Here is a 72,089-nt window from a genome sequence, read left to right on the forward strand (position 1 = left end):
GTATCACTCTGCCTAAGGACCTTCCTCTCTACATATCAACTCCCCAGCTCATCCTGTTATGCTTTCAGGAAACAGAATTCTGAATACCCATCAGAAGTCCTTTGGATTACTCTGGCATTTCTTAGTATCTTCATTAAATATGAAAGACCCTGATTATATTAGGGAGTAATTCTTCTTCAGTAGCTCAGATACCCATTTTGCTTTTCTTTTACATGAGCAGGGTTTTCAGCTTCCAAACCAGATGTGATTTCCCAGTTGGAGAATGGGGAATTATGGACACTTAAGAACGAAGACACAAGAAACATCTGTCTTTATTAGTGAATGAAAAGCTAGCACTCACATTGTGAACAATAGTTCATCTGGTTAATCGGGGAGAAAGCACCTTTAAAATGTTGGTGTAGGAAGCTCCTTTCAAAATCTTTCTGGCCTATGAGGGTCAGAGGCTGTGTTGAAGTCTACATGTATGCTCTGTCAGAAAGTGGTATTTACCCACTGCCTCCACTTCTTCAGCCCCAATTCTCTTAACATACTGGATCATGACTTCTGCCCCTCATTTCTTTTTTTGAACTAAACCTATGATTGCATTATTAGATGCAAAGAGGCAACTCCCTCCTACAATACAGATGGTTACTTGGTATGTAATTTATAGTTATAAAAAGGTACCTGGAGCACTAAGAGGTTGAAATTTGCTCGGGGTCACACAGCTAATATTTTTTAGAGGTAGGATTTAACCCTAAGCTCCTAACAGTATCCACTATGCCATACTATCTATCACTTTTACTTTATGGAAATTGTTCTTAAAGCTCATCACTGATTTAGTACAAATACTTTAACACAGAGGAAGTGCTTTCCTCACCACAACCCTATGAGGAAAGTAGTACAATTATCATCATTACCATTTTCTTAATGAGGAAACTGAGGTTCTCAAAGAGGTTAAGTGCTTTTCTCATAGTCAAATAGCTAAGAAACAAAAGAATTTGGATTAGAATCCAGGTGTTCTGTCTCTAATTCCAGAGCTCTTTGCCCTGCGGAAAAGAGTGTAAGCTTTATATAACCTATCTCACAAAGAAAGTATGCTATTTAAATGTCAGTAAACTAGCATTTATTAAGTGTTTCCTGTCTGCCACACACTTGCTGATAGCTCTGTAACAACAATGCTGCTTGCAGCTGCTGTGGAGGTGTGTAAGGCCATTAACACCAGCACACAGGAGGGCTGCTAGCACAGGTTCTTTCATCTGCTTTTCTAAGGAAAGCAGCTTTAAGGGGTTTACAATCTCACTTTAATTAAACATACACATATCATTCACTTGGCTCAGGGGAAAAAGTCAAGACCCTAAATTTCAGAGAAAACACAATCAGAAATTATAATCAGAAATTATATAAACAGAGCAAATGACACAAATTAGCAGACAGGGCTTCTAACTGTCTGTCCATAGCAATATATACATAGTTACCAGAGAGAGAAGCACCAACATCTGGGTTTTCAGAGCCGGGGGTGCTCCTTAACTTTGACCCAGAGTCTCGTCTGGCCAAATCACAGGAACATCCTTCCAATGAGTGAGCCCAAAGCAAAATGCTAACCTCAGGGTATATATACACTTCTTCAGGGTCAGATGGTGTCACAACCATGTGAATCAAACTCATATGACTTAGCCTTTCTTCTGACTTAAGCAGGTCATCGAAGTCTCTTGATTCAATCAAAGGCAAGACTCAATCAAAGGCACTTGATTGCCTTAGTGCTGAGAAACACTCCAAAAGAAAAAATAGCAAAAAGTCTCACTTTGCTTGCCCTTACAAGCTCTCAAATACTTACCATTGTAAAGATCAGAGTGAAGCTAGAGATTACTCTGCCTCCCTAAATACTTTTCTTTGCTCAAAACTCCCCAGCTCATCCTGTTATGCTTTCAGGGAACAGAATACTGAATACCCATCAAAAGTCCTTTGAATTACTCTGGCATTTCTTAGTATCTTTTCATTAAATATGAAAGACCTTGATTATATTATGGAGTAATTGTTCTTCAGTAGCTCAAGCACCCATTTTTCTTTGGTTTTACATGAGCAGGGCTTTCAGCTTCCAAACCAGATGTGGTCTCCCGGTTGGAGAATGGGGAATTATGGGCACTTAAGAACAAACACACAAGAAACATCTGTCCATGTGAGTGAATGAAAAGCTGATTAGTGCTGAACCCCAACTATGCTAAGAAAGAGACAAACAAAATTAGGGGAGGTGTCCACATTTTAACTTCTCTCAAGCTGACTTGACCTGCATTGCATGGGAGTTACAGGCCAGAAATAAGCCCCTATGGGGGCCAGTCCAGAACTGGCTCAATCTGGGATTTGGGGATACAGGGTTATATGCCCTTCAAAGAGTAGCTGTTCCCAATGAGTGCCAATAAACTCTGATTGGTCAACACACTGGGAGGTGGACCATATTAAAATGAAATCTTGAGTACATGACTTAGGTCACTTTATCTTGGTCAACAGAGCTGATATCATCCCACCATCTAGACAAAGGAAATACCTGTTCTGTCTGTCTCCACCCAAGCAGCTTTCAATGCAATCTCATTATCAGCAATGTCCTTGTGAAGAACTTTAGAGCAGGAGGCTGGCTGGGAGGGTGGAGAGCTCTAAGAATCATTTTTTTGCATTAGTCAAGGAGAAAGTATTATACTCCATAATATAATCAAAGCCTTTTATATTTGATGTAGGATATACTAAGAAATCCCAAAGTAATACAAAGGACTTCTGACAGGTATTATAATAATTAAGTACAGAGGCTTTTTCATGGACTGCATATTCAATCTTAGTGTCTCATTTGATGGTATTGAGTGAATCACAAATTATCTGAGTTGAAAGAGACCACAGAGAGCATTTAGTCCATTACATATCTACATAAGAAGTCCCCGTTTAACACACTCAGGACAGACTCATGGCTTCTGCTTGAATACCTCTTCTAAAGAGAAACCTACTACCTTCTGAGGTAGTCCATTCCACTTTCGACCTAATAATTTTTATTTATCTTATAGGTCAAATGAAAGGACATTTATTGGTGATTTATGATATGATAAAACTAGTATTATGGTAAGTGTAATGAGAAGCAGCACGGCAAAATGGATGCCTCAGAGCTAGGAAAACCTGGGTTCAAGTTCTACCTGATACATCCTGGCTGTGTGACCTTGGGCAATTCACTTGACCTCACAGTATTCCAGGCAATTCTCTGAGACTATGAATTGTAGAGAAGATACAAAACTTCACTGATAAAGAGAATTTCCTTACTCGGGAGTTAGCTATACATTCGGAAGCACAGGCCTAGGCCATTTCCCTATAATATGTATAATTTGACAATTCTATGGAAGACACATTGAAAGGGAATTAAAAAAAACTACAGAGATCATCAAGTCTGATATATAAAATATAAAGCAAATCAACATAATATGTAAAGACTAAGAACCATTATCCAATTGAAAAGTGATTAAAGGATTTGAAGTTTTCTGAAATAAAAATGAAATTATTAAGTCATAAAAATTCTGAGGTTTAATCTCACATCCATCAAATTATAGAAGATGATAAAACACAAAAAAGTATTTGATGTGGAAGGGACAGTGGGAAGACAAGCACACTAATGTACTACTGGTAGAACTGTGCAAGAATGGAACTCAAAACTTTTTTTAAAATGATGAATGTTAAAAATCATTTTTACATGTAGTTGGGGAAAAACAAAATATTAGTTTTAAAATTAGTTTTAAAAAAATTTAAAAATTATTCAAGAAAAGTTATTAAAGTTCATACTCTTTGACCCAGTGATTCCACTACTGAGCAAATACGAATATGTCAAAGACATAATGAATATAGATTCAGGGGTGGAGCCAAGATGGCAGCGTGAAAACAGGGACTTGCTTGAGCACTCCCCCAAATCCCTCCAAATACTTGTAAAAAATGACTCTAAATAAATTGTAGAGCTGCAGAACCCATGAAATTACAGAATGAAACAACTCTCCAGCCCAAGATGGCTTGGATGGTTGCTGGGAAGGGTCTATCACACCATGCTGGGAGCAGAGCACAGCCCAGCATGGGCCATGCCAGGACAGACCAGGCCAGAGAAGACAGGGTGGAGCAGGTATCAGGGCCCTGAATTACTGGCAGCTGTGGCAGTTTCCAGACTTCTCAACCCCAAAATTCCAAAGACAATGGAGCAGGTTAGGGACCTGGGAACTGTTGGACCTGGGTGAGAGAAGGGCATGGTCCGGCCCCAGCCCCAGGGTGGTGGAGGTGGCTGCAGCAAGAGCAGCAGCAGTGGCAGCTGCTTCCAGAGCTCCAGGCCCACAGACAGTGGGGGGAATCAAGCAGCTGATCAGAGCAGGAGTGCAGGGATTGTTTTGTTAGAGCTGAGGCAGGATTCTCTTGCTTTGCCCTGCTTGGATCTGGTCATAGTCCTGGTTGGTGGTCCTTGGGGGAGAAAGAGCGCTGGTGTGGCAAAGTTTGTGGTGGGTGTGGAGAGGGAGTACTCCTGGTAGTTACACAGTAGAAGGGAGTGCTTGAGAGCATACAAAGACCAGAGCACAGGCCAGGAAAGGAGTATCATACCACCTCAAAATAGAAGTAGCTCTGAAAACACCAGCACAAACCCCCTGAAGCTTGAGACAAAGCACTTTCCACTCTGGAAGCAGTCATACCCTGACCAAAAGCTCAAAAGTCAAGTAATTGGCTGGGAAAATGAGTAAACAGTGAAAAGGGACTCAGACTATAGAATCTTTCTTTGGTGACAAAGATCAAAACATACAGCTAGATGAAGTCAACAAAGTCAAAGATCGTACATCAAAAGCTTCCAAGAAAAATATGAATTGGTCTCAGGCCATGGAAGAGCTCAAAAAGGAGTTTGAAAATCAAGTAAGAGAAGTAGAAGAAAAATTGGAAAGAGAAATGAGAGTGATGCAAGAAAATCATGAAAAACAAGTCAACAGCTTGCTAAAGGAGACTCCCCCCAAAATACTGAAGAAAATAACACCTTAAAAAATAGACTAACCCAAATGCAAAAGAGCTCCAAAAAGCCAATGAGGAGAAGAATGCCTTAAAAGGCAAAATTAGCCAAGTGGAAAAGGAGGTCCAAAAGATCACTGCAGAAAATACCACCTTAAAAATTAGAATGGAGCAAGTGGAAGCTAGTGACTGTATGAGAAATCAAGAAATTATAAAACAGAACAAAAAGAATGAAAAATGGAAGACAATGTGAAATATCTCATTGGAAAAACCACTGACCTGGAGAATAGGTACAGGAGAGATCATTTAAAAATTACAGCGCTACCTGAAAGCCATGATCAAAAAAAGAGCCTAGACATTATCTTTCAAGAAATTATCAAGGAAAACTGCCCTGATATTCTAGAACCAGAGGACAAAATAGAAATTGAAAGAATCCACCAATCACCTCTTGCAAAAGATCCCCAAAAGAAAACTCCTAGGAATATTGTGGCCAAATTCCAGAGCTCCTAGATCAAGGAAAAAATATTGCAGGCAGGCAGAAAGAAACAATTTGAGAATTGTGGAAACACAATCAGGGTAACAGCAGATCTAGCAGCTTCTACATTAAGGGATCCAAGGGCTTGGAATATAATATTCCAGAGGTCAAAGGAGCTAGGAGTAAAACCAAGAATCACCTACCCAGCAAAACTGAGTATAATACTCTAGGGCAAAGTATGGACTTTCAATAAAATAGAGGATTTTCAAGCTTTCTCAATGAAAAGACCAGAGCTGAATAGAAAATTTGACTTTCAAATACAAGAATCAAGAGAATCATGAAAAGGTAAACAGGAAAAAGAAATCATAAGGGACTTACTAAAGTTGAACTGTTTTGTTTACATTCCTACATGGAAAGATGATATTTGTAACTCATGAGACCTTTCTCAGTATTAGGGTAGTTGAAGGGAATATACATACATACATACATATACATATATACATATATATATATATATGTGCATATATATACAGAGGGCACATGGATGAGTTGAATATGAAGGGATGAGATCTAAAAAATTAAATTAAGAGGTGAGAGATGAATATATTGGGAGAAGGAGAAAGGGAGAGATAGAATGGGGTAAATTATCTCAAAAGTCACAAGAAAAAGCAGTTATAATGGAAAGGAAGAGGGAGCACATGAGAGGGAATAAGTGAATCTTGCTCTCATCAAATTTGACTTAAGAAGGGAATAACATGCACACTCAATTGGGTATCTTATCCTACAAGAAAGTAGAGGGGAAGGGGATAAGAGGGGGGGATGATAGAAGGGAGGGCAGATTGGGGGAGGAGGTAGTCAAAAGCAAACACTTTTGAAAAGGGACAGGGTCAAGGGAGAAAAGTGAATAAAGGGGGAAAAGATGGGATGGAGAGAAATATAGCTAGTCTTTCACAACATGACTATTATGGAAATGTTTTGCATAATGATACATGTGTGGTCTATGTTGAATTGCTTGCCTTCTCAAGGGAGGTGGGTGGAGAAGGCAGAAGGGAGAGAATATGGAACTCAAAGTTCTTAAAAAATGTTTTTTTAAAGGTTGTTTTTACATACAACTGGGAAATAAGATATAGAGGTAATGAGGAATAGAAATCTATCTTATCCTACAAAAAAGTAAGGGGAAATGGGATGGTGGGTAGTGGGGTGATAGAAGGGCAGGTAGACTGGGGAAAGGGGCAATCAGAATTTATGCCATTTTAGGGTGGGCGGAGGGTAGAAATTGGGAGAAAATTTGTAACTCAAAATCTTGTGGAAATCTATGTTGAAAACTAAAAATATTAAATAAAAAAAGAACTGAAAAAAATTCATTCTGGAGAAAAACCCTACAAATGTAATGAATGTGGGAAAGCCTTCACTAAATGATCAAACCTTATTCAACATCAGGAGATTCATGCTGCAGAAAAACCCTACAAATGTAATGATTATGGGAAAGCCTTCACCAAACATTCAAACCTTACTTAATATCAGCAAATTCATGCTGGAGAAAAATCCTAGAAACATGATTAATGTGAGAAGGCTTTGCCCAGTTCACAATTTCCTGAACATCAGAGAATTCATCCATTATTAAAGTAATGATAAGGCCAAGAAAATAAATTAGTGGAGAAGAACTGCTTATTTGATAAGAAATGCAGGAAAGAGTAAATTGGAAGAAACTAGGTTTAAACCAATGGTATCAAACTCAAATAGAAATGGGGGCCACTAAACTGTACATAAGGATGCCTGTGGACTGCATATTGACTTAGTTTTAAAGTGTTATGTCATCTATGTTTCTTTGAATTTTTATTTATTTTATTAAATATTTCACAGTCACATTTTAATTTGGTTTGGACTGCACTCAAAAGTGTTGTGGGCCATGTGTTTGACATCTCTGGTTTAAACATCTTATACATGTCACAAATGAGCTCAGAATGGATGACCTGAATGTGACCTGAGTATTAAAAGTTACATCAAAAGAACTAGGTAAGGCATCTTTTACAGCCATGACAAGGGTGAGAAGTCTTAAGCAAACAAACACTAGAGGTGATCACAAAAAAGGACAAATTATTTTCAATTATACGAAACTGGAAAGCTTTTCCACACATAAAATCAATGTACTTAGAACGAGAAGGAAAATGGTTTATTGGGGGAAAAAAACTTTGCATCAACAATCTCTGATAAAAGTTTGATAGCTAAAATATGTAGGGAGCTGAAACAAATATATTAGACTAAGATTTATTCCTCAGTGAATAAGTGATCCATATGAGAAATTGTTCCAAATTCCAAGCCATTTCCAAACCATTACACCTACACTTTAGCCATTCTCCTTATTCCCCAGCTTACTAGGGAGCTTTTATAATTGAACTTTCATCTTACCTTGTCAGGGACTGGGCCTCCAGAACACTTTATGACCCAGCCAATGTGCAAGTACCTCTCTCCCCAACCTCCACTTTCTAGCTGCCCTTATTGTGTCTTCCCTCATTAGAATGTAATATGCTCCTTAAGGGAAGGGACTCTCTTGCTTCCCTGTATTTGTCTCCCCAGCACTTAATACTTTATCATTTATTCATTCACTAGTAAAAACAGAAATCTAAATCAAAACAACACTGATGTTTTACCTCAGACTTAGAAAGTTGTCATAAATGAGAAAAGTGGGAATAGTAAATGTTGAATGGGTTGTGAAAATGTGGGTACACATACACTATTGGTACAGCTGTAAATTGGCTCAGCCACTCTGAAGCATTTGGATAAAATTTTAAACTAATTAAAATGTTTGCATTCTTTGGCCAAGAGATATCATTGCTATAGATAGATAGAAAGTTCTTATGTACATCAAAATATTTATAGCAACACTTTTTTGTAGTAGCAGAGAACTGCAATATACCATTATATCTATGCAACACAATTTAACATTTCCCCAATGAAATGGTGGGTGGTGTGTATGTGTATATCACATATATAAACATGTGTATGTATATGTGTGTGTGTGTGTGTGTGTTTGGTATAGAACGGAAGAATACGGACAAGTAGGGATAGGTTCACATTAGTGGGTCAAAAGTGAAGTAAGTAGAACCAAGGTAACATAATGGCAATGATGGAGATGAGAAGAACAAAAAATGTGAAACTAAAGGCTATGAAATTATAATGACCAAGACCGGCTCTGGGAAGGAGATATAAGAATATGTCTCCTTACCTTCTTTCCAGAGGCAGAACACTATAGATGTGGAACACATCATATGCTGGTAGAATTGCTTTAGGTGTTGGTTAGTTTTGCTGAATCATTTTTTCCTGTTTGTTCTTAAATATAAAGGATGGCCCTCTGGATAGAGGAAGATATTAGAAAATGAAGTTGATGTAAAAGCAAAAAATATCAATAAAATTTAAAAAGAAACAAAAGCAATGATAGTGAGTCTTCAAATTGATGGTACACCTTACCATTAAAGCAAGCATACTAAAAAAAAGAAAACCAACAACTCTGAAAATGTAATGAATGGGTTGTTCTGTGCTTTGGCCAGCTTATGCCTTGCACAAAATATCAGAATCTCTCTGTAATTTAAATTCATTGTCCCAAATACTTCTTTATGAAACAAAACAAGTTATATAACAAAATAAGGAAATCTAAGAACTAGAAAAGACCCACAAGTCCATCCAGTACAACCCAGACTTAAGCAAGGATCTTTTGTACAAAACACTTAAATGATCACCTAGCCTCTGATTGACTGTTGACTCATACTGAGTTTGCAGTCCATTGATGCCCCTCCATCTTTAAAACCCATAAACATGCACCCTACTTCTCTAGTCATGCATCTCTACCATGAGTTATTAAAGCTGCTCTTTTTGAGACCAATTGTAGGATTTTACGTTTAGTAAATTTCACCTTCCTTGATTTAACCCATTGTTCTATCCTATTGAGATCCATTCGGAATTAGACCTATATATCTAACATATCTACTACCAGTTTATTAAACATACCATATGCCTTCTTTGATGTCAGTAATAGAAAAATTTTAACAATGTAGAGCCAAGAACGGGTCACTGGGATGCTTCACTAGAGAATAATAATGCTTTTAGGCCAGTAATTTAACCGGTTCCAAATCCATAACAATTTCATGCCTAGCTCTATCTCTTTTGCCTCTATAACATGAGAAGGAGTAAACAGGCTGCCTGACAAACCATACCTTCTCATTCTCCTTTCCCATTCTCACCATCCATGTCCTATCTGCTTAGCAAGAATGTTCCCCAGGACTCTGCCTCTAAGTCCTTTTCTCTCTATGCTCTTTGGATTTCATTAACCTCCATAGGTTCAAGTATCACCTCCACATAGATGATGCCATATCTATTTATTTACTCCTGCATCACCAACTACCTATTAAACATTCAAAACTGAGTATCCTAGAGTCATCTCAAACTCAACATGTCCCAAACATAATTTATTATGTTTTCCTCTCCAAACCCACCCATATTCCTATCTTTCCTATTGTTGTCCATGGTACCATTTAAGTAACCTCTCAGTCACACAGACTCACAATCTCAATTTCACATTTTGACTCCTTACCCTCACCCCATGCCTTGACTTTTCTACATCAATACCCTCCTACATCTCTTCCCCACTCACTATTCAGAGCCACCACTCTAGTTCAGTCTTTCATCACCTCTCCCCTGGGCTATTCTATTGTTTTTCTAATTGGTATCTCTATCTCATTACTCCCAGCTTCAGTCTATCCTCTATATAGCTGCCAAAGTAATTTTCCTTAAGCCAAGTATGACCATGTCACTCCCATCTCCATAAACTTAAATAGTTCCCTATTGTCTCTGGATAAAGTATAAAGTCCCCCATTGCTGTCTCCCACTGCACAGAGCCTACCTAGCCTTGGTTTCTAATTTAAGGCTCAGAAGTGGGTTGACCATCTGATGTATATTGAAAAGATGCTGAAATTCTTAACCAAATTAGATATAACCTTTAAATCTATGAGGAGATCAAAGTGCTCTAGTTCCTGTTCATGAAGAGAGTTTTATATCCCCCTGTCCACTAGGGCCCAGGCCTGTCCACTTCCATTGCTGTACCACAGTCAGCTTAAACTGACTCAAGAGAGCTTACTGTTAAATTTTCAGTGTGAGCAGTTATACCTGAGAAATTGGCAAACTCTACAAATCAGGGCTTGTTTTGTGGATTATTTAAACTTAAGAAAGTGATGGAGAAAACAATAATACAAATTAAATTTAAAAGGGTAACATGCATACATTTTTTCCTTCTAAGAGCCTGTGATGCCAATCAGTGATTAAATGCCACAGGCGGCCAGCGTCTGCGGGGCTGGTTTGGCGAGATGGTGAAACTGAGACGCGGGTCAGGCAGGATGCAGCGCAAGCAATCTGTTTATTCAAAGGAGCATACAGACTTTTATAGCAAAAAACCACAAAGCATTCAGACAGCCTCCAGCCTTTGTTCCTTATTTCTCATCAGCACTTTCCATGTGCTTTGGGCTACTTCCTTATTTCTCGGGACTCTATCTTTAGGTACATCAAGTCACAGGGTCAGATGGAGAACTTTTCTTGAGCAATGTTTGAGCATGACCTTTATGAGAATATCACATCTTGCCCTTTCTCTCAGGTCACACTCTGTTCGTGTCCTCTACAATTAAAGATCTTTCCCACCCATTCAATAGGCCTCAGGTAGGGACAACAAAGGGAGGCTTGAATAGAAGTAGGCTCACACTTTCGTGATGCCAATTAGTGATTAAAGACCTTTCCCACCCACTCAATAGACCTCAGGTGGAGCCAATTAAGGGATGCTTGATTAGAGGTTTGTTTGTAGGCAGGCCTGTTCCCTTTACTTACTAGGCACTAAGCCTCATGCCCACACCCTTTTGCTGATTGGGTGTGAAGCCCTAGAAAACATGTATATACCCCCAGGAGATAGACATTGAGAACTAAGAACTAAGAATTCAGAATTCAGAAGTCAGAAGTGAAAATTCAGAATCCAGCACAAGGAGGAGAAATAAGAACTTCAAGACAACACTGTTGCAGAAAGAGTGCAGAGCAGAGAGTGGAGCGGAAACCAGGTCGCTTCGGAGACCAGAGAACTGAGAGAGGGTAGAACACAGACAGTTAGGATTCGTGAGTGTTTACAGGGAGGCCCCAGCAAGGAGGAAGGTTACAGGATGACTCGGTTCCTTACTATAATGCCGTGTTATAATTTCCTTGCTGCTACACTGAGGTGGGGATATAATTATTGCTGTATTGGATTGGAGTCATTGGTCTAGGGATGTGATCCTCTGGTGTCTAAATAAATGTTATACTTCCTCTGCTCTCTACTTGGATAGTTTTTCATACTTGTGATTCTGAACCATACAGACATGTTCATGGTCATTCTCAAGGTCATGAATCTTGCCTTACTGATACACAGCCAGATGCTAAAACATTTACCAGAGCACTTCTGTCTACCTCTCTATATACCTAACAACCTCTAGTGGACTGGGAAACAGATCTCTGGCCCTTGATCATTACATTATTCTGTGGATCAGTCTTCCTGGTGTTCTATCCTTTATACCACTTACCTGTTCTATCTGTCAGAGACTACAATTCCTAGAACTAACAGGTTACAGATTTTTTTTGTTCCTCACCTGCAAAGAAATACAGCTACATATCTAGTTGTTTTCCTTCCCAGGTTTGGAATTTTGTGGTCCCTTACAAAATCAGCTGTAGAACATAGTTGGCCTCTGAAAGTGTACAGCATAGCATCAAGTTAAATTAACAACAACAACAAAAAAAAAGATTAACCTAGTGTCCTAGGTAATCATCTTAGGGTACATTCAAAGCAAATATCTATCAGCAGTACATACAAACAGACCTAACATAATGCAAAGCATGATTTGATAGGTTGCTTCAAAGAGTACAGATTTAAATTACATGTAGAACATAATATATGCACACATCACAGCAGTATATGTATATCCATGTAACAAGCATATACACATAAAAATGAGAAAAATTAAAGCAACAAAAACATTAATTGGCTTATAAATTATCATAATATGCATAAATAACAAGTAAATGTCGCTACAATACAGGCAAGAAACTAGTATAAAAGCAAATGAAAAGAAGAATACAAGTAATAATTAACATGTACATCAAGGAATAAGTGCAATTATAAGCAGTATATACATTACATGGGTAAATAAAGCACTATCTCTGGACATATGTGTAACTATTTCACCAGCTTCTCCTGGGATATCAAAGATTAGTTTGGGTAATTCTACCTCTCCTACAACCTGCTCACCTGTCTTCTTCCATACCTGAGATAGCTGATGATCTGGGCTGATCATAATTCTCATAGTTATAGAGGGTTCAGGCTGGATAGCAGAGTATTATTCTTTGTGGAATGTGTAAGCACCCTAGGAGTCTTTAGAGCTGAAGTATGAAGCAGAAAAAATGTTGACTTGATTCAGTTCTCTCTCATTATTTGAACTAGTTGTTGGAGTACAGCAGACCTTCTTCACTTGAAATGTTTGATTCGGAGCCACTATTTGGGTTGGGCAGAGTTTGCCCAATAGCTGGGTAATCTCTTTTGCTAGAATCCTACAAGGGTAACATCCATCAGTCTGCCTTCACATCAGGGATTCCAACTAATTTACCTATGGGCAATAAACGATGGTGAATTTCTTTTCTAGGGGCTCTGCTCATCTTTGAGGCTATTTTGTATACAATTAAGTTGCTCAGTCTCTCCATAAGTGGATATGAAGTAGCTTTCCATTGATTTGCTGAATTTTATGTCCTACAAGAACAAAGATTTCTCAGCACATGGCCTTTAGAACAGGATATCTGCATCCACATTAATCTTCCCTGACCAGCAATGTATGCTGTCTTTGGAAACCAGCATCTAACTTGGTATTGGTCAGAATACGTCACTAGATTGTTAGTCTACACTTGCAACTTCCCTTTATGTATAAAGTCTTTGAATTTATCGGTAACAACCTATTTTAAAGAACTCTAGATTGTGTATGGGGTAATGAGTATGACTGTCTTTCAAACCTGTGCTGGTAAATGCAACTGGTTTTTGGTGACCACCACCCACTTGGTACAGAACTGTTCTGAAGCTCTCTACGGCTGACACTGAAATATTGTACAAAAGTGTACTACAAAAGGCTTGGTCTACTGTATTGCCAAGGCAATATTCACAGCTCCAACAACAACTATGAATATGCTGGTATAGTTCTGAATCTCTACATAGAAGACAGAACCAATACATTTATTCAAACACCAGAAAGCCAAATCGCAACACCAGAAAACCCAATCCATCAAAGCAACAAAGAAGCTTATACACATTATCACTGCAGGGAGCACCACCATCCCAAAGCCTTCTCCCCTGCTGGTGCCTTCCCACAAACAAAAACTCACAGTAAAGCTAGCTCACTTCCTTCTTCTCTCTCCCTTAGCTCTAAGTGCCCTCCCCTGCTTTCCCCTCCCCTCCCTGCTCCATCCTTCCTGTTCCACCCATTCAACAAGTTCCTCCTACCACATGAGACTTAGACTTCCATGTGATTTAAACAGGTCACATGGGCCTATTAATAGATGGAAAAATCTTCAAATTAAGGAAAAATACATTAACAACACATTTAACCCCAAGATCGTTCATATCCATTACATAGGTCAATGGGGCAACTGGTGTCAACAGAACTTTACAACAATATTACAGGGATAACACAAAATAAGCACATAAAACAATATCATAGGGTGGGGCTTGAACACAAGCACTGCATCATCATTCCCCCCCTCAAAAAAATGGGGCCCAAAATCTTGGGGTAAAGGGCAAAGGTCTCTTTTTCCATAGTTACTTCCTGCTGAAAGTGGGTGTAGAGCTGTCCCTGGCCCAAGAGTTCCCATTTGAGAGGTCAGTTCTTTAGCTGGCATCCAGAGCTTGGCCGACACAAGGTCCAGGGGTGACACACCACAATGGTGGACAGAGAGTGACATTTGGCTTAAGCAATCAGGCATCTGCAGGTGGAGGGTACTAAGCCTGTAGGAAACAAATCTAGCAAACAAGGTGAACAGACAAAAAGCAAAAGAGAAACAAGGAGACAATAACCAGAAGCAGGTAGATATAGGGTCACCCGTGCTCCTGGAGTCCATGAACTATCATAGCCTCATTCATGAGATAATAACTGAGTTAAAGGTACAATTTGGTAATCATCTTTTCCCAAATAAATAACAGGTATGGTATTATCCTTCCCATGTTCTATAATTTCTGCAGCCTTTGAAAAATCATCTGGCTTTCATTTTACCCATACTTTAGCTCCCAATTTTATTCCGTCAGTAGAACCAAACCTTTCATTTTCTCTGATACTTATTTCAGAAGGAGGGTCAGTTTTCACATGGGGTATTGTTTCCCAAGGAATAATAATCACTTGAACTATTCTATCATTTTTACAAAACTGTATAGGTTCTCCACCAAAATTTTGGAATGTGACAATAATTTCTCCTCGATAATTAGAATCTATCACTCAAGACAATACATGTATTCCTTGAGCTGCTAATCCTGATTTAGGAAATATCCATCCTGAATGATTCTTAGAGATTCTCATACATATTCCAGTAGAGATTTTTCTTATTTCTTTTTTATCAAACCAAAAGTCCTCTAAACAATGTAAAACATATCCTGCTGAGCCAGGTGTTCCTGGATACGGTATGGGAACATCTTGCCTCACAGTCCAGTGCTCAATATTTGGGATCTTGTGTGTTTGTTGTTCTCTAATTTGCAGATTTGGGGTCATCATTCTGGCTAGAGGTGTACTTCCTCCCAACGATTTATTATTCAAATTATGTAAAGCAGTGAACAAACTATACTTCCAATGTTGATACGAATTATTAGAACTTAACTTCCTTAACTATTCTTTCAATAACCCATTTATTCTTTCAATTAACCCAGATGCTTGTGGATAATATGGAATATGATACACCCATTCTATATTGCTTAATATACAATATTTCCTCACTTCATTACCTTTGAAATGTGACTTATTGTCACTTTGACTCTGCATTAGGGTTCCATAATATAGACTTATGATATCTAGAAGTTTATAGGTGTTTTCTGGGTCATACTTTTATAATGACAAGCCACTAGCACACCTGAATAGATATCCACACAAGTACATATAAATTTGCACCCTTTATCTTGGGGTAGGGGACCAATATAATCTATCTGCCAAATTTGGGTTGGAACTTTTTCACTTGCTATCTCTCCAGTTAGTACCAGAGGAACAGTTCGTTCCTTTTCCAGTTGACATATATAACATTCCTCTGCTACTTGTTTTAACAATGAATGTGAGATTGTAATATCTTGATCTTCTGCCCACTGGTGTGTGGCCTGGGCCCCTAAAAGGCCCAGCCATTTGATGGACCCATTTTGCTAGTACTGGATCACCAGCTGGTGTCAGAGTAGGGACAATATGTTGAGTAGCAATCTTTGCTACTTGATCAGCATGTGCATTGTCCTCATGTTCTAACATAATGAGGACTATGTGAGCATCTACATGCAAAAATGAAAATTAGTAATGAAAGACATGTCCCATATATCGTTCCATAATTCCTTGCCCCAGACTAATTTGCCATGAATTTTCCAATTTTCATTTTTCCACATGGGCATTCATGAAGCTAACCCATTAGCGACTGCCCATGAATCAGTGAATATATGACACTGTCCTCCTTGTTCTGTTTTGATAGCTTGATGTACTGCAATCAGTTCAGCATATTGACTACTTCCACCTATCCCAGTATTTTCCAAAGTCCACCTAGTACATGGGTTATAGGTTACCGCTTTCCAAAGTCTTTTGTGGCCCAAATATTTTGCTGTCACATCAGTAAATCATGCATGTTTCTTTTGTTCTTCAGTTAATCCATCATGTCTCTCATTCCATTTTTTTTCTTCAGTATTTTTTGGGTCTCCTTTAGCAAGTCATTGACTTGTTTTTCATGGTTTTCTCGCATCACTCATTTCTCTTCCCAATTTTTCCTCTAGTTCTCTAACTTGCTTTTCCAAATCCCTTTTGATCTCTTTCATGGCCTGAGACCAGTTCATGTTTTTCTTGGAGGCTTTTGATGTAGGCTCTTTGACTTTGTTGACTTCTTCTGGCTGTATGTTTTGGTCTTCTTTGTCACCAAAGAAAGATTCCAAAGTCTGAGTCCGAATCTGAGTCCATTTTCGCTGCCTGGCCATGTTCCCAGTCAACTAATTGAGTTTTTTGTCAAGGTATGACTGCTTTGAGAGTAGAGATTACTTTGTCCCAAGCTTGAGGGGCTGTGCTGCTGTTTTCAGAGCTATTTCTACACAGCAAGCTCTGCCATACCAGCACTTCTCCCCCAAGAACTGCCAACCCGGACAGTGACTCAGATCTTCAGCAGGCTCTGTACTCCTGCTCTGATCCACCATTTAATTCCTCCCACCAGGTGGGCCTGGGGCCAGAAGCAACTGCAGCTGTAGCTCTATAGCTGCACCACCCCTGCTGCATCCGGGGCAGTGGCTGAACTGCAAATTCCATTCACTCTGTCCCCTTAGTTTTTCCCACTAACCTTCTCTGTTGTCTTTGGAGTTTGTGGGTTAAGAAGTCTGGTAATTGCCACAGCTCACTAATTCAGGGCGCTAGGGCCTGTTCCACCCAGCTCCCAGTCTGGTATCATAACAGATAACCAGATCATAACAGCTGGCCATTAGCCTGATGTCTGATTCGTTTGGGATTTTTTTGTAAGGTCCCATGCTGGGCTCTTCTCTGCTCCACTCCCAGCTCCTTGTGATAGACCTTACCCAGCAACCATCCAGGCTGTCCTGGGCTGGAGCCCTGATTCCCTCTGCTATTCCGTGGGTTCTGCAGTTCTAGAATTTGTTCAGAGCCATTTTTATAGGTATTTGGAGGGTCCTGGGATAGAGCCCTAAGCAAGTCCCTGCTTTCCAGCTGCTATCTTGGCTCTGCCCCCCCCATTACATTTTACCAAGGACTGTACCAACTGTTGCTTTGGTTCAGGGGGTATATCATTTCCCTCAGTATCTATGTTTGCTATAGATTCACGTAGAGCAGAAACTCCACTTTTGCCTGTTTCTGATCTATTTTGAATATACCATTTCCATTTAATTATGCTAGCTTTTTGCACATGCCCAATGTTGTGAGAAGCTGGGGTAGTCATTACCCAGGTCATAGTCAGGATTCTAGGCCTTAATATTACTTCATGGCCCAGAGTCAGTTGTTCAGTCTCTACCAAAGCCCAATATACACCTAACAACTGCTTTTCAAAAGGGGTATATTGAACTCCAGATGAAAGGAATTTCTTAGACCAAAATCCTAAGGGTACATTTTGGCTTTGTTGTTTTTGCCATAAACTCCAGTTTGTATATTCATCCTGTACAGTCACTTGTAATTCCACCTGACCACTTTGCATAAGCCATAAATCTAGGACCAATTGTATAGAAGCCTTGGCTTCTTCAAAAGATTTACTCTGCTCAAATCCCCAGTCAAATTCAAATTTTTTTCCTAGAAACTTTATATAAGGTTTCAAAATCTTTCCTAGATGTGGAATATGGTACCTCCAGTATCAAAATAATCCTATAAACTTTTGGGCCTCTTTCTTATTGGTAGGAATAGGAAAATCCTGAATCTGTTTTTGAGCTTGCTGGAGAATCTCTCACAGCCCCTTATTCCATTGTATACCCCAAAATCTTACAGTTTGAGTTGGCCCTTGAATCTTTGCAGGGTTAATTTCCCACCCTTTGCTTTTCATATGTTCAATTAAAAGCATCAAATTCTTCTCCACTTCTTTTACATTTTTTCCCTTATCATAATAGCATCTATGTAGTAGGCAAGCTGTATACCAGGTAGCTCTATGTCATCCAAATGTTCAGTCACAATCGTATGACAAATAGTGGGACTATGCAGATATCCCTGTGGCTAGTGGGTAGAAGTATATTGTTGGCCCTGCCAAGTGAAAGCAAACTTGTTCCATTGATTAGAATCTATTGGGATAGTAAAGAAAGCATTGGCTAATTCAATAACTGCATACCAAGTGCCATTATACTTCTGGATCCTTTCTATTAAGGTTACAGTATCTGGAACAGCAGCATACAAGGGAGGAGTCACCTTGTTCAATTGTCTATAATCCACTGTCATTCTCCAAGTCCCATCTGACTTTCATAGTGGCTATATAGGATTATTTCATTGAGTGGTTGTAGGAACTAATAATCTCTCCTCAACATATTTCATTATACTATTGGTAATTTCATTTGCCCGCCGGACACATGACACTGCTTTAAAGTAATTACTTCAGAAGGTTCAGGTAAAGTGATTGGGTCCATTTTTATTTTCCCCACTAAAACTGTATTAATTCTTATCTTCCTTACTGCAAATTGGTATTTCCCCTCAGGTAAATTTAGAGTCATACCTTGCATTATATCAATTCCAATGATGTATTCAGAAATGGGTACAATGACCACAGTATAGTCTTTCTTAGGTAGTTATCCAATTTTCATTGTTAGGCTTGTTTGGCTGATATTTCAGCCCCTCCGAGTCCTATGATAATAGGAACCCCATGATTAAATTTATCAGGGTTTCCATATATAATGGCCCCAGTTACGGTATTTGGTCCATTTTTCCAATATTTGGTCAAATTGATATGGGTCTGTAATCCTGTTCGCGTATTTCTTTAATCTGAGCTGGGGCTCAGCCAATTTCCTATTCTCCCTGAAGGTGTGACTCACTTGGGTACAAGGATTCAGGAAGATCTGTACAGGCAGTTCTCACTTCCCTATTCTGTCTAATATTAAGTCCCTTTTCTTGGTACATTTTATAAAGCTCATTAGTTGGAATACCATCTACTCTTTCAAAATCAACCCCTGCTCTCAATAGAGCAGTAAACAATTCTTGTCAATCTGTCCTGACTTTGAATCCACTGGCTATTTACTCTTCTCTCTCAAGGAAATTTATCTTTTCCCTAGTCTCCTAAGTCGCTTAACTGTGAAATCTTGTCTAGCACTCCAAAAAAGAGTGCCCTATCTCCCAATTAGCAGAGTCAGAATTAGGTGCTTATAAGTAGGAGAAGCCATCTTCACTATTATATTTCTATGAGAGACTGCTAAGGGGGCATCATAATAAACCTCAGTGTTTCCAGTCATAAGTGCAGTTTTCATTGCCTCCTCCTTTAACTTTCTCATACAGTCCCTAAGTGAATACTAGGGAGAGTATCAGTAGGATACTCTCTGTTGCATCTTGCTGCTACTAAACTTATCAGATTGGTTGTATTGTTACCTGCTAGCATATGGTGATCCCTAAAAGCTTGCTGTACAAAAGGACTCTAACATCTATGAATTTCAAGCAATCCATCCTATGTATCAATTCTGCTCCTGCGCCTTCATCACTGATTCTCACTATCCAAGATATTACCAATTCTCCCATCCTTTGGATGAACCAAGTCAAAATATCTGTAACTTCCTGATGAGTAAAAACCTCAAGTATCATCCTGAATCTCCCGGATCTCCTGCTTTCTTCTTAGTATTGGATGAGCTTCTGCCTGAGGAGCCTCATCTAACATTGTTTCATTTTCTGCCCACACACTCTCCTGGCAGTCTTTGTGGCAGCTTGGCTCAGCCTATATAAGTGCTGCATGCACATTCCTCTTGTTAGCTTTTTGCTCTCAGCTAAATGAACAGAAAGATTCTCAAGCAAACCAGCCAACTCCATAACAGTAATTTGTTCTCCTGCCACCTAGACCCTCTAGTTTGCTCTTTTAAAGAAAAGCTAGAACACTGTAACAAACCAGCCAGCTCCCTTTCCATCTGAGCTTTCTCCTTCAGCAGTTGGTCTCTGTTTTTACACATAATATGGTAACCTCTTAGTAAAACCCAGCCTCTTCTCCACACTCTTGCCAGTTCTTTCCATGTTTTATTGGTATTCCATGCAAACATCTTTTTAAATCTCTAGGTTCTGCCTTCCCTACCCTTGGTTCCCAGTTTTCACATGATCTGGTACTTTTAGCCCATTCCGTTGCTAGGGAGGAATAAGATAAATCCTCTCACCCTGGGATATCCATTTCTTCTTCTAAAGTCTTCTCGCCTCCAAATAGAGAAGTGATATTTCACAATACTGTTCATGATGCCAAATGTATCACCAACACAATATTCATAGTGCCAAGGGTAACTATGAATAGTCTGGTGTAGTTCTGAATCACAAAATATAACGGACTCTCTATATGGAAGACAGAACCAATACATTTATTCAAACACCAAAAAGCCAAATCGCAACACCAGAAAACCCAATCCATCAAAGCAACAAAGAAGTTTATACATATTATCACTGGAGGGAGGACCACCATCCCAAAGACTTCTCCCCTGCTGGTGCCTTCCCACAAACAAAATTTCACAGCACAGCTAGATCACCTACTTCTTCTCTTTCCCTCAGCTCTAACTGCTCTGACCAACTTCCAGCTCCATCCTTCCTGTTCCATCTATTCAGCAAGCTCCTCCCACCACATGTGACTTAGGCTTCCATGTGATTTAAGCAGATCACATGGGTCTCTTGATGGATGGAAAGATCTTCACATTAAGTAAAAAATACATTAACATCTACCTAGGCCAACATTAGTTCATGGGTGAGGCAACTGACCAAATCTCTGAAATCATCCATCTGTCCACCGGTCTCAAAAAGACTTTTCTAGTTTGAAGATAACCTTGTATTTCTTGCCCTTTTGCTTCTGTATCTCTTCAGTCATCTATACTCAAATGAGGTCATTCAGTGGCTTAGGAATAGCAACAGTTTCTAACAAATTTTGTGATTAATATCTGCCAAATCCTAGAAAAGTCATTAGATCTTGAAAGTTCTGACCATGTCAGAAGTGCTTCTATCTTCTCTGAGTCAGCACTCATACTTTGTTGCAATACTATGTTATCAATATACTTGACAAAACTGGCACTTCTCAATTCAAAGTTTTAGGACATTCTCATCTAACTACACAAAGATTTTCATCAGTCTTTCTTCATGTTCTTCAACGATTTTCCTAAAGACAAGGATGTTATCAAGGTACACCAGCACTTGCAAGTAGTTCTAGAAGTCAGCAACTGTGTTCTCTTTATCTTTGGAAAGTGGCAGATGGCTACGAGATACCTTGAGGCATATGGTCAAAGTGGTAAAAATCCAGCTGAGCAGATGAAAGCAGTCTTATTTGCCATATGAATCTAGTAACAGTCACCGAACATAAAATACTAAGAACTGTTTGGCTAAAAAAAAAAAATGGTTCAGAGCATGGTTTACTGGTCCACTTTAAACTCTTGGTATGCTATACTGGTCCATTTTGATGCTTCTGTCCAAAGCCCAGTAATCTACATACAAAAGCTTCTTCTATTCTTCTGTAGTAACTCATTACGGCCAGTTTTAATAGAATGTAAATGCTTTTCTGGTCTTTCTCCTGTTGGTGGTATTCATAGAGTATCTGTCTCACACTTTTTCAGGGGGATTAGGTCTGCCCTGGGTTTATGTCTCGCCAGATTTTCTAAGTTTCTTCATTTAAAAATGTACCTGCAGGGCTGCTTAGTTTCCTTGAACCATGCATGAACAGATGTTCCTAAGGCAATGGAGTTGCATATATGAGTGGGCCTTTTATTGATCTTTTCCATTAGCTCATATGCTTTCATGTGTTGTTTGATTACAGGACCAGAGTGGCATTTTGCTATAGCATCATTTAGAGATACCAGTTCACTACTTGGTTTAATCTGTTCTTCATATCTTTTTTGAGAAGGCCTAATCCTTTCTGTACTAGTCTGACAAGCTGTCTTGTCTTATGGCAAAAACTGGGACAGTAACTTCCCTTTGTGCTGAATATTGCCAAATTCTGAAGGTACCATATCCTCTGGTACTTCAAAGAGACATAGAACATCTCAGAATCTTTTAAACATTCTAAATATGTGATTCTGGGGTTTATGTACCTTAGATCCCACAAGTAATCAAATATGAGGCCTTTGGGATTTTTCATCAAATAATCCGTCTTGTCCCTGAGGCTTGCCTGCCTTTTAGTAGCTTTATTGAACATGTGGCCCAAATCCATAATGAGTCTCTTATCTGTAACCTGCTCACAAGTGATATTTCTCTATATAATCAGAGTCTGGCTTTCACATGATATACCAGTGAACTCGTTCCACTAGAGTAGACGTAGTTTGAGGCACTCATGCAACTGTCACACTGCTACCTGACACAAGAAAGTTAACCTTTCATATAGGCCCAGGTAAATCTTGACACAGAAAACATGGAATTATCATCATTCACAAATGAAGAGTATAAATCTGATAATAAACTGCTCAGTTTTCTGTGAAAGCCCAAGTGTATTCAACCTTTGCACCTCAACTTCAGTGTTCTGTCAGCTTCATTAGTTAACATTGTTAATATTTCTATAGTGCTTCTTCTGAGAAAGGATTATTAGCCCGTTCCCTAGTAGTACTCTGTTTGAATTTTATCAAGTACTTTTAAGTGGTCAAAAAATAAAAGAGTAATTCAAAGAACACATCCTTAATAGATTTTCCTAACTTCATTCTAATACAGACTTCAGTTCTTCATCCCACAGTTCTTCAGTTCTTTTACTCTGTCAAAGGATCATAAGATCATAGATTTTGAGATGAATAGGATCTCAGAGGAAACTAAGGCACAAATCAATTAAGTGATTTGCCCAGAATCACACAGCTAATGTCTAAGGTCACATTTGAATTCAAGTCTTTAAGAACTATAAGAACTCCAAATCTAGTGCTGAGTCCATTATACCACAATGCTTCTTCAAGACATCTATTCCATCCTCAGTTCCATAGATGGAGTAATTCTTTATAAATGTTAAAATTCATCAAGTGACAGTATTCTTTAAGTATCACACTTGTATTTTCACAATACTGATTCATAATACCAACATTTAAAGTATCACCAAAAGGCAAATCACAACTGACAAAATAATTTAGTCAAACTCCAAGACAATGAATATTTATAAAATATCAGCAAAAAGAATTATACAAATTAGCAGTAATAACAGCAACAACATATGTTAACGATATATCAATTACCAGCAAAGTGGACAAGCAAATAAAGATGCTACAAGAGCAGTAACATTTCACTTGAACATCAACAGGTATATAACAATGTTCACTCTGGATTATCAAATAACAAGCATTAATATGCAGATGTAACATAGAAGTAAATTGATCAGTAGAATCAAGACGGTGAACGTCAGTACACAAAAAATTCTTTTAAAAATAAGTTTAAAAAGAATTCAACACAAAGCTAACTCATTGCTAGGACAAAAATAGCTGAGATAAAAGTGAACTATAAGAGGAAATTGTGGACTTCTAAGTCACCACTAACAAAAAAGGACTAGATATTTTCCCTGATTTTTACAATCTCTCAAATCTCTCCAAAACAGAAATTATGCATTAGATATAAAGCAATTTCAGCTGTCTCCATCTGTCTAGTTCAGAGGTGTCAAACTCATAGCTAGTGTTCTGCAGCCTAAAAAGTTTTTCAGTGCAGCCTGAACCAGATTAGTATGTAATCGGCAAATGTTTAACAACAAAACACAACATAGGTAATGTTAATTTGTGGTCTTCTAAGACAAAATGTAGTTTACAAGTCCATTTCCATTTGAGTTTGACACTTAATGCCTAATTCACGCTTAATCAAAACCCCTTCCCCCACCATCCATCATGTTCCTGGCAGCAAAGATGCACAAGCCAAACTGACCCAGAGGCTTGTAAAAGAATGCAAACACACACCCTGACCCTGTGCCTCACTATCTTTCCAAAGCCAGAGAGACCCCAAACTCCAGAAATCTGCTGAGGCCATAACCAGTGCCCCAGCAATATTCCATGCTGCAACAGACCTCTGTAGGAGAATGAAGGAACAAAGGGAACAGGGCAGGGCAGTACCTGAGCATGTAATAAAGCTCGATTCTCCATCTTGGGTTCCCTCTTCTCCCAGTGTCATGGACATCCAAACTCCAAATGTATTATACATGCACACACACACATACTGCACATTAACAGTAATGTTGCATGTGTGTGTGTATATACCGTGATATATTGTGATACTGAAGAACCAAAATGAAAATAGGTCCCAATTAAATACATTCTAAGTAGTATTTCATTGGACATTGAGAGAAATTAGATGGAACGCTTGGGAAAGATTAGAAATCTGGAACAGAAGCATAACAGTGATAGAGGGTTCAAACAATCCGTATTTTGCCAAAAGTGGTACATCTCTGATAAACTTGTGATTTGCCTTAATAATTATTTCAACCTTCAAAAGGTAGAAAAAAAAATATTTTGGACATTTTGATTGGTATTCTGGGAAGAAAGGAGGAAATGCAGTGGTATTCTGGAAATAATTTTGATGAACAAGAAAGAACTGATTGCTGAAACAGAAATGACAGGAACTTTGGAGGATAGAAGCTACTGAATCCTAGAGACTGTGATGCTAGAAATTAAAGCCAGACACAGTGATGTGTACCCTTGATGCAGCTTTCAAAGGGTTCAGAGGAAGAATAGCCTAAATGCATAGCAAAGGAAGTCAGTTCATGAGTAATGAGAAACAGGTGTAAAATTAAGATACAAAAAGTAAATCTAATGAGGAACTGCCTGCACAGATTGGTATAGATGCATAGGAATGTATCACTGAAGTTCCTTTAAAAAATAGCTAGTTAATAATAGCTAGCATTTATAAAGTGCTATAAGATTTGGAAAATACTTTACAAGTACTATCTCATTTCATCCTCACAATCCTCGAACTTAGTATTATCATGCCCATTTTGCAGATGAGGAAATAGAGACAGGTGGAAGTTAAGAGACTTGCCCAGGGTCACACAAATAAGCAGTGTCTGAGACTGAATTTGAACTCGGGTTTTCCTGACTCCAGGTCCAACACAGTATCCACTCTCCTAACCACATATTCTCAAAAGTTAAGAAGACAAGTGTAGATGAAAGCTAGGATAAGTAACTGAGGATAAATACAGAGTAGAGCAGTCTTAGAAGAGTTGTCTCAGGAGTACTAAAGGCCAGAATGAACTGAGATTGGCAATAAATTACCTGAACTATTTACTGCTTATTTTGCTCCCACCTTCCTTTTCCAAGGAGGAAAACTGGTGTACTCAGAGAGAACAGAAATGAAAAGCAGAGAGGATAACTCTAAGATAATATAGAAGACAACCAAGTAGTATCTCAATTAGTTTAAGTTACCAGGCACTTCTACAACCTAGGATGATAAATGAACTGTCAGTTAAGTGTTAAGTGTTTAATGTTAAGGCAGCTAGCCGGTATAGTAAATAGAGCACTGAGCCTGGAATCAGGAAAACCTGGGTTCAAATTCAATCTCCAACACTAGCTGTGTGACCCTGAGCAAGTCACTTAACCTGTTTGCCTCAGTTTAGTCAACTGTAAAATGGGTATAATAATCGCACATACCTTGTGGGTTTTTTAACAAATTAATATTTGTAAAGTACCTAGCATAGTGCCTGGCACATAGTAAGTACTATATGAATGCTTATCCCTTTCCCTTCCCCGCATCCCTACATCAACATCAATAATTTGTAAACAACAAAAAACTCTGGGTGTGGAAGAGCCATAGGATTGGAAAAGGATAAACATTCCAATTTCCAGAAAGCTAAAATTATAAAATTACTCAATGTCCATTTCTGGAAAAATCCTAGGACACATTATTAAAGGAAGGTTTGTAAGTCAGAAAGGGAAAAATTATGGTGTTTGAAAGTTGGTGTGGCTTTATCGAGAACATATTAGCTCATTTTCTTTTTTAAAAGGGCACCAAGACCAGCAGAACCAAGAAATACCGTAGACATGAGACTAGTTTTAAGCAAAGTATTATAATTTATTTAATTTGTAATTTACTTGAATTTATATTTATTAAATGCCTACGATGTACGAGCATTCCTCTTACGTGAAGTAACAAGTGCTCTGGGTAAAGGCTTTTCCATATACATTACACTTAGAGTGATTTGACTCCATTTTAACTAAGTTGATGTTGTATAAGTTGTGTCTTCCGGCTAAAAGCTTTCCCACATTCAATACATTTATAGGATTTCTCTCCAGAATGAATTCTCTGATGTTGAGTAAGGTTTGTCTCCGGGGTGAATACTTTCCCACAATCATTATATTTACAAGATTTCTTTCCAGGATGAATACTCTGATGTCTAGCAAGTCTTTTTTGCTGCGCAAAGGATTTTCCACATTCCTTACACTTAAATGGTTTTGCTCCACCACACTGATGTTGAACAAAGTATGTCCTCCCACCAAAAGCTTTCCCACACTGAATACATTTGTAGGATTTCTCTCCAGAATGAATTCTCTGATGTTCACTAAGGCATGTCCTCTTAGTGAAGACTTGCTCACATTCACGACACTTAAAAGTTTTCTCTACAAAATGAATTTTCTGATGCCTAGAAAGGTTTGTCTTCAGGTTAAAAGCTTTTCCACAAACATTACATATATAAGGTTTCTCTCCAGAATGAATTCTCTGATGTTGAGTAAGGTTTGCCTTATGGGTAAAGGCCTTCCCACAATCATTACATGTATATAGTTTCTCCACAGAATGAATTCTCTCATGTTCAGTCAGGTAAGCCTTCCGGGTAAAGACTCTCTCACAGTTATTACATTTATAGGATTTCTCTCTAGAATGAATTTTTGGATGCTGAGGAAGTTTAGGCTCCTGAGAGATAACTTTTCTACAACCATTACGTTTAAAAAATTCTTCTCCAAGATGACATACCTGATGTTGAGAAAGTTGTGTCTTTATAGTGAAGACCTTCCCACAATCATTACACTTATAGAATTTCTCTACAGAATGAATTTTCTGATGTCGAGAAAGGTTTGTTTTTAGAGAAAAGGCTTTTCCACATTCATTACATTTATGGGATTTCTCTCCAGAATGAATTTTCAGATGTTGAGAAAGGTTTGTCCTCAAGGTGAAGATTTTCCCACAATCGTTACATGTGTAGAATTTCTTTCCAAAATGAATTATTTGATGAATATTAAGCTGTGAACTCTGTATGAAGGCATTTCCACATTCATAACACTTAAATAGTTTGTCTCCACTATGAGTAAACTGATGTTGAGTAAGGTGTGCCATCTTGGTGAAGGCTTTGCCACATTCATTACATTTATAAGGTTTCTCTCCAAAATGAATTTGCTGATGCTCAATAAGGTTTTCCTGTTTGTCATAGGTTTTTCCACATTCATTACACTTATGTAATTTCTCTCCAGAATGATTAGCATAATGAAGATTAAGCTGTGAAATGTGGCTGAAAGTCTTCTCACACTTATTACATTTATAAGGTTTCTCTCTAGAAAGAATTCTCTGATGTTCAGAAAGGTTTGCCCATTTTTCAGAGCCTTTCCCACATTCATTATACTTATGGAACTTCTCTTCAGAATCACTAGCATAATGCACATTACGCTGTGATATCTGGCTGAAGGCTTTCCCCAATTCTTTATACTTCAATCTATATTTCCCTATGTAGATTCTTTGACATTTATTTGGTTTTGAATGATCTTTGAAGGTCTTTCCATGCATATCATTGTTATAAAGACTGTTTACTCTCTGTTGTGTAGTTAGGGTTGACCTTACAACAAAACATCCTCCAAACTGATTAATTTCAGAGTCTCTCACTTTATTTACAGTTTCTTCATGTGTGGTCATTACTTGTTTCAAATGTGCTTCCTGGTGGTCCTGCTGCCTTTCTGGTGAGCCTTGACATTCCAAGGTTTCACTGCCCATTTCAGGATCCAAGGAACTATGCTTTGTAGTTTTTTCCATTATTGTCCCCTGGGATGATTCTTCCACAGTACATTCCAACTTTGGATCTGACTTTTTGGCTTCAGGTTCAATGTCCTTGTCTGAAAGAAATTTAAAAATATAAATGTCACATTAGCTAGAAGAGAGAAAATTGCTGTCATGATAATGGAATAACAAAAAAAAAATCTCTTGAAATAACTCATATTCCACAGCCCCTTTAATAGCAACAAATATTTTCCTCACAGAATCACTGTGAGGTATATATTATGAGTTTTTATCCTTGTACCCAGGAAAACAAAAAGACATAATTTTGATTGGGCTGGGACAGCACTGAAACAACACTCTGAACTGCAACAGAGTTCAGCCAGGTAACTGAGAAACAAAGATTACTGGGACAGGATAAGTATATGGCTGTATGTCATTTCACAAAGACTGAGGGAAAGAGCCTAGCATCTATGTGGAGCCAGTCCTATCCTCCCAGACATCATTTGGGGCAGAGACTGAAGCCATAAAATGGTGAATTATCCAGTGAGGGAGGAGGCTGACACAGCTGTTAGGTCCAGCATTCAGGGAAACCACAATCAAAGGAAGAGGAGTCATAAAGTAAGTGATAAGGACTATAGGGGGAAAAAAGACTGAAATTACCAAAAATCTCAGGAAGAAAACTCTAATTAAAGACCCTGAGCATAAGCAGATAAGCCAGCAAGGAAGATATTAATAACAGAAGAGAAAAACTTGAAACTATGGTGGCAAGTTTTACTACAGGAACAAAAATGAGAATAACTAATTAGAAATGCATATAGAGAAGTAAAGAATGAATGATTTAGAAGAGAAGCAAAAAGAAAACATGATCAGCATACAAGCAACACATATTCCACTGAAAGAAAGGATATGTAAAGACAACTTAAGAATTATAGGTATCCAAGCATACAAGTAAAAAAACTTGAATACCATAATGCAAGAAATAATACTAGAAAACTACCCAGAACTTACAAACACAGAAAACTTCACCCTTGCACTCTATTATACTGTACTTTTCATACAACTATTATATTAAATTACAGCATTAATTTCACCTAGTCATAATACAATACCCTTATACTTTACCTATGAATTCATCATAACTCCTTAATTAAAAATAAAATGGGCTGACTCAGGAGGCTGCAGGTTCCTCTTCATGAAGAATATTCAAGCAAGGCTGGATTACAGGCAATAGCCATGTTATAGAAAGGATTCCTGTTCAAGTATAAATTGAAATAAATGTTCTGTGATTCTGCTTAAGATTCCTGGACTTAAGTAGGAGAAACCAGTGATGACTTTTAAATGCAGCTTTCATAATATAATATAGGTTTCAGAATTTAAAGAAAAGAAAGTGACCAAAAGAAAGTCACCTAACTTCTGAGCATTGGTGTCCTCATTTGTAAAATGAAACAGTTGGAGCTGGCCTTTAAGATCCCTTACAACTCTAAATCTATGATCCTAGGATTGAATGTGGAGGGTTTTGAGGCACTGGGCACATATTACTTGTTGATAAGGAAAACATACGAAATAGCAATCCAACTGGGCTTCACCTCTTTTCAAAAAATCTGGAAAGTTTTGAGAAGGGGATGCCAGAGTAACATTTTTAAAATGTTTTCTCCCTAACTTACTGTAATGACAATTTAGATTTGAACCTGCTTACATCAGAGGAAGCCTGGGTTATATGTAGTAGGAGGAGCTTGCTGGGAGGAAAAGCAAAGTGTGTCACAGAAAATGCAGAGAGAGAGCAGTTGGAACTGAAGGAGAGAGCAGACATGGTGGCTGTGCTGTGAGTTTGTGGGAAGGCCCCAGAAGGGGGGTGGAAGGTTATGTCATGGTGAGGCTCTATGCTATGATGTTTTAAGTTCCTTGCTCTTATGATAAAATGGGTATACTGGTTTGAGTAGTTGGTTGCTGCTTAGATGAGCTGGACTTAGTGGTTATGGGATCTGGTCCTTTGGTATGTGAATAAATGTTTTACTTCTACCTTCTATATGGAGAGTCTCTCATAGTTTGCAATACAGAACTACATAGGCATATTCACAACTATCATTGATGTTGTGTTTACTGCCTTGCTAATACAGTTAGCATCACAAATAGGGTCTCAAGGTATAAGGTCTCTATTTGGAGGTAGAAGATCTTTAGAGGGAAAAATGGCTATCCCAGGATAGAAGGAGGTACCTTACTCCTCCCTAGCAAGGGAATGGGCTAAAGGCACTGGTTTGTGTGAAAACTGGGAAGAGAAGCTAGAGGGGAGAACCTAGAGATTTGGAGAACTGCCCACAGCACTCTCTAGGAAAGGCTGGATTTTACTCACATCATATCATATATATGAAAAGCGTTAACAAATTGTTAAGGGACAGAACTCAGATTAGAGAAATGTCTAGCTCAAATGAGAATATTTCTTTTCCACAGCAAGATGGCTAATCTCAGGCGGCAGAAGAACAGATTATGGTTCAGAAATCAACTGACTTTGCTATTAATTTGGCTGGAAGAAAGAGGAAGCCAAGGACATCAAAAGCGCATAAGCTCAGCCCAGGTCGATTCTAGCTGTCAGTCTGGTTGCCATGGTGACAGGGGAAGAGAGTCAGGAGAGAATGATACAACATTGGAAGGTGACACATGAAACATTACTTTGTGGAATATGCTCCTGAACCGGAAAGCGATACAGTAACAAACCAGGCTCCTCAGACAGACGTGTGCTCCATACGTGTACAGGAGGCAAGAAACCCAAGATACAGTGTTCAGAAAGGTTTGGGAGGATTTTACACAGCAGGAAATCACAGATAGCTTGAGTAAGGTTTACCCAAGGAATGGGAGAATAGTTATTATCTTGGATTGTGAGAATCAGTGATGAAGGGTCTGAAGGAGTATCTGTGCAGGTGTGGATTGTATGAAACTCATAAGCATTAGTTAGAATCTTTTTGTAGAGCAAGGTTTTAGGGATTATCATCTGCAAGGGGGTAATTGGACAATTAGCCTGTTAGCTTTAGCAGCTAAAGGATGTAACAAAGAAAATACAACTGATTCTATGTCCTCCAGTGCAGATAGACCCTGGTATTCACTTAGGAACTGTATGAGAAAGTTAAAGGAGGAGGCAATGAAGAATGCTATTAGGATGGGAAATGCCGATGCATACTACGATACTCACTTGGGAGTCTCTCATAGAAATTTGGCAGTTAAGACAGCTCCTCCTGCTTATAAACATCTAATTCTGACTCTGCTAATTAGGGAGGTAGGGTACCCGCTTTCAGAGGTGCTGGTAAGATTTCTCTAGTCTCTTAAGTCACTTAACTGTGAAAAGATAAATTTCCTCTAGAGAAAATAGTGAATAATAGTTAGTGGAGACCAAGTCAGAATAGAGGGACAAGAAAGGCAATGTTTTCTGCTCTACTGACAGCAGGGGTAGATTTTGAAAGAATAGATGGTATTCCAACTAATGAGCTATACAAAATGTATTGAGATAAGGGTCTTAATAGCAGATGGAATAGAGAAGAATTGCCCCTACAAATCCTACAGATTTGAACCATTGTATCCAAGTAAGTCACACCTTCAGGGAGACTAGGAAGCAGGCCGAGGCCCAGCTCAGACTAAAGAAACACACACATGGGATTACAGACACCGTATTAATCTGACCATATATTGAAAAAATGGATCAAATACTATAACTAGGGCATAGACTGACATCGGGGCAGAGACCACGTTGATTTATGGAAATCCTGGCAAGTTTAGGCATGGAACTCCTATTATGATCACAGGATGAGGAGGGGCTGAAATACCAGCCAGCCAAGTCAAACTAATGATGAAAATTGGACAATTGCCTAAGAAAGAATATACCGTGGTCATTGTACCCATTCCTGAATAGGTATATTGAGAGGTATGACCCTGAATTTACATGAAGGGAAATATCAATTTGCAGTAAGGAAGACAGGAATTAATACAGTTTGAGTGGGAAAAGTAAAAATGGAGCCAATCACTTTACCTGAACCTTCTAAAGTAATTACTTTGAAGCAGTATCATGTGCCAGGTGGGCAAGATGAAATTGCCAGTACTATAAAGAATAATGTTGAAGCAGGAGTGTTGGTACTTACAACCACTAGATGGAATAACCCTGTATGGCCAGTACAAAAGTCAGATGGAACTCAGAGAATCGCAGTGGATTATAGACAATTGAATAAAGTGACTCTTCCCTTGTATGCTGCTGTTCCAGATACTGTTACCTTAATAGAAAGGATCCAGAAATGTGATGGGACTTGGTATGCAGCTTTCTTTATGATCCCAATAGACTCTAAACAAACAGGACCAGTTTGCTTTTACATGGCAGTGCTGACAATATACTTTTACTCGACTGCCACAAGGATATCTGCATAGTCCAATTATTTGTCATAGGATTGTGGCTGAACATGTGGATGAATTAAAGTTACCTGGTGTACAGCTTACCTCACTACATGGATAATAATATGATACAGGGCGAAAACATAAAAGAAGTGGAGATTTTGACACTATTAATTGGGCATATAAAAAGCAAAGGATAGGAAATTAACCCTGCAAAGATTCATGGGCCAGTTTAAACTGTAAAATTATGGGGTATACAGTGGAATAAAGGATTGCGAGAAATTCTTCCACAAGCCCGAAAAAAGATTCAGGATTTTCCTGTCCCCACCAATGAGAAACAGGACTATTTGGATATTGGGGCACCTCATTCCACACTTAGGACAGATTTTGAAACGCTTATATAAAGTTACTAGGAAAAAGTATAAATTTGATTGGGGACTTGAGCAGAGCAAAACTTTTGAAGAAGCCAAGGCTGCTATATAATTGGCTCTGGACTTATGGTCTATGCGAAATGGACAGTGGAATTACAAGATGACTATGTAAACTGGAGGTTATGGCAAAAATAACAAAGTCAAAATGTACCCTTAGGATTTTGGTCTAGGAAACTACTTTCATCTTGAATACAATATACACCTTTTGAAAAGCAGATGTTAGCTGCATATTTGGCTTTGGTAGAGACTGAACAACTGACTCTGGACCATGAATTGATATTAAAGCCTGGAATCCTGATTATGACCTGGGTAATGACTACTCCAGCATCAGACAGAATTGGACATGTGCAAGAGGCTAGCATAATTAAATGGAAATGATATATTCAAAATAGATCAGAAACAGGCAAAAGTGGAGTTTCTGCTCTACATAAATCTATAGCCAGCATAGACACTGAGGGAAATGAGAAACCCCCTAAACCAAAGCAACAGTTGGTACAATACTTGGTAAAATGGAATGACAGATACGATGGACTAACTCAAGAAAAGAAGAAATATGCACGGTTCACTGATGAGACAGCAAAATATTTGAGCCATAAAAGACACTGGAAAGCAGTGGCCTATAACCCATGTATTAGGTGGACTTTGGAAAGTACTGGAATAGGTGGAAGTAGTCAATATGTTGAACTTATGGCAGTACAATCAAGCTATTAAAACAGAGTAAGGAGGACAGTGTCATACATTCATTGATTCATGGGCAGTAGCTAATGAGTTAGCCAAATGGATGCCAACGTGGAAAAATCAAAATTGGGAAATTCATGGTAAACAAGTTTGGGGCAAAGAATTATGGGAAGATATATAGGACATGTCTTTGGTTCCTAATTTGTCAGTTTTTTATGTAGATGCTCACGTAGCCCTCATTATGTCAGAACATGAATACAATGCACATGTTGATTGATTAGCAAAGATTGCTACTCAACATATTGTTCCTACCCTGGTATTGATCTGGTATTGATCTGGTATTAGCAAAATGGGTCCACCAAATGGCCAGCCATTTAGGGGCCCAGGCCACACAATAGTGGGTAGAAGATTGAGGTATCAGTATCTCTTGTTCACTGTTAAAGCAAGTAACAGAGGAAAGTCATATATGTCAGTTGGAAAAGGAACAGACTGCTCCTCAGGTAGTAACTGGAGAAATAGCAAGGGGAAAAGTTCCAACCTAGATTTGGCAGATAGATTATACTGGACCCCTACCCCAAGATAAAAGATGTAAAGTTACATGTACTTATGTTGACACCTATTCAGGTTTGCTAATGGCTTGTCCTGATAAGAATGCAACTCAGAAAAACATCTGTAAAACTCTAGACATCATAAGTTTATATTATGGAACACCAATGCAAATCCAAAGTAACAAGGGGCCACATTTCAAAGGTAATGAAATGAAGAGATAGTATATGTTAAACAATATAGAGTGGATATATCACATTCCGTATTATCCACAAGCATCTGGGTTAATTGAAAGAGTGAATGTATCATTGAAAGAAGAGTTAAGGAAGTTAAGTTCTAATGATTCGTATCAACATTGGAAGGATAATTTGTTCACTGCTTTACATAATTTGAATAGACCACTGGGAGGAAGTACACCTCTAGCCAGGATGGCCCCAAATCTGCAAACAGAAAACAACAAACACACAAGATTCCAAATACCGAGCATTGGACTGTGGGGCAAGATGTTCCCGTACCGTATCCAGGAACACCTGGCTCGACAGGAAAAGAATTTACGTTGTTTAGAGGACATAAGAAAAATCTCTACTGGGATAAGTATGACAATCCCTAAGAATCATTTTGGATGGATATTACCTAAATCAGGATTAGCAGCTCAAGGAATACATGTATTGGCTGGAGTGATAGATTTTAATTATCAAGAAGAAATTATTGTGACACTCCAGAATTTGGGTAAAGAACCTATATAGTTTTGTAAAAATGACAGAATAGTTCAGGTGATTATTATTTCTTGGGAAACAATACCCCATGTGAAAACTGACCCTCCTTCGTAAATTATCATCAGAGGGGCTGAAGGGTTTGGTTCTACAGACAGAATAAAATTGGGTACTAAAGTATGGGTAAAATGAAAGCCAGATGATGTTCCAAAGGCTGCAGAAATTATAGCACATGAGGATAATACTGTTAACAGTTGCTTATCCGGAAGAAAATGATTATGAAACTGTATCCTTGACTCATGTATTCTATTGTGAATGAGGCTATGATTGTTTTCATATTTGTTTTTGGCTTTGTCTGTTAAATTTGTTGTGAGATTTGTTTCCAGTAGGCTTAGTACCATCCACCTGCAGATGCCTGATTGCTTAAGCTGGATGTCACCCTATGATGTGTTCAGATGTTATCTCTGGACCTGTCCATGACTGTGATGTGTCACCCCGGGACTTGATGATCGCGATGTGTCACCTGTGGCCTGATGACCATGATGTGTCATCCCTGGAACTGGTGTTTACTGATTTCCAGATGCTAGCTTGCTAAAGAACTGACCTCTAGAATAGGACTCTTGACCTCTTGGGGCATGGACAGCTCTATGTCCAATTTCAGCAGGAAAAGCTATGGAGGATGAGACCTCCTCCTCTTACCCCAAGACTTTGAGCCCCATTTGTTTGAGGAGAGAATGATGACATTGTTTTATATACCTATTTTGTGTTATCCCTGTCATACTGTTATAAAGTTCTGTTGACACTAGTAATCCCAAAACTCCTATTGCCCTATGTAATGAATAAGAAAGATCTTGGGGCCGAATTTAATGACAATTTAGATTTGAAGATCTTTCCCACCCATTAATCTGCTTACATCACAGGAAGCCTGGGTCACATGTGGTGGCAGGAGCTTTCTGGGAAGAAAATGAAAGTGTGTCACAAGAAATGCAGAGAGAGAGCAATTAGAACTGAGAGAGAAAGCAGATGTGGCTGTGCTGTGAGTGAGTTTTGGGGAAGTCCCTAGCAGGGGGGTGGAAAGTTATGCGATAGTGAGGCTCTATGCTGTGACATTGTTTTATGTTCCTTGATGTTATGCTAAAGTAGGTTTACTGGTTTGGGGAGTTGATTGCTGCTTGGATGAGCTGGACTTACTGGTTATGGGATCTCGTCCTCTGGTGTGTGAATAAATGTTTTACTACTTCTACCTTCTATATGGAGAGTCTCTCATAAGTTTGCAATACAGAACTACATATGCATATTCACAATTATTGTTGATATTGTGTTTATCGCCTTGCTAATACACACCGTCTGGGCAGAATCTGGTTATAAATTCCCATTTGATAGGTTTTCATTCACTTACATGGATAGGTGCCTCTTGGGGCTTCACTCTTCAACAACCATGGCACTTCTCCATTCTCCAACTGGGAGATCACATCTGATTTAGAAACTGAAAGTCCTATACATGGAAAAGAAAAGCAAAAGGGACACTCAACAAGAGGAAAGAGTCATTTCAGAATATGACCCAAATAGTTACGGAAGACAAAATTTGCCAAGGAGACTCAAAGCGTACTTCAAAAGATTTTAGAAGCATACCCAGTAATGGATTTTTAAAAGTTATATAGAAAAGGAACATACAGTTGATTTCAGTTCAGAAACACACTTAAGTCCTTATTCACAGGAGAGCACAAATCTCCCATTCCTAAAGGAATCTGCACTAGGATCCTGGCAGAAAATCTTGGACACAGATGATTGGAAAAGGATATTATAAGGGATAGCAATGGGGAAAGGAAATTACTCCATTTTTAGTTCTACAAGGTAAAGATCTTTAGCCAGGGAAGAATGAAAAGAAAGATCCTGTGGACTGACTGAAAATGAATTAAAAATTTCTGATTTCTGTACACCAACACAAAATTGAGCTAAGTATTTCTGACATTATATAGGTTTTAATAATCGGTGAAGCAAAAACATCCTAAAGTGAACACTGGGAGTCAGAAGGGAAATATTTACCAATAAAGGCCAAGTTGCTATAGTTTTCCATCAGCACATCTCTACAGAGGTCTTGCTGACCAGAGTCCAATTGTGCCCACTCTTCGCAAGTGAAGTCTGGAGTCACATCCTGGAATGTAATGGTTTCCTGAAAAAGCAAACACATTTCTGCTTGCTTGGTATAAGCTCCATTACAATACTAGCAAATGAAGCTGGAAGCAGTAGAGAAATGAATAGGGGACATAATAAGTAACAGACATTTTAACCTGCAGACTGAAACTGAATCATTTGTCTATCTATACTGTCCACAATTTTATTTAACTCTTTATGGAAAACAAGAAAGAAGAATATGACACAGCCTATACTTTTAAGGAACTTGGAATTTTTTTAAACCAATGAACCCTGTTAACCAATAGGAACCTACCTTTCATAATAAGTTGATGATAATAAGCTTGTTTTGCTGAAGGATCCTCAGGTGCACATAGCAGACAATGCTATTAACTTGGTGGAAAATTAATTCATGCTTTCCTTCCAAAAATCCATAAGGCCACCAATTTAACAAAACTCATCCTAACATGTATTTGGCTAATATCAATCATATCATTTTATGATATTATATGATGAGAGCAATCATCCTTCAAATATTAATTTCCAATTGAATACAATGTAGCAATTATACTCAACTATGAAAGATTACTTATTTGTTCATTTTTCAATAAAAATATAAGTCTCAGATATTTTCTAATTAGAAAAATTTTCTCATTATGTATTTATTAAAACCTACTAAGTGCCAACTCTCTGCTATGGGGAAAAGATACAAGCATAGGAAAAAACTGTCCCTTCCAGGAATATACTTGGGAATTTTAAAAATCAGAGATAATAAATGCAAAAGATATACAATAAAAAATAAGAAGTAACTGGGGGGGATGAGTGTGAAGAGTACTAATAATTAGGGAGACTAGGGAAGGCATACTATAGAAAGTAGCACTTAAGCTGAAATTTGAATGCATCTACAAATTTTTTGAAACTGTAAGTGATAAATGAGAATATTTCAGTCATGGAAAGTAGCCTGTGAAAAGATATGCAGGTATGAGACAGAATTTAACAAAAGTAACAGAACAAAAGGCCAATTTGGCTAAAATATAAAGGTTTCATATTTGATACCCATTATTTAGGTTTTGATTTTCCATTCGTATTTATATACTGTGAAGCCTAGGTCATAAACTGAGAAAGGTTGAGATAGTCTAGGAAGGAGCATGGCCAAGATGGTCCAGTAGGGATGACAAAGGTTTGTGTTCTACATGTGGAGGTGATCAAGGTGGTATAAGACCTTGTGAACTAGAGAAGATGAAGGGAGGGAGGAAAAGGAAGAGAAGGAAACAAGCATTTATATAGCACCTACTATGTGCCAGACATTATGGTAAATGCTTTACAAGTATTATCTCATTTGATCAGGAACGCTAAGTAGAGGGGGCTCCACAACCCGGCATTTGGACCAGACACAAGTGTGTTCTAAAAATAGGAATCAAGGAAGGTGTTTAAAACAGTATACTGTTTAAGATGGTAGAAAATCAGACAGGTGGTCATTTTTTGGTATTGGGTGATTGACTCTGACCAACCAGAGAAGGACAATGTGGCAGAGGCTGGAAGTGTGATCAAGAAGGACAAGCAAAAATTATTATTAGGGATGATAAGACCAGAGAGACTGACTGACGAATAAAAATGCATATACTATGAGTACCCAGGAATAGATGACTAGAGGAGCTCGCCCTCAGAGGAATTCTGAAGGGTAGAGAAGAGTCAAAGGCAGCTAGAAACGAGACACTAAGGCAGCTGTTCAGAACCTGAACCAAAACCTGAGACTGGGTAGCAGAAATGTGAACTGAGCACTTTAACTCCTAGCTCAGTAGGATAAAGAGATACTACTAATTCTTACCAACAAATGAGCATCTGATTCGAAGTTTCTTCAATGATAGGACTGGATTAGCTACTGTAATATTTTTAAGTATCTCTGTTAAAATGTTTCAGTCAGGTATTTTCTACAGAAAGCATCTAGCTAGTCTAATGTTCAACCATCTGCCTTGGTCACAACCAAGGGAATCTTTGGGGAAAAAAAGAAAATCCTCATGATAATAATTGTAATTATAATAGTGCTCAAATGGTTCTGGGATCTCATCTGTTTGGACATTCCCTCTAACAATGCAGATCACAATCCATCCATACCGGGCTATCTCCTAAGACTCTTGTCTATGTCCTCACATAAGCTCATCACCGAGGGTCCACCCAAAGCATTAGGGGATTTTTCTTCCCTTTTCCCTGACATTTTAAGGATACTATGGAACACTCAAGCTGTCTAGCTCATATTTATATGTAATGCTTTAAGGTTTGCAAAATGCTTTACATGTGGAAACTCTAGTACTACTCACATAACTCAGGGATGTCAAAGGGAAAGGGTGGAAAGGGGGGGACTATTCTTCATTTGCTTCGAGTCATTACCTAATCCACAAAAACAAATTGAAAAATTTCTTGGAAATTTTAACTACTAAAAAGTCACTAGGTACCCCTTTTTTCTTCAGAAATCAGGTTGAATACTACCAGGTAAGTTAAAGTTACATTTCCAAGAATACTGCTTGGAGTAATTTTCACTCTATGCAGCCTCAAAACCTATGGATTTCCTTACCTGTTCCCTATTTTCAGAGTTTAAAAAAAAACAGACTCCTTTTCAAAAAAGCTAGCAATATGTGAAATTTGTGCAGAGTAACTGTCTAAAGAGTGTAGACCCCCGAGAAAATCTTTTTACATGATGCACAACGTGAATGGAAGATTGACAGCATCGATGCTGAACTGAGGCTTCCTGAGGCAGAGGGGGCTCCCAATTCACTCTTCGTTCAAGAGAAAGTCAATTCAGAGTATGGGAGGGACGTGGCCCAGGAATGGGGATAAGCAGACCAATCTATTCCTAAGTCTGACATAGCTCTGTAGTAAGCCTATAGACATAGCTGTGATTACAACATATTCTACTCTGCCATTGCTAGTCTGAAAAGTTAGAAATCCTAGAGTTGACTTTGACCCTTCTCTACCCTTTCATTCCTTGTCTTCCCCCAAAAACTTAAAATGTTATCCACTGCCCCCTGAACAAAATTCAAACTGCTCAACAGTATTTAATACTCTCTTCAAACCTAGCTCCCACTATTTAATAAAAATCTTTTACTCTAACCGGGAAACTATATTCACACTGGCTATTATAGATTACATGTTCCTTATCTTCTCTGTGTTCATTTTATTCTTTTAACTTAAAATCTATTTCCCTCTCCTTTCCAGTAAAACATAATCATTTTTTCATAATCTACTTCTTATACTGCAACCCACTCTTGATCTGTCCTAATAGCACTTCCTTTCTGGATTATGCATTATGGGATTTAGTTATGTACTATCTTTCACTTATTTCCTGTGGTCTTCTCATTACAATGAGGCTATAATTTCTTTGATTCCAAGGACTGTTTTTATATTTCCTTTATCTCTATCAGAGTGACTGCCACTACAATAAACACATAATAGATATAAATGAAAGTTGGGGAGAGAAGAAAAGACACAGCAAAATAAGAAAATATTCCCTTTGGGTCCAATTTAACGGAAGAAAACAACAGAAGTCTGAAACATTTAAATCACATGACCAACAAGATGAAGATATTTTCTGGGATTCCTACATGCAGAACCTCTCCAAAAGAGAAACTATCTGCCAAAGACAGAGAAACTTCATCAATTTCCATGGTCTAGGACATCCAGAATCCAAAAGAAGATTAAAAAAATAAGGCTGCAGAAGTTTTCTTAGGCAGTTTGCTGAGGAAACAACCAAACAGCCACTGTTGTGTCAGCACTCCAGGCTGCAGAACCAGCTGACTACAACAGACAAGTCTTGCTACAGCAACAGCATTCTTTGTTGCAAAAGATCTGTTGGTGGGACACATGCTTAAGTTAGAAAAAGATATCAACTTCATACTCCACAAAACTCTTCCTCCCAGAGCCTCAGAGATCCAAATCAACCTGTAGCATCACATGGTAGCTCTCTGCTGATGCTGGACCAGAGTACTGAAGAACAGAGGAAGCAGAACAGGACACTGAGACAAGACATTCATAAAAGTGGCAGGGAGGGGCATGGGAGAATTCCACTAAGCCTAAGGGAAAGAGCTCAATGTCTAGCTGAGCCAGTTCTAAAAGTCACTTGGGGCAGACACCTAGGCTGGTAAACTGTGAATTGCCCAGTGTGAGAGGAGGCTGAGATACTTGAAAATCCAGGGAAATCACTACAGAGGGGAGGGAGTCAAAAAGTGAGCAACAGAAGAAAACAAGGAGGAAAAAAACCCAATGATATTACCAAAGATTTCAAGAAAAAGAAAACTCAAAGACCTTGAATGTAGGCATATAAATCAACAGACAAAACATTAACAGCAGAAGGATGAACAAATGCTACAAAACATCCAACGTTTGATGAGACAGAGGACTCTGTGGAATTTGAGGAGAACATGGAACCACAACACACAGTTCTGAGTGGTTTAAAAGAGAAATGAGAATTATGAGAGCAGAATTACTGACTTGCTCAACAAAAATAATGGGCAGAATAGCAAAACTTAAATCTGCGATGGCAAGTCTCAGCGAAGAAAACAAAAGAGAGAAAAATTAATTAGGAATACAAATATACAGAAGTGAGGGACAATCTAGAAGAAGAGAAGCAAAGAAAAAATAACATTAAAAGATAATATGCTTTCCACCCAAGCAAAACATACTGACCTCAAAGACAAGATGTATATAGACAATGTAAGGATCATAGGTCTCCCAGAATACCACAAGACAAAAAAGCTTCAACACTATAATGCAAGAAGTAATACAAGAAAACTGCCCTTTTGAGCACAGAAAATAAAATACCAATTAAAAGAATTAATAGATCCCTCCACGAAAAAAAAAAGGCTGCCAACTCAAAGGCACATAGCTGACATATTTAACAATTCAGTTCAGAAACAAGTTTTACAAGCCATCAGGGAAAAGGCTATCAAAATCAAAGAAAAGGAAATTCAAATAGTACAAAACTATTCTGCACCCACCAGAAAATGTAGGAGGGAAATGGAATAATGTGCTCCAAAGAACAATGAAGCTCATGATGCAGGCCTAAAATAAGCACAAAAGAGGAAATATTAAAAATTAGAGGAGAAATAGATAAATTAGAAACAAAAACACATAAACCTTTATAAAAAACTAAAATCTGGTACTTTGAAAATACTAATAAAATTCATCAACCTTTAGCTAGTGTCATTAAAAAGAAGGGGGTTATTAAATTAATAAAATAGTAAATGAGCAAAGTGAAATCACAACAAAAATAGAAGAAATAAAAAGAATAATCATAAAGTATTATGCACAGGTTGGGGTAATGAAACTGAAAACAAAAAGAAAGAAGTAGACCAATAAAAAGTACCCAAAATATCAGATCATCAGAAAAAGATCTTAAATAACCCAATCTCAGAGGAGGAAATAGAACTGTGATGTATAAAAAGTTCAAGAGATGTAGTTTCTGGGTAGTTAATCATTTTGTTAATCTTAGTAGCGTACAATTAATAAAATGGGTTAGTGACACTCTCAAATGCCAAAGACCCCTCATGGAACCCACTCAACACTTAGATGCCCTTGGAAAAGTGGATGTTCCTGAGGGTGGTAACTGATTCTGACTGGTTAACAAGTAGTGAGAATGAATGAGGTAGACCTATTCTAATGAGGAGCTGGGGGTACTGACTCTGATCATGTTATTTACTTCCAAATCATCCCCAGCCTTGAGCAATCTACCCCATTTCTCAAAGCTGCCCCAGTGGAATACAATGGCTAGAATTCACCTTAGATTAAATTCTTTGTAAAGTTTTCTAACTGGGTAAAGCAACAACTCCAACTAGATAAGATAGTTTAGGTGGGGTAAATTTTAACAATAATTTGTTATTTAATAATCATTTCTCTCAAATCTAACTGTAAAGGAACTATGAAAGATAAAAAATCTCAGTCCTGATGGATCCACAGAATTCCATCAAACTTTTAAAAAAACACTTAGTACCCAGACTTCACAAATTACTCTTAAAAATTGAGAAAGAAAGCAGAATTCTTTTATGAGACAAATAAAATCCTAATACCAAACCCAGGGAAAGATAAAACACAGAAGGAAAATTATAGGCCAATATTATTAATGAATATTGATTCAAAAAATTTTAAACAAAAATCTGTCAAACAGATTACAACAATTTATCCAAGAAATTATTCATTATGACCAAGGAGATTCAATGCTAGGGATGCAAGAATGGTTCAATACTAGGAAAACAATCAACATAATTAATCATATTAAAAACCAAAACATCAAAAATCATATGATCATTTCAATAGATTCAGAAAAAGCCTTTGACAAAGTATAGCACTCTTTTATGCTAAAAATCCTACACAGTACAGGTATAGAGAGACTTTTTTTTTTAAATATCATAAAAAGCATCCATCTAAAACCAAAAGCAAGCATCATATGCAATGGAAATACATTAAAACCTTTGCTTCAGGAGTGAAGCAAAGATGCCCACTCTCCCACTATTATTTGACATAGTTTTGGAAATTCCAGCAAGATCAATAAGAGAAAGAAACTAAAGCCATAAAGATAATAGGAAGACACTTTCAAAACATCTCTATGGTATAATTGAAAAATCCTAGGGAATCAGCAAAGATACTAATTGAGACAATTAGAAGCTTCAGCAAAGTCACCGGCTACAAAATAAAACCTCAAAAACCAAAAGCACTTCTGTATAATAATAACAAAAACTAAGAGTAGGGAGCAAGGCTTACACTAATAGTCTGGATCTTCACCCCTAACAATAAGGGACCCAGCAGGAACACAAGCATCATTTGAAAAATCTGCCAGGAGGAGCTCTAGGGCTGTCTCCTTCCTGATAATAAGCCTCTGTGAGGGAATAAAATGCCCAGATTGCAACAGCACAAATGCTGACAGGACATGAGAAGAAGGCCCCTTAAAACTTGTTGGGAATAAGTGTTCTCGGTCCTTCTGTGCGGGACCCGGCCCCTCCATTACGCCCCACCCTGTAACTTTCCTTGCAAGGGTAACAGACAATTATGGTAGTCAGTATTTCCAGGTGCCTCTCCTTCCTTGAAGAATCTGAAACCACTGGCAAGTTTAGCCAGATCACCAAGAAGCAAAAATAGAAAGGCAAATACCATTACAAATAACTACAAAATGCATAAAATATGAGGGTCAACCTAGAAAAGCACACAAAAGACTTGTATAGATTCAGTTACAAAGTGCTTCTTAAAGAAATAAAGAACTTAAATAGCAAAAGGAATATAAAGTACTCATGGCTAGGCTGTTCCAATATAATAAAAATGTCAATTCTATCAAAGTGAATTAACACTTTTAATGCTATACCAAACAAACTTCCAAGAGGAAACTCTATAGAATTAAAAATAATTACAAAATGCATCTGGAAAAATAAAAGACTAGAATATCAAGGGAACTGATGTAAAGAAAGCACTTTCAGATCTCAAACCATATTAAAAATCAGCGATAATCAAAACTACATGGTATTTATAAAAAAAAAAGAGCAATAAATAAGGAACACACTAGAAAGGGGAGAATCAGCAACCACAGAACTCAAAAACATAGTGTTTTGACAAAACAGAAAACACAAATAACCCAAGAAAAAACTCCATTAAAAAAAAAAACTCTAAAAGCTGCTAGGAAAACCAAAAAGTAGTCTGGCAGAAATTAGATTTAGGCCAATACCTCATACCACATTTCATAATACATCATAAATGGATATGTGACCTTAATATAAAGGATCATACTTTTAAAAAATTAGAAGGGAAAACAATCACAGCTCTCACAGCTCTGGGTAGGACACATATTCTTAACCAAATGAAAGAGGCAATTACAAAAGATAAAATATATAACTTTGATTACATGAAACTGAAAAGCTTCTGTGCAGACAAAAGTAATGCATCAAGGATAAAAATGGAAGTGGTTGAATGGGGAAAAAATCTTTGTATCGAATTTCTCTGATAAGAGTTTGGTATCCAATGTATATAAACAGTGCTTAGTACAGTGCCTGGCACACAGTAGGAGTTTAATAAATGTTTATTGATGAGCAATAAAAATATAACATTAAAAGTTATCTCTTAATAAATAAGTGGTCAAAAAATATGAACAGACAGTTCTCAAAAGAACTGCTAAGCATTCACAACCACATGAGAATACTCCAAACCATTAATAAGAGAAATGAAAATCAAAACAACTCAGGTGTCATCTCCCAACCTGTCAACTGGCAATGACAAAAAAAATGGCCACAGCCAATGTTGGTTGTGGAATGATAGGCACACTAATACATTGTTGGTGGTGCTATTAAATGGTACAACCATTTTGGAAAGCAATTTGGAATTGTGCAAATAGACTAAAATGTTCATACTCTTTGAACCATTATTACTGGGCTATACACCAAGGAAATCAATATAAAGAGAATCCCCATAAATTCCAAAATATTTATAGTGGCACTTCTTGTGATAGCCAAGAATTGGAAACAAAGTGGATACCTACTGATTCAGGAATGGCCAAATTGTTAAATGAAGTATGTGATGAATACAAAGAAGCATGGAAAGATCAAGAATTGATGCAGAGTGAAGTAAGCAGAACCAAGAAAACAACATACATAATTACAACAATGTAAACAGAAAGAACCACCACACACCAAAATCAAAAGTGAATCCAACAAAATTATAAAGATCAAATATCAAACAAGGAGACATGAAAGAACACTCCCAAACCACAGGTCCACAGTTATTATACCATGATTTCAGATTCTTCCAATACATTGAATAGTGGTGCTAATTTTTTTTCTCTTCAAAAAATACTATATATAATATGAGATGGTTCTCTTGGAATAATTATAAATGATGTAGGAAACAAATAATATCAATAAAAAATTATTTGAAAAAAAAAAGAAAACAACAGGAATTTGCATCTCTAGACAGGCCTATCCTGCAAAGAAAAGCCATAGGTCAAAAGGATAGAAAAGTATCCATACTGAGACAAAGGATATTTCAACTCACCTGAAATTTGGCTTTTGGTAACACAGAAGATATTCCCACCTTCTCTGTGCTTCCCTCTTGGAGAAAAGAAGAATCCTGAGAAATCAGAGCTAGGTAGACAAAAGGATGGAAAAATAATCAGTGACTAGGATATAACAAATTCAAAGCAAATGGTATTGTCACATAGGGCCTTGACTCTATGTCCCTGTGGTAACAGCAGGTCTTTAAGGACTGGTCTACTGAAATAGCCTTTCTAAGACCTACACTATTGCAATAATCTTTTCCTGACTAAATTCTCTCCCCACTTAATCATCTTTCAGTCAGCTATCAATTTGATCTTCCTAAAGTACAGCTGACCATGTCACCCCTCACTTCCTATTTGATAAACTCCAGTGGTTCCCTCAAATCTCTAAGATAAAATTGTAAATTCTGCTTTGCTTTTAAAACTCTTCATAATCCAGACCTTTTCTAGCTTTCCAGTGTTCTTATATTTTATTCCCTCTACATACTCTATAATACAGTGACTGGCCTTCTTGCTGTTGCTCACCTGAGACTAGGCATCTCCCAACTCTTGGCATTTTCACATACTGTTTCACATAACGGAATGCTCTCCCTCCTCATCTCCACCTTCAGATTTCCCTGACTTCCTTCAAGTCTCACCTTAAATCCCCACCTTCTGTAAGAATCCCCTTTAATGCTAGTTCCTTTCCTCTGAGATCATCTCCAATATATCCTGTACATATCTTTTTGTATACAGTTGTTTGCAATCTATCTCCCCAATTAGACAGTGAATTCTTGTTTTTGTCTTCCTGTAGTCTCCCCAGCACTAAGCTGAATACATGGTACTGAATAAACAAGCACTGAATAAATGCTGGTCGACTTGATTAAGGAGAGAATGACAGTTTGAAAATCAAGACCATTCCATCTCCAATTTGATAGAATCAATCAGTTTACTGAAAAAACTGCTTCCCAGAAAACATAGTACTTTCCATTTATAGCACAGCAAGTAACATCTTGTGATAACAGCACAATCTAGGGGTGAGGAGACCTGGGATCAAGATCGAGCTTAATCACTTCCTAGCTGTATAAACCCAAGTCAATTGATCATCCTACACCTTAGTTTTTCTCATTAGTAAAAGTGGGCTAGTCACATCTGCTTCACTTATCTCACAGGCAATTAAAGGATTAAAAAGCATGGTAAATGTAAGTTTTTATTGCTGAACACTATCATTACCCATTCCCTTGTACCAGACCACTGTCAGCCTTATCTGCCTAAGAGTCTATCCAACTCTATTCTTCGTCCCACCATGCCTTCTTGAAGCTTCATTCTATTTTTAACATATTAAGCCTCATGTTAAACTTAATTTCATGCCCTATCCACATCTTTGAAATCACAGAAACTTCTTTCCAAAAGACCCTGCATCCCTGGTCATCCATACTTGTACTAGACGCATCTTCTCTCATTTTCCCTGTCCCCTGACACAATGGGTCAGGAAGATGAGAAGCCATGTTTCTTACTTCTCACTGACACTTCCAGACACTCCTACTATGCTCGTTCTGTAACATCTCCTCTTCTGAGTTTCGCTCTTTCCAGAGATACCACCATGTCCATTCTGGTCACCATTACTGCAATGGGTCAGGTTCTCCACCCTTCTTTCTCAAGGAGTTCAGTGCCTGGTTCACAGTCTTCCTCTCTTTTCCAACTTATGTTCTTATACTTAGTGACTTTATTCACACGTTGATGCTCTCTCAGTTACCTTTGCTTACTAGTTTACCCACCTCAACAACTCCTATGATCGAAATCCTCACTCAACCACAGACACACACTGGTAGTCAGGTCCTTGGTGGCACCATCATTCAGAGGTGTTCTCCCTCCATAAACCATAACTCTGAAATTCCTCTTCCTCTTCTTCTGTATCACCCAGTGCCTCACTCCTTCTGTCTCTATTCTCCAACCTCACCCCTTCCTGTCATTCTTATCTCGCCTTTATTCACAGGATTACTTTATCCCTGTTTTGGTCTCATTTTCTTCCCCTTAAGAGCTTGACTATTTAGCTAGCAGTTTTCTGTCCTTGATCCTTGAGTCTCATGTCCCACTCTCCTACTGCCACTCAACTGTTCCCAAACCCAGCCCTGGACTATTTTCCCCATTTGCCTTCCTAGCTCCTACTGCAGTGCTTTTGTATGCCAAAAGAATTCAAACAACAATCCTGACTAGGTCAACTAAAAATGTGTCATTAAATCTGAACTCAACCTTCATTGCTACAGACATAGCCTTTTATTCTTACCTAACAATTTACTATCACACTCCCCATAGAGATTATTCCAAACCTCTCCTCTTTTCAAAACACCTAAGCCACTCCCCACTTCTTAACAGAGGAGCTTGCCTCATAATTCCCAGAAAAAAATGGAGGCCATCTGTCCCTGGTTTCTTCTTTGTTTCACATTTCAAATCTCCTCAAAAGAATGTATCTCCCATTCTCTCCTCCTTTGCTCCAATTTCAAGGGATAATCTGGCCCTTCCCCTTGCCAACTTGAATCCCTAAAAAACCTTCACATAACCCTCAAATTATTGCTCTGTAGCTTTCCTCCTATTGACAGTGAAATTCCTAGAAAAAGTTGTCTATTCCAATTGCTACCTTGAAGTCTGGCTTCCATCCCCACCACTTGACAAAAATTGCTCTTCACTGATAATTTTTTTTTTTTGCTAAATTCAATAAATTTTTTTTTCAATAAAAATCTCTTTACTGCCAATTCCAATGGACTTTTCTCAGTCTTCACCCTTCTTGACCTCCTTATGCAGTATTTAACAATGGCAACCACCTCTTCTGGGATATTTTCTTACCTGGATTTTTGTGTCACTTCTATTGCACTGTTCTCCTACTTAATTAACTGATCCTTCTCAGTTTCCACCTAAGGCACATGCAAGTATGACCACAGGTCTCTGTCCTGACCCCCCTTGTTTTTTTTTTTGCTTTATACTTTCTCTCAGTGATATCTGCTTCCTCAACCCTATCCGTCCAGAGAACATCTCCTCTCCAAGGGCCCCTCTATCTGTGTTGTCTATTTTGCCCACTTATACCCTGAAGAGACTTTGTTCTCTCCCTCTATCCTTCTGCAGGTCTCACCTTCCTCCTCAAGCATTTGAGTCAAATCCTCCACCAAAGTGATTGCCTCCTCAGTGTTCTCTGGATGCTGTGACTTCACCCAAATTCTGATCTCACTGGGCAAGATGGTCAGGAATTGCTCCAGCACCAGGAGCTCCAGGATCTGCTCCTTTGTGTGAATCTCTGGCCTCAGCCACTGAAGGCAGAGTTCCCAAAGCTGATTCACAGCCTCCCGGGGTCCAGCTCTCTCTGGGTATGGAAAACATCTGAAGCTCTGGCGAGATGCTTCAGGGTTAAATGCTTTTCTTCGTAAGGTGGTTACCTGTTCCCTCAAATCATCTCTATTTTGTTTATGTTGAGGGCTCAGAGACATGGTCATTACATTATTCAGGGCTGGCATCTCTCCATCTAGGATTGATACCACAGACTTCAAATCTACCTTCTCACTCGAGACCAAGTTCTCTTCAGATTTAGGCTGGTCATCTACACACAATCCTGAAGTTTGCTGCGGGCAGAGATATATCATAGTTAGCTGGTGGGACCAAGATTCATCAGTCACCCCACCTTTATCTACACCCCACCCTTATCTACAAAGGGTCTTTGGGGCAGGCACAGTGGATAAGAGCTTGGGCTGGAGTCAGAAAGATAAGAATTCAAATCCTGCCTTAGACACTTACTAGCCATGTGACCTTCAGCGGGCCACTTAGAACCTCTGCCTCAGTTTGCCTCATTCAAATGAGGATGTTAATGTAAAATGAGGATGTTAACAGCACCTACTTCCCAGGGTTATTCTGAGAATTGAATGATAATAATTGTAAAGAGCTTGGCACAGTGCCTGGCACATAGTAAGTATTATATAAATGAACTATTATTATTATTACTATGGAGATAATGTTAAGTGATCGTGGACATAAAAATGGCCCAGAAAGTAATTAGTAGCCGACAGTGGAATATGGCTGTTAAGGAAGGTATTAAGCTCAAAGCATTGGTTCAAGTACACACAGTAACACCTAGTTATAATGTTTTTTAATTTGCAAAAGAGTTTTCCTTAACCTGTGATACATGATAGGTACAAGCCTATTATTTGCATTGTAGAGGTGAAGAAAATGGAAATCACTTAGATTAACCAACTTACCCAAGGCCATACAAAAAAGTAACAGAACCAGTTCTTGAACAAAGATCAACGTTATTTACACTAAAACTGTTACCTCTCTGTAGAAATAAATACATAACAGATAGGAAAGAACTTCTCTTTCTGACCCCATCCAAGCCACTCAAAATTGAAAAATATGAATCTGCCATCGGACCTTATACATTCATGGCACATAGCATGCCATGAATGCCAACTTTGTCACCGTTTGTCGAATGTCATTTGAAACAGATGTGTCAAAAATGGCAGCAAACAGTTCTGAATCAATGACTCCGTAACTGGAACAAAATGCATTTATTTACAAGATATCAAACTAAACCAATTTTTGTTTTTGAAGGGTGTGAGAAAACACTGCTAGAAAGATTTAATTGTTCTGCTTAATAACCGCATTAGTACACTGTTGTGCTGAGAGCGAGTGAGACACGCCACAGAGTATAAGTTTTAAATGGAGAATTTATTAGCCAGCAACCATTTGGGGTTCAACCCAAATCAGAATGGCCCGAGTAGAGCTGAAAAAGTTGTATTTATAGAAAACACAAGGTGCAGTGGTTAATTATCTCTTGAAATTTACATACGTTATTTTAGCAGACTCAGCAAGCCTGTGTTATTTCACTTTTTATGACCATGCTACAAGAAGAGGAACTTCCTTAATGGAATACATTGTAAATACAATAAATCAGATAGCTGACAAAGTGTCAACTAAATTACAGCCCAGGATCTCTGTGTCCAATTCGCCATTATCATCCCACAACATGTTCATAAAATACTAAGATAAGGTAAAGTCATATAATTCAAGATAATGTCTAGGGCTGAGGCTTTCATCCTTAACAGCCATAGACAGACCAAGGGATGCTCCAGCTGGGTTTGTTGACACAAGACAGAACCATCTCTGACCGGCTCAGGAAACAAAGAGATTGCTAGCATCAAGCTTTTCCTCTGGTTAATTAGTCTACATTCCTTTGAACAGTCACAGGGCCCAAGGACATTTGCTAACCTCCAAACAGCAAGACTGAGTCCATTTTTCTTATGCAAACTGGGGTTTTTAGTTAGGGGCTGGGGCAGGGGTCTCCTTAGCAATAACTGATTTCTCCAGTACCACAACACCAAGATGCTAACCTTGCTGTCAATAACAACTAAGAAAGCTAGTATTTGGAGAAAGCAGTCCTCTCTTACCAGAAATACCTACTGCCATCGGGGCTCCCAAGGAAACAGCCCTGTGGGAAAAAAGAAAATCGATCTTTCAATTATTTTAAGACCAGCATCTAGTCCCAAAATTCACATTAAAGTCAGTCCATCAATAAGCATTTTGTTGAACCGATTACAGGGCAGGCGTTCTGATAAGAACTCGGAATTTAAAGAAAGGCAATGCAAAAACAGTCTCTCTTCTTAGGGAGCTCCCATTCCAAAGGAGAAGGCATGAACAAGGTGAGGACAGCCAGCAGCTTGAGGGGTATCAGGAGAGGCTGGATTAAGGTGGAATTTGAAGTGAGTCTTTACGGAAACTGGGGAAAGCAAAGGGGGGCGGGGGGTGGGGGAGGGAGGGCATTCCGGGCAGTGAAGAGGTGAGGAGATTGGCTGTAAAGTGTTAAGGAGGCTGGACGTTAAGCATGGTGTGGACAGCAGACCAGGATGGCGTGAGGAGAGAACAGACTGCACTGTTCAGTGGTGTTTGGTTCTGTGACCCTGTGAACCACACTGTCCGCGGGGTTTTCTGAGCAAGGATACTGGAGTGGTTTGCCATTTCCTTCCCCAACGGCAAACAGGGGTTAAGTGCCTTGCCCAGGGTCACACAGCTAGTACGTGTCTAAGGCAGCATTTGAATTCGGGTCTTCCTGACTCTAGGGCCAGCTCTAACCACCGAACCACCTAGCTGCCTCCGAATAAAGTGTAAAACACCAACTACGAAGAGTACGAGGGCAGCCTCACACAGACTACCCGGGCGCTCGTCTGATGCAAACTCCCCACGTGGGGGAAGAGGGGGACGTAACACGACCGGCTCCGGAGAACGCGCCAGAACACGGTCAGGGCGGGGCGGCCCGGCCTGTGAAGGGCTTGAGAGGCCGGGCACAGGGCTTCATATTGGATCCCGGAGCAGCGGGGGCCACGGGGGTTCATTGGGGGCCACGGGGGTTCATTGGGGGCGGGGACCCGAGAGGGGCGGAGGAAACATTCGGAGCCGCACCCACCGAAGAAAACACTAACGGGAGGTTCAATTCCATTCCTCAAAGGACGGAAAGTCCCGTTTTCCTGACACTCTAAAGAGCCGGAAGGAAAATGTACGGCGGGCGGTGCCTGGGGGGGCGGGGGAGGGGGGGGTCACGCGGTCCCCGCCCGGAGCCGCCGAATCTGCCTTCCTCTGACAACCCCAAGTCCCCCCCTTCCCCCTCTCTTCTCTCTGACCTCTCCTCCGGCACACCAGGCCAGCGCCTCTCTCTCCCCCCAGGGAGGGGAGGTCTCGGGCAGAGCCCGGGAGCCGTCCTAGGAAAACACCTGGAAGACAAATTGTACGGAAAGCGAGTTGGGGCAAAAACCACAAGGCGGAATTTGCCTCGAGCTTGGGCCTCAGGAGTTCGCCAGCTCTTCTCCCCCCCCCCTCCACTTCCCCCCCCCGACCACGACACTGCACCCCTCCCCCAGCCTGAGAGCCCGCCACAAGAGATTCTCAAACCACTGGAGCTCTTGGAGCCGCGGGGTCTTGGTCACCAATTGGTTGGGTACCGGCCCCCCCCCCCCCTTACTTCACCGCGCGGCTTACCACAAGCCACTAACGTGAGACGATGAGCAATCTAGCTGCGCGCGCACCCTGAGGGCGTGGCCTGAGTCCGCTCTTCCCAGGAACTACGACTCCCAGAAGCCTCTAGGCACACATTTTTATAGGTGCCATTTCTGTAGCGTGGAAAAAAAAAAAGAACCCTAGATTTGGAGTCGGAAGACTTTTTTTATTATCTGCTCTCCAAAATGAGGGAATTAGACCAAATTATCCAGAGTCCCTTCCAGTTTCAACATTCCGTCATGATGAAATGTCTTCACCCTTAGCACAGTTACTGATAAGTACTAGTTATGGACTGACTTTTTACAGAGGGAGAAACTAAAGTATAGAGAGGTTGTGACTTCACTAAAGTCACACAGCTAACAAGGGTGAAAACTGGACTCGAACTCACCTCTCCCACGAATTAGATGTCCCCTACGGTCCCTGCCAGTTCAAGTTCATCGTTCTATAATCCTGTGTTGGCTTGCTAGGGGGAGGGGGGGACTGCGGTATATCAAAGTAAAGCAATAGACAAAGTAGCGAATAGTAGGGCTCGTGTTTGTCTTTTAGGATAAGAGTTGTGGAAAATATTATACTATTTTATATCATTTTTAATATCAAGTAGACCCAGAGCCTGATTTAATGAGTAACTGGATGAAGATCCAGGACCTGGGCTTCTTTGTTCTCTCTAAAAGTTTGCTCAGGTAATAAATACCCTTACCTCTGTCAACAGGGCCAGATCATTAAGGACGTTACCCTAACCCCAGGAGAGATCACCTTGCTTCATATTCTACAGGTATATACTATGTTATGGAATGTAATGAGACACAGAGACGCTGGGCTGTAGTTTCAACTGACTTTTGTCAACATCCTTTACAACTCTATTCCATTAAGGAAAATCCTCTTCTTGTATCATGGTTAAACATACATGAGGGTCATAAAAAGTGAGGTCATACAGGCTTGCTAGCTCTGCTAAAATAACGTATATAAGTTTTCTCATTGCTTTGTTCAGGCAGCCAGAGTTTTAAGCTCTGAGCTCCTTGTACGTACAAGTAAACTAGCTTCGCTATGCTTTAAGGGAAAATAATAAACAACATGGATTTTTCTATCACCTAGCTCTGTTGTTTCCTTCAACCAAATTTTCAGGTTTAACAGTTATGATGCCGTGACTTTCAGATGGAAATGATGGAAACGGGACAAGCAGCCCAACCTTGCCAACGCTTTTGGGCACCACAGGATTAATTCTTCCTGGAATTTTGGCCTTGACAAGGTGGGGGTAAGTTGTCTCTCTTCCCAGCTTCCAAAAAGAACTCCCACAAAATTGGTTGAAGTCTGGAAATTCCCTTTAAGCTAGCTCTGGGGGCAGGGATCAAATCTGTGGTAAAACGCAGATGTGCGGTCAAACGCACATAGATCCCCTGGAAACACTGATTGATCTAGGAAATTAACTATGGATCAGTCAAAAACTAGAATTAGAAGTCCAACCATTCCTCCACTCCCTCCCTTCCTTCCCTTGGAGGCTCTGGTCCTGGGGAGAAAAACTGCACTTTGCTTTTTCCCTCCCCTTCTGCCTCCCAGGAAGGGCCCTGATCCTGAGGGAGGTAACTGTTCTGCTACCGTTGCCTCCTCTCTCTCTTCCCTCCCCGCCCCTTTCCCCCTTTCCCTTAAGGGCTCTGTATTTGCCTTCTGCCCTATTCCTGCTTCCTTCCCTTGAAGGCTTTGATTATGGGGAGAATAAATGCATTTTATCCTTACTCCTCGCCTTCCTTTACCTATCCTAGTCCTCCTCCGTCTCCCCTTTCCCCCTTCCTAAGGGATAGGATATGGAGAGTCAGAAAAGTCAGGAACACCAAGGCTTCCTCAAAGACCATAGGGGTGCTAATACCTAACTCATGAAAGCTTCTAATTCTCTGTTGTTTAAACTCTGAGCTCAGTCTGTATTTGTTCTGTATTGTTTTGTTAATTGTCTGTTAACTGTCTCTGTGAGAGCGTGTGCTGTGCTGTATGTCTATACTTTGGTAAAATCTGAAACGCGGGTAGCCAGAGAATTCTAAGGCTGCGGTTAGGGAAACAGAGACTCTTATTTTTTTCAGTGTTTGGCCTGGCCAACGGAACTTGAAGAAAAAATAGAGCTGAAACATTTTAGCATATTCTGGGATTGATTATTCATTAAAAGTTTGGAAATTGGTTAGTTGGATTTTGGGACAGAACTCCTGAGCCTGTAAAATCCCTCCAGGAGCTCACTGGTGGTAAAACACCCTCCCAATGCTGATCACTTAGGTGAAGTTTACTTAAGTTACAATCATTGAGATCTTTCACCATTGTCTTGTCTCTGACCAAGCCAGAGCTGCAGTAAAAGTTAGAGCAGCTAAAACAAACCTCTCTCCTCCCAGATCAGATTAGGAGAAGATAATGCAGGAGAACTGTAGGGAAAACTTAAATCACCCTTCCCCACCTGGTGAAAAGGAGGAGAAGGACGGAAATTCACAGACTGACAGTATTCTGACAGTCCTATGCCCATGGGTACCTTTGTAGCCCATCCTTTTTGGCAAAGCTTGGAATTGTCACCCAGGTCCTATGCATTCTGCCCACTCTACCTAGCAGCTGCAAAAACTGCTTTTAGGCTCAGTAACTTCTGCAGTTGTGGGGGAAGGGTGAGGTAGATGAATTTGGACTTTCTGACTCCCAGAATTGTCACCACTGGGATACTAGCTTCTGCTCTAGGTAACTTCTCTAGGTAACTTTACACTTCTTGTTCCAATTGCAAAACTGTATTTTAATCCCTGTTTGACCTGTTTCCTGATTTGTAAAGAGAAAATAATAATGATGGTTGTTACGGGATCAAAATGATAATGATTGTAAAATGCTTAACATAAAGTCTGGTATATGATAGATACAACATTATTATTATCTCTCTGTGATTTAATGTAATTGTAAGTGGTTTTTAAATACCAAAAGTAATAAGCTGAATAATTTCTATATGTGGAAATCTGGAAATGCAATAGATGTCATCTGAAAATTATTGTTTCTGTATTTCTAAACTTGCATTGCATTCCCAAAATTCTCTTAGATTGTGAAATTTGAGAAGACCATTGTGTGGTAAGAAATGATATTATAGCAATTTTAAGCTGATTTTGATATATGTGAATTGGGTTTTCAAAGGGATGTGATAAAATTTGGAAGTGTTATATGTGGTTATAACAAGAAATAATACTGATATTCAACCATGAGAACAGACTTTCTGTCTGAAAAAGTTTTCTATTATGAGAATATATCTGGTGATTTATAGTTTAAAATGATGAGATGAAAGATTTTTTGTGCAAGGAGATTTAGAAATTTGTTCACCTAAATTGATAAATGGGTTGTTTCAAGTTTTAAAATGCATAACTATGTTTAGGGCACTGTTATATTTCTAAATTGTGTAATTTGACAAACAGACGTTATCAGCAATATTGAAAAAATATGGTTTTAAAGGCAATAATCTTTTCTAAGTATTGGGCCTTAGAAATTAAAATGTTACTACTAGTGAGTAAAATAATTCCTCTTATAATCTGGATGTTGTTAGATTAAGAATTGTAGTTAATTAAGAAATTGAGGGTGTTAACTGAACCAAGGACATTTAGATATTCAATCTTGTGAAAGTTTTCAGGGTAGAGGGATTCCTATAGACAAAGCTTTTAAAGTCCTGGTAAACCTTATTATTGTGATAAGGCTAATTAATTGGGTATGTAATTATAGAAACTAAGTGTCCTCCACATTACAACACGTTTTTGACTAAGGAACTTTGTAATATCTAGGAATTCTGGGCAATATTTGAGAATGAGGACATTTGGCACCAACTTAGTTAATGAATTCCAGCATTTAAGGGTTAATTTGCTTTAAGGAAAAACAAGGAGATGTCTATCATTTTAAAACCTTCTAAATAATTGTCTTCAGGAAAGTTTAGTGAGCATTCCTTTTAACATCAGGATAAGAAATTTTAAACTGTTTTTAAGAAAGGCAAATAATTCTAGAAATTTTTTGAAAAATGTTTTGTAAAAATCTTTTTGTATAATTTTAGAAGGCCTGCTGAATTTCCACCTGTAAGCCAATTGGTTGCAGTTCAAACCTATTGTGAGTTCTCGGAGTTTCTGGGTGAGAACCTTATTAGAATTATTGGAATCTATAGAAGCCTTGGGAGGGAGGTCGAAGGCCATTCAATGTCTTATTCAAGGTTTCTTTTTGAGTAAGGAGGTTGGAAACGACAGTCTGAATTCCTTACTCCTCCCCACCCTTAGTTTAGATAAGAAGATTCACCTTAGCCCACCTGTCAGAAGGGAAGGAAAGGGGAGGGGCAACAATTACTGGGATTTGAGTTTTTACTGAAAGAAAGAACAGTAGGGGTCAGAAGCCTAAAAAAACCTGGCTTTTTAAAGTCAGCAAAAGTGATGTGTTTTTAGGATAAGATCGGGTTTCGAGGAGGATGTGGGTCTTAAGGATACAGTTCTTATTAGTGAAGCTTGCCTTCTGATGGAAAAGAACCTACCCTCAGGGGGAGATGAGATGGCAGATCTCTCTAATAAGTGTTCCTTTCTTTTAGAATGAGTTATCACGAAAAACAAATCCCCTTTTTTTGTGTCTTTGTGTGTTTAAGAAGCTGGAATGGGATTCCAGTATACACAGTTATGACAGTGAAAGTACTAACTTATGAATTGTTTTGTCTTATGGTTGAAATGTAAAGGAAGACTGAGTACTAGGTTTGAAAGATTTGGAAAGGTAAATTAAGGTTGAGGGAAAATAGGAAAGGCAGATAAGAAAGTTTAGGGACAAATGGAAGTTAGCTAAGCCTTTCCTGTCCCAAAGGAATACTAGTTTCAAATGGTTTAAGTAAGTTGAGAGTGTGAGAAAGTATTTTAGAAGACAGAAAAGAGATGTGGCTTGATTTGATAATTATTAGTTCAATGAAATTTGGGACAGTCTTATGTGAAGGATATTTATTTGCTATTTAAGATTTCATGGGACTACAATTTAATATTGTTTTAAGCTCTGATTACAGGTATAGGTCACATGAAGCCAGTAGTGGAATGGCAGGCATTATAGGCTGAGAACTTTAAAGGTGTCTATGCCTGGGAAAAAGTCTTGAAGATGACCTTGGACACAACCTAGGTAGGATCTTCCTGACTCTATTTCCCAATTCTGCTATTTCCTTTCTGAAAAGGAAAATCCCCACCTGATTACTCCTAAGCCCTGCTTTCAGCACCTAGTGACTATAAGATTGGCTGTCAGATATGACTCGTGCCTGGAATCAAACAGAGCTAAGGAAGTTCTTTCCTTCTGTTAAGATATATGACACTGTCCCTCTTTCCTTTCATAGCAAATTTATATTATCAGGAAGTTTTGTAAGCACAATGCTAAATCTATTAGGTAATAGATGAATATTGGAATATCTCTGAGTTATTATAATAGGATGCAGGAATGAATAGCTTACAATTTTAACCTATGTTCATGACCAAATAAAGATTAGAAGGATATAGAGATAACATCCTCCAAAAGGAGGAAATGATTAGACAAAGTAATAAGGCAAAGATGTAATATGATAAATGTCTAATTAAATAGGATAGCAAATTTTGAGAAAAAGCAATAGGATCAGATTGATTCCTCTAAGAATTATATACAGATGTGTATGATTGGCTCCAAAATTTATCAGTCATGGAAATTCAAGCTAATAAGTGTGTTTTGGTAATAAGATCTTAAATGTGGATTTTTGCACAAGGAAATTGTATAAGATAGTGGTACAGGTGAAATTATATCTCCTTTATTAAGGTATCTGATGATTTTAGAAGGAAGATGAATTCAATTTATGGTTGGACCTTTATATTTTAAAGGATTCTTATACCAGGTACAAAATTTAGGTAAGGACAGAAACAGTAGATGATATATGAACTGCAGTGCTCTGAAGTTAAAAGAAGGAGAACCAAATTTAAGTGATTGTACTAAGTTATATTAAGTTAGAATTGTCTGAGAATTTCTAGATCTGAACCGGAGAAGCAGAACTCTCTTTTACTATCTGGGAACCAGATAACTACAATCAGGCACCTGAAACTTTATTGTAATTGTTTAAACTCAGCCCTGTGTGGCTGGGATACTGAATCATTTATTGTATTTGTTTGAACTTAGCCCTGCATGGCTGGGACCTATGTTGTGCTGTTTTTCTCTCAATTATCAAATCATATGTGTTCTGGGACCTCCTATCAGATCTGACTACTTCTACAGCTGCCAACTTGTGGATATGGACTCCTTGATCCTTCTGTCACATCTGCCCCTGATCCCAAGTGGACATCTGCATCCATAGGAGACCTTGCCCTCTCGTTTCAAAGAGCCTGAAGGTGACAGCATCGGACACAGGCAACCTTCCCAAGAGCCCGGACCAGAACTTGAAAAACGAAGAACTGCTCTTTCCCTTTCTGAGTCCTTAGCGTTCCCAAGACTGTTTACCTGTACCTTTCTTGTCTTTAGCTTATTTTACTTAGGTGCTCTAGTTTCCCCATTGTGCTCCCTACTGATACCCCTTGCAACTTGCTCCCCCTGCTTGTTCACAAGTAGTTTATAATTACTGTCCATCTCTGGGGATGTCCAAACACAGAAAGAAAAAAAAAAAAAACCTGAATCCACCTAGATAAGGATTTTTACAACTTTACCCCTGGGGAAGATAGAGGTTTTTCCATACCTTAATTGGTCTTCAGGTGAAGCTTTCAGCTTACCTTTGACCAAAAGGAGGAAATGTGGAAAATATTATACTATTTTATATCATTTTTAATATCAAGTAGACCCAGAGCCTGATTTAATGAGTAACTGGATGAAGATCCAGGACCTGGGCTTCTTTGTTCTCTCTAAAAGTTTGCTCAGGCAATACCCTTACCTCTGTCAACAAGGCCAGATCATTGAGGACATTACCCTAACCCCAAGAGACATTACCTTGCTTAATATTCTACAGGTATATACTATGTTATGGAATGTAATGAGACACAGAGACGCTGGGCTGTAGTTTCAACTGACTTTTGTCAACATCCTTTACAACTCTATTCCATTAAGGAAAATCCTCTTCTTGTATCATGGTTAAACATACATGAGGGTCATAAAAAGTGAGGTAATACAGGCTTGCTAGCTCTGCTAAAATAACGTATATAAGTTTTCTCATTGCTTTGTTCAGGCAGCCAGAGTTTTAAGCTCTGAGTCCTTGTACGTACAAGTAAGCTAGCTTCGCTATGCTTTAAGGGAAAATAATAAACAACATGGATTTTTCTATCACCTAGCTCTGTTGTTTCCTTCAACCAAATTTTCAGGTTTAACAGAGTGAAGGTAGAAGAACTGCATTTCCCATAATGCTTTGTCATATTGTTAGAGAAAACAAGAATTTTACCTGGCCACGTGTGAATTTAGGAAAAAAAAAAGATTTTGTTTCACGTCATATTTGACAAGGTGACTTGGCCTCTTAGCTGGCGTGAGCCCACCCAAACTAGGTACTATGTGGGTCAGAGACCACTACTCACATTAAAAATATACAGAGACCATTCTTGAGAAAAGGCAAAAAGGAGTTTATTACTTTCTCATGTGAAAGGACACACCCCATCGTGGCCCAAGATGATGCCAGCATGCATGCGTGTGTGTGTGTGTGTGTGTGTGTGTGTGTGTGTGTGTGTGTGTGTTGCATACAGCTCAAAGCAAGTTATATAGACCCTAATGCAGAGTCCCCCCCACCCCCCACTGGCTCCTCTTCGCATTGACTGTATTTGGAGCTCACATTGCAAACCCGGAATCTTTTCCCAGCAAGGAAGAACAAAAAAAAAAAAAAAGGCATGAGACCAGGGAAAAGAGAGTAAACGCTAGATAAAACAGGACTTTGCAGGTATCTGTCTACTGATGTAATTTCTTATCTCTACTTTCTCAGCAGAGCAGTTTCTAAAAATATAGGACCGATGCAAGGTGGGGGTGGATGGTAGAAGAAACAAGGTCTTTTCCCATGCTGAGGGGGGAGGGCGCTTCACTATGTCAGTGTTCCATTCAATACTATACTGAGGGGGCTTCACTATTTCAGCATTCCACTCAATACAAAGCTCTCTTTATAATACATCCAGATTCGAATTTCCCACCTTGAACCCTATTGGTCAGCATTTCGGGATTCACTAAACCTCACCTCTTGATTACATCTTTTCACTTCACCTTTCAATCTCCCCCTTCCTTCTCATCCACATATACTTTATTCTTTACATTTTTAGTTTCCTTTCAGTTTGTCTGATAGCATGAGAAAGGATCTCCCTCAATTGCTAAAGAGAATTGACAAAAGTATGGGTTTGGAGATTCAAACCCATGATATCAATGATTAAAGATCCATTATCTAATACTGAGTCTGGAGTCTTAGACTTTTGTAATTGACACCTGGACTGACAGTTCCTCTTGAGACCAGCCTTAGAACAAAGAGTCTGCCTTTTAGATATGCTGAGTCTGATGTCCTATAATTAGCCACCGGTATGGCTTCAAATCATATTTTCATATAATCTCTGTGGAAAAAAAATTCAATCATACCTCACAATACCCCACCTGAAAGTAGAGGCGTTGCACTTATGAAGAGGTTTAGAGTGCAGGGAGCCAGAGAATGCCAAGACAGTGTCCACAAGACTATAACTTTCTCTTAGTCTGCCAGTGGTGCAGGCAAGGGTTCTTAGGGAACCTGCAAGCTAGTGAGGATGGTGGTGGGCCTTATATCGAAAAGGGACAAGGGAAAATACCACAAATGACTAATTAGGTAATGTAGGGACTTCAAGGACATATCAGTCATCCAGGTAGCTTTAAGAACAGGTACCTATAATCAGTGGATGGGAAAATATAGCAATAATACATAGCTTTTTCGATACCATACATTGAGGGAGAAAAGACTGTTTTTGTTTAGTTGCCAGAGGCATGGACATTGGGGATCTGGCATGAGGGAGAGTCCTTGGGTCAGCTAAAGACAAAATCTCTGTGTCTCTTCTGATAAGGGTATATTTTCTGCAACAAGGGAAAATTTTCTCACAGGACAGCAGCCTACTGAGAAATTGGGAGGCTTCCAGACACATGACCTTAGGACTAGGGCTTGAGCAGAAGCATCTGTAAAGTCAATCAGTAAGTGAAAAGATCTTTCCAGCCCATTGAATAGGCTTCAGATGGGGCCAACAAAGGGAGGTCCATACCCTTTAACTAATTAAGTGTGAGGCCCCAGGCCAGTTAGCAAACTAGTTAGCTAGTTTGAGAGAGGCTGGGAAGCCTTCAAGACCCTAAGGGGAGTTGCTAAAACCAGAGCCAATGGTATGTGCCTGAGCTCTTGATGGCTAAGGACTGTGTAAAAAGAGAGAATAGAGCTTGGAAAGGGCAGGAACTGAAGAAGCCAAGAAAGGGAGAAGCAGAAGCTGAAGAAACCGAGAAATGGAGAGCAGCAGGATTCAGTAGCCAAGGGTCAGCCTCCAGAACCCGCAGAGCAGAGAGTGCTGAACACAAGAAGGGGTTTCAGAATTTGGAGTCAGGGGAGCCGCAGGAGAGAGTGCTGAGTAGGGACTTAGGACTTGTGAGGGATTTTCTTATAGGAGGGCCCTAGCGTTGGGGGGAAGCACAAATATGGTCTGGCTTGCTGCTATAATATTTTGTTGTAACCTCCTCGTTACTGTAGCAAGGTGGGCTTATTGGTTTTGGAATGCTGTTGCCATAATATGGAATTGGAGGCATTGGTCCTTGGGTCTGATCCTTTGGAGTCTAAATAAATGTTATACTTCCTCTGCCTTCTACCTACGGAATTCATTATATTCAGCGATTCCGAACCATTCAGGTATGCTCATGGTTCTCTTCAAGGTCGTGAATTTTGCCTTAATGATATAGCACCCCATCACTAATACTATTAAAAATGCAACTGTGACAGATGTTATGGAGTATGGAAAGATATTAAATAACCCAGATTAAAGTCAGCAAAATCAGAATTAATATGCATTTATGAGTATGTAGAAGGCTGTCCACACACACACACCCCTACCTTTTAATCTGAGAATATCATTGAGTGGCTCAAAGGGAGTCTCTAGGCTCTTCTTCCCTCTCACTCATCCCTTTTCAAAGAGAGACTTTTAATTCCTGCTAGGAGGGGAAGCAGAAGGTAGAGGCTAACCACTCTGCCCTCCTCAAAGAGAGGAGGTACTGGGCTATAATTACATCTGCTCTCACAAATATTATTAGCCTAGAGGACATGATTTTCAGATTCAAGCTAATTTCTGATCTTTGTTTTATTACTGGAGAAAGGAAGAGCCCAAGTTTTATATCCTAGGTTTGACTCATTTATCACTGAATACCAGTTCCACGATGAATACACATAGAAATACAATAAGGAACCTGTTATTCAAATCATAGCGAAACCAAAATCAGAGAAAGGATACATATGTAAGAAATGGGAGGAGGAGTTTTGTTTCCACAGAACTAAAGGTGTGCTTCCCCGCCCTCCCTCACCCCAGCTTTAGCAGAGACCAGGCCTCAAGGTCGGTCAGGTGAGAGGTCAGAGGCTTGTGCATACTTTTTGAGAAGACAGTCTACGGAATTAGAGAGGTCAAACCAGATGAACCAGTTCAAGCTTATCTAGGGTCTGGTCTTAGCCAAGAATCCAGACCTACTGATTTGAATAATTTGCATATGTTAAGGGGGGAAAGTAGGGGAAGTAAAAGAATGTAGTTTAATCCTAAACTAAGACAAGGAAAATCTAATTAACTTCACTTTTGCTTCTGTATCCTTATTATCCTGTTTATATAAACTGTATAACCTAGGAAAACTATGTAAAAAAACAAAGACTGTAAACTAACTGTAACTCTAGCAGGAGTGGAGGGAATAGTTACCCCTGCTCCTGCAGCTGTATCAGTGTGAGTGTTCCTGTAAGTACTACACCCACTCTCTCGAGGAGCGTAATAAAATGTCTTCCTCTGCCCACTCTGGTCTTGAGTTCTTTGGGTGAGAATGGGCAAATCACATGGATCTTCCTAAGGTCAAGTGAAGGGAAGCAATAGGCAGCGGAAGCTCACTGGGCTTACTCCCGGATCTTGTCTTGGGGTGTCCTGTGATCCCCACTGCGGTGTTAAGAGGGCTACCACTCTGGATTCCCTTGGGGAACTCTGTGGTCTGTACAGCCTTCTTAAGAGGACATCACTTGGGACTTCCAGCCCTGTCTCAGGAGCCTTGTGATCTTACTGCCATCCTAAGGGGCCATCGCTTGGGTCTTCCTTAGGGTCTGACCCCTAGGAGGCCCTGTGATCCCCACAGATTAAGGGGTGGCTACCACTTGGTCTTCCTCTGGGAGTCCTGTGGTCTGTACAGCCTTCCCTAGGGATTATCACAGGGTTCTTCCTCAGGACTTTGGCCCTGCCTAGGAAGTCCAATGATTCCCCAAAGCTGCATGTTCTCACAATTTGGGAAAGTCCAGTGATCCCCAAAACCACGTTTCTCATACATAGAAGAATATATATGAGATAATAGACTGAAGGTGTTCTCCCATTAGAAGTAAAGTAACTCAGTTTAACCAAGAGGGTCCTAGATCTCACCCAAGGGGAAGTTTCCCGAAGTCTCTAGTAAACTGGGAATAAGGACATAATGGAGATTGTCAGCTCCTCTCATGCCAGCTTTTCCCCAGAGTTTTCCCCAGAAGTTGTTTCATTCAGCAACCTGAAGTGAGATTGGCATCTTCCATCTTCTCTCTCAAAACTGGAAGCCGGAAGCTCCCAAAGAGACTGAAGACTCAAAGAGACCTCAAAAAAGACCTCTCACCAACTACATACCACTCCCTTCAAGCTCAAGACATTGATTTCCACTAATAAGTAGGAGAGCCACATATTACTAGGCTTTGGGAACAGACATGGATTTCTGAGTGTAGCAAGATACCCACAAATGGGGTTCCAGTCTTCGGTGTGTTTCTGATTGGCCAGTCCCCTTTTAGCCTATATGGAAAATGTAATTGGAATTTATGCATTACAAATGAAAATAAGCAAGTTAAGATAGCAGAAGATTAGGGGGAATAATGGAGAAATTATTTTAAATTTTTTAAAAGTTAAAAATGGTTTTTAAGAAATATTTTTAAATTATGTAAAATTGAATTCAAAGTAATTGGAGGAAGGAGAGGGCATTGACACTTAATATAATTAGATTTCCTAAGGTGACCCCTCTTGATGGAAAAGTGCTGCTGCTGTCTGTCCTTTGTTCTGGAAGAGGACCATGACACTGGGAAGGTGATGCCATGACATAGGGGAAGTGAAGCCATGACATAAAAGTGGATCTTCCAGAGCCATCTGGGTCCATTGGTCAGATATGGACCAGTATAACTGTAGATGGCACAGAATGCAGTGAAGAACCTTGGCTTTTTCTTTCTTTCTTTCTTTCTTTCTTTCTTTCTTTCTTTCTTTCATTCTCTTTCTTTCTTTCTTTCTTTCTTTCCTTTTTCTTTCTTTTTTCTTTTTTAACCATTACTTTATTATTTAATATTTTAGTTTTCAACATTGATTTCCATAAGATTTTGAGTTGTAAATTTTCTCCCCATTTCTACCCTCCCCCCACTCCAAGATGGCATGTATTCTGATTGCCCCATTCCCCAGTCAGCCCTCCCTTCTGTCACCCCACTCCCCCCCATCCCCTTTCCCCTTCTTGTAGAGCAGGATAGATTTCTATGCCCCATTCCCTATGTATTTTATTTCTCAGTTGCATGCAAAAACAACTTTTTTTGAACATCTGCTTTTAAAACTTTGAATTTCAAATTCTCTCTCCTCTTCCCTTCCCACACACCCTCCCTAAGAAGGTAAGCAATTCAACATAGGCCACACATGTATCATTATGTAAAACACTTCCACAACACTCATGGTGTGAAAGACTAACTATATTTCCCTCCATCCTATCCTGTCCTCCTTTATTCAATTTTCTTCCTTCACCCTGTCCCTTTTCAAAAGTATTTGCTTTTGATTGCCTCCTCCCCCATCTTCCCTCCCTTCTATCATCCCCCCTTTTTTATCCCCTTCCAACTACTTTCCTCTAGGGTAAGAAACCCAACTGAGTGTGTATGTTATTCCCTCCCCAGGTCAAATCCAATGAGAGCAAGAATCACTCATTCCCCCTCACCTGCCCCCTCTTCCCTTCCACAGAACTGCTTTTTCTTGCCACTTTTATGTGAGATAATTTACCCCATTCTATCTCTCCCTTTCTCCCTCTCTCAATATATTCCTCTCTCATCCCTTAATTTTATTTTATTTCTTTATATATCACCCCTTCATATTCAACTCACCATGTGACCTCTGTCTGTCTATCTATCTATCTATCTATCTATCTATCTATCTATCTATCTAATATATATATATATATATGTATATTCCCTTCAACTTCCCCAATACCGAGAAAGGTCTCATGAATTACACACATCATCTTTCCATGTAGGAATGTAAACAAAACAGTTCAACTTTAGTAATTCCATTATGATTTCTTTTTCTTGTTTACCTTTTCATGCTTCTCTTGATTCTTGTGTTTGAAAGTCAAATTTTCTATTCAGCTCTGGTCTTTTCACTGAGAAAGCTTGAGAGTCCTCTATTTCATTGAAAATCCATATTTTGCCTTGGAGCATGATACTCAGTTTTGCTTGGTAGGTGATTCTTGGTTTTAATTCTAGCTCCATTGACCTCTGGAATGTCATATTCCAAGCCCTTCGATCCCTTGAGGTAGAAGCTGCTAGATCTTGTGTTTCTACAATACTCAAATTGTTTCTTTCTGGCTACTTGAAATATTTTCTCCTTGACCTGGGAACTCTGAAATTTGGTGATAATATCCCTGGGAGTTTTCGTTGTGGGATCTTTTTCAAGATGTGATTAGGGGATTCTTTCAATTTCTATTTTACCCTCTGGCTCTAGAATATCAGGGCAGTTTTCCTTGATAATTTCTTGAGAGATGATGTGTAGGCTCTTTTTTTGATCATGGCTTTCAGGTAGTCCAATAATATTTAAATGATCTTTCCTGGAGCTATTCTCCAGGTCGGTGGTTTTTCCAATGAGATATTTCACACTGTCTTCCATTTTTTCATTCCTTTGGTTTTGCTTTATAATATCTTGATTTCTCATAAAGTCACTAGCTTCCACTTGCTCCAATCTAATTTTTAAGGTGCTATTTTCTTCAGTGGTCTTTTGGACCTCCTTTTCCATTTGGCTAATTCTGCCTTTTAAGGCATTCTTCTCCTCATTGGCTTCTTTGACCTCTTTTGACGTTGGGGTTAGTCTATTTTTTAAGGTGTTATTTTCTTCAGTATTTTTTTGAGTCTTCTTTAGCAAGTCATTGATTTGTTTTTCATGGTTTTCTTGCATCACTCTCATTTCTCTTCCCAATTTTTCCTCTACTTCTCTTATTTGCCTTTTCAAATACATTTTGAGCTCTTCCATGGCCTGAGACCAATTCATATTTTTCTTACAGGCTTTTGATGTAGGCTTTTTGACTTTGTTGACATCTTCTGGCTGTGTGTTTTGATCTTCTTTGTTACCAAAAAACAATTCTAAAGTCTGAGTCTCAGTCTGAGTCTGCATACTTTTTTGCTGCCTGGCCATGTTTCTGGGCCAACTACTTGACCTTTGAGCTTTTTGTCAGGATATGACTGCTTGTAGAGTAGGGAGTGCTTTGTCCTAAGCTATAGGGGCTGTGCTGCTGTATTCAGAGCTACTTCTACTCCACTGTCACCACAAGCTCTGCCACAGCAGCACTCCTCCTCCCCCAAGAACTGCCAACCAAGATTGTAATCCAGATCCAAGCAGGGCAAAGGAAGCCCTGCACTCCCACTCTGGTCTGCCATTTGATGACTCCCACTATGTGAGGCAGGGACTCTGGAAGCAGCTGATGCTGGAGCTCCAGCACCGCAACACCTCTGTCACCCCCAGGGCTGGTGGCCAGACCACTCTCTAGGTGATCTAGCAGTTTACCCACTAACCTGCTCCATGGTCTTTGCCATTTGTGGGTTGAAAAGTCTGGTAATTGCCAGAGCACAGTGATTCATGGCCCTAAGGCCTGCTCCGGGGTGACTCCTGGTCTGGTCTGTCCTGGCGTGGCCCATGCTGGGCTTCTCTCCACTCCCAGCAGCATGAGATAGACCTTTCCCAGAGACCATCCAGGCTGTCCTAAGCTGGCAACCTGCTTCCCTCTGCTATTTCATGGGTTCTGCTGCTCTAGAATTTGTTCAGAGCCATTTTTACAGGTGTTTGGAGGGATTTGAGGGAGAACTAAATCAAGTCCCTGCTTTCCAGCCACCATTTTGGCTCCACCCCAACCTTGGCCTTTTTAAACTAAGGTCTTTAACAGGTCTCAGTTCGACTGAGGCAGCACCCATTCAGTGATTAAGGCTTAAAAAATGAGGCAAAGAATGGTCTCTTTAAAAAAAATAGATCTGGGAGGGGAAGACCCTCAGGGTTTCTGGCCAAAACAGAAACAACTGTTATTTAGATTCATTCTGAGATAATCAGTGCAAAGAGAAAGGACATTTTAGGCATGAGGGATACATTGTGCAAATGCACTGAGGAGGGAGACAGAGTGCTGAGTTCAAGGATCAGTCAATATTCCAGATTAGCTGGAATGTACAGTACGTAAAAATGAGTACTATGAAGTAAGGTTGGAAAAGTAAATTGGAGCCAAACTGTGAGAACCCTTAAATGCCATGCTGAGGAGGGTTTATTTTATCTTAAAGGCAGTAGACACTTAATACTTCAGAGTAGAAGTAAAACGGTCAGATATGTGTCTTGGGAAGATTACTTTGGCAAGATCAGGGAGGCTGGTGAGAGTTGTTGAAAGCCTTTTGAACTGCTGTGATCAACTCATGAATGGAAATAAACTGTAGAAGAATCTTTTGAGGCTTTCTGTAGGGAGAGTGTAAAGTAATAAGATCTAAACAGCGAATAACCAAATTAAAACAATTACAGAAAAAAGAATCCCATCTGACACACACCTACAAATAATTATAGCTGGCATTTAAAAAGCTGAGAGAAAAGATTATTAAGAACCAATGATTTGATTTTTTTCTAAAGTCCTGATTTATAAAGTTCACTCTCTTGAAGGCCATGTATTCCAAGCACCTCTTGTTTCACGTGGCAGTTTCAGATGATTTAGCACAGGAGTTAGGAGGAATCTGATGAGTAATGTGTCCCTAAGTTTGAGGATTAAAATCTTTCATATACTGTCACTTTTAAAATCTTTGACAGTGCCTTAGATGGAAATAGTGAATCTTGTGAGAGATTGGCAAAAGTTAGGGAAGTTAGGTTTCCACAGAAGAGTTAATTAAGTTCCACACAATAATTAATTGTCAGCCTGAACAAAGAAGGGAGCAAAAATTAACCACGATGAGCGTCCCCAGCCAATCGGAATAAAGTTTGCAGTTTTGCAGAAACCACAGATTCAGGATATTATTTAGGTTGTTAGGAAAACTGGTCTAAACCAGCCAGAAGATGGTCAGAATTAAAGAGAAAACTGGCTCAAATGGCTACCATGCATGTTTAATTGAATAATTGCATATTACCTTATACACTGACAGGGAGGAGTTTTCCACCATTTTTGAACATGGGACATATGTTGAGGTGGGGGGAACATATCAAGGAGTTGCATATGGGGGCATGTAGGAAAGATTGAAACCCAGAAGAGGGCAGACCAATCCGTTCTCTGAAGGGAGGTACTGAGCTGATGGTGCATCAATCTATGCCAGTCTAACAGAATAAAGCTGGTCTCACTCCTGTATTCTCCACTCCCTCTTCCTAGGGAAGGGTGGAGTCTGCTCCTGGCCAGGAGTGTAAGCCCAATTCCTTTGGATTTCCCAATAACAATAAATTGCCCTTGATACCTGAATTTCAGTGTCAAGCATATTTCTAACAATCTGATAATATGAAATGTTTGTAATAAATGGCCCTTATGTAAAATGGAGAAATTATATGAATTATAAATCATATATAGTATACAAATACATAATAAATAAATATCTATAAACATATAAATAGCCCTTATGTAAAATATAATACTCAATTATTAAAACTATAAATTAAGATTCTTTATGATATTATTTGGAAAATAGATTCAGATGTGATAGAATGTGTTCTGATCTCATTTTAAGTGAAATAATAAATATTTTTATTAGTATTATGATTGTACTATATGGGTCAGGAAGTTTGTTAGTAAGCTGAGTTACTCCAATTAATGTGATTTGTAATGTATTAAAGTGTCTGACTTCAATTTCATAATTCATTGTTTTAGAAATATTGTTAGACAAGTTTGCTCTTCTTTAATTCTTTTGGGTTATGGATTTAATTGCTAAAAGACTGAAGTAAATATATTTAAAAATCAAAAACCAGTAACATTAAGTTCTTGCTTTATTTTAAGATTTCCAGATCTAGCTGAAGACTTAGGTTAAAATAACTTCCTCTGTGAAAGCTCTTGAAAGTTTCTGCCTGGGGAAACTGGCCATGGCAAGCCAGCATTAAATAAAATTACTTAGGTCTCTTTGACTGGGCCAAAAGCAGCTGTTGAACTTAGAGTCTCACAATATTATGCCTAGCATACTTTAAGCTCACCTAATAATAACAGGTGTGAATTTAAACTGTTTGTAAAACTTTATGTGTAGTTCCTAATACAAGTAGATTAAATTCCTGGGAGGATGGTAATTGGAAGCTGGAAAGTCTCAAAGATAGGTAAAGAAGGCAGGCGATTGAGAATTGATCCAGCTCTTTAAGGAAGTAGAGGAAAAGTTTTTACAAAGCTTGAAATTGTCAGATGTGTCTTTTAGGGGGAAAAAGGGAGGAGGGAATATGCAAATTTATGGAAAATAATTATTTTTTTCTTTTAAAGTGCTAAGAGTACTGGGCCTTGGAAATTAAAATGTTACCCTTAGTGATTATAAATCCAGATTTGATTTGATTTAAGCCAAAATCTGTCCTGAAAGAAATAAGAAGTGGGTCTGAGCATATTCTCCTATCAGGTTAATTATGGTAAATTAGTGTCTAACACAAAAGATATTTGTAATTTGGCATTAAGAAATTTATTAGCTGTATGACCCTAAGCAAGTTATCTTATATCTTTTTACTGCAGCTTACTGGATAACCGTCTTCCAGGGTGTAACAACTATTTGGCTAGTAGCTGTTGTAGGGGTGTAAGACCCAACAAGACCAGCAACAAGAGCTGCCAGCAAAGGTTCTTTGATCTGCTTTTCTAAGGAAAGTAACTTTAAGGGGTTTACAATCTCACTTTAATCCAACATATACATATAAACTCACTTAGTTCAAGAGGAAAAGCCAGCACCCTGAACTTAGAGCAAATACAAACAAATTACAAACATATATTACAAACAGACCAAATACAAACCAACATCTGGGTTAGCAAAGCAGGGGGTAGTTACAATGGCTTGCCCAGAGTCATGTGCCCCTCTTCCAATTAGTGAGAGCCCCCAGGAAAAGTGCCAAGCTCTGAGTTTATGTATCCTCTTCAGGGTCAAAGGGTGTCACAAACATGTGACTCAAACCCACATAAACTAGGCTTTCCCTGGAGGCAAACAGGTCATTAGACACTCCTGATCCAATTAAAGAAACAAAGCCCAGACTCTTGATTAAATAAGTTCCAAAAGAGAAAACAGTAAAAGAAAGTCCCACCTTAATTACTGATACATCTCCACCCCTTCCAGGATACTTGGCTTTACATAATCTAAATAGCCATGGATCCTGGAACAAGTAAAAGCATTATACTTTGTGATCCAATCGATCAGCGAACTATAACAAAACATATCATTCAGTATCATTACCCAAAACACTTGTTTACAATACAAACATGATCCACCCCTAGGTCATAGCAAATAATAATCTTCTTTAGTAAATACAGAGTGTCCAAATAAAGTCCTTCTTGAGGGTGAGTCCTTCTCCCCACATTGCA

The 72,089-nt window shown here is 39.0% G+C and overlaps 1 protein-coding gene across 2 annotated transcripts; it reads right to left on the reverse strand.

The window, feature by feature from the left end:
* Positions 1-26,344: 26,344 nt before the first annotated feature.
* On the reverse strand, positions 26,345-52,885 carry LOC118834887 (zinc finger protein 2 homolog). 2 transcript variants are annotated; one of them, XM_036742323.1, is made up of 7 exons: positions 52,796-52,885; positions 51,569-51,609; positions 49,267-49,750; positions 46,160-46,248; positions 37,052-37,178; positions 36,405-36,500; positions 26,345-28,385 (listed from the first exon to the last, which is right to left on the reverse strand). In XM_036742323.1, exons 3-7 carry the CDS (start codon positions 49,643-49,645, stop codon positions 26,500-26,502), a joined length of 2,577 nt encoding a protein of 858 aa, XP_036598218.1. In that variant the 5' UTR covers positions 49,646-49,750; positions 51,569-51,609; positions 52,796-52,885; the 3' UTR covers positions 26,345-26,499. The 2 variants fall into 2 exon arrangements, with proteins under 2 accessions (XP_036598218.1, XP_036598219.1); XM_036742324.1 differs by lacking the exon at positions 52,796-52,885 and having other exon boundaries at positions 26,387-28,385; positions 51,569-51,851.
* Between the last annotated feature and the right edge of the window lie 19,204 nt (positions 52,886-72,089).

This window comes from Trichosurus vulpecula, chromosome 1 (assembly GCF_011100635.1).
Source record: "Trichosurus vulpecula isolate mTriVul1 chromosome 1, mTriVul1.pri, whole genome shotgun sequence".
In the NCBI taxonomy this organism is placed as follows: domain Eukaryota; kingdom Metazoa; phylum Chordata; class Mammalia; order Diprotodontia; family Phalangeridae; genus Trichosurus; species Trichosurus vulpecula.

What these genes read in the sequence shown, in the direction of transcription:
- LOC118834887 (XM_036742323.1), bottom strand. Translation starts at nt 49,645, where the DNA reads ATGCCAGCCCTGAATAATGTAATGACCATGTCTCTGAGCCCTCAACAT. An exon ending in TACCAAAAGCCAAATTTCAG is followed by an intron (nt 37,179 to 46,159) that starts GTGAGTTGAAAT and finishes TTGCTTTTTCAG; the next exon opens with GAAACCATTACATTCCAGGA. An exon ending in TAGCAACTTGGCCTTTATTG is followed by an intron (nt 36,501 to 37,051) that starts GTAAATATTTCC and finishes TTCCATGTATAG; the next exon opens with GACTTTCAGTTTCTAAATCA.